This window comes from Carassius carassius, chromosome 23 (genome assembly GCF_963082965.1).
Source record: "Carassius carassius chromosome 23, fCarCar2.1, whole genome shotgun sequence".
Classification (NCBI taxonomy): domain Eukaryota; kingdom Metazoa; phylum Chordata; class Actinopteri; order Cypriniformes; family Cyprinidae; genus Carassius; species Carassius carassius.
In genome coordinates, this window is record NC_081777.1 from 14,455,798 (window position 1) to 14,527,886 (window position 72,089).

General features: G+C 40.1%; 3 protein-coding genes across 3 annotated transcripts; all 3 read left to right on the plus strand.

The window, feature by feature from the left end:
• The first annotated feature begins 24,541 nt into the window (after positions 1 to 24,541).
• Positions 24,542 to 28,736, plus strand: LOC132101906 (extracellular calcium-sensing receptor-like). The gene is made up of 6 exons (XM_059507130.1): positions 24,542 to 24,762; positions 25,304 to 25,595; positions 26,189 to 27,001; positions 27,139 to 27,366; positions 27,551 to 27,674; positions 27,823 to 28,736. Exons 1-6 carry the CDS (start codon positions 24,542 to 24,544, stop codon positions 28,734 to 28,736), a joined length of 2,592 nt encoding a protein of 863 aa, XP_059363113.1.
• A 1,495-nt stretch (positions 28,737 to 30,231) lies between these two features.
• On the plus strand, positions 30,232 to 34,008 carry LOC132101907 (extracellular calcium-sensing receptor-like). Its single transcript, XM_059507131.1, has 6 exons — positions 30,232 to 30,449; positions 30,848 to 31,139; positions 31,378 to 32,205; positions 32,300 to 32,527; positions 32,893 to 33,016; positions 33,095 to 34,008. Exons 1-6 carry the CDS (start codon positions 30,232 to 30,234, stop codon positions 34,006 to 34,008), a joined length of 2,604 nt encoding a protein of 867 aa, XP_059363114.1.
• Positions 34,009 to 42,471: 8,463 nt separating this feature from the next.
• Positions 42,472 to 45,829, plus strand: LOC132101908 (extracellular calcium-sensing receptor-like). Its single transcript, XM_059507133.1, has 6 exons — positions 42,472 to 42,692; positions 42,877 to 43,168; positions 43,361 to 44,170; positions 44,280 to 44,507; positions 44,664 to 44,787; positions 44,916 to 45,829. Exons 1-6 carry the CDS (start codon positions 42,472 to 42,474, stop codon positions 45,827 to 45,829), a joined length of 2,589 nt encoding a protein of 862 aa, XP_059363116.1.
• The last annotated feature ends 26,260 nt before the right edge of the window (positions 45,830 to 72,089 follow it).

The following is a 72,089-nucleotide window of genomic DNA, read 5'->3' on the forward strand; positions in this document are numbered from 1 at the left end:
GGTTTTTGCTGGTGTGGTCAAAGACAAATTTCAACCACGGTTGACAATGAAGGTGTATTGTATTGTATTGCATTGTATATTGTTGGCTCTGTGACAAATTCCTTGTTATATTTATTGATTCTTCTAGTGTTTGATGGCCTTCTGCATCCCAGAGTCTGAGCAAACCTCCTGTCGAACAACATCTCCAAGGCACACTGAACCATATGGCTAGCAAGTCGGTCGGCACGCTGCATTGAGCTGTCACATTCAGTTTTTAATTGTAGTGTCTGTTCTTTTACTGAACTAAATGATTTTTATTACTTTAAAAAATCTAAATGACGGCTTGGGTCGGTGCCGCGGTGGGCAAGTAACATAACTGGTATTGCGGCTTAACACTAGTATCACTATATCGCGGCAAGCCTAGTGCAAACCTGGTGACCAACAACAAAAAAACTTCTTACATCTGTGCTTGCCAACAAGGGTTTCTGCACCAAGTACCAAGTCATATTTTGCTTGGAGATCAAACACTTATTTCACTCTTTCTAACCTTTATATAATTTTGGGGTTGGTATTCTGTCTCTATACATTACCATAAAAATTACAGACCCTTCTTTGTTTTTGTTTTTTTGTTTTTTTTTAGTGGGCAAATCAGCAGGGGATCAAATAAATAACATCTTCACTGTATATCATATTTGGTAAGTACACGCACAGTGCACATTTCTAACAAGGCATGTTTAGGTAACTAGGTTTTAACTGCATCAATAGCGCGTTTCCACTGTCGGGCCAAAAGCTGGCCTGCTAGTGTGTGCCAGGGCCAGTCGCGTTTCCACTGTCACTTCCGGTGCTTGATCCTGCCTTGTCGTTGCTTCCTCTGGGCCAATGGCCCGGGTTTTTTGGCCTGATGAAAACCTTGGGCCAAAGTGTGCCAGCTTGGGCTAGAGGAGTGGTTATGATCAAAGGCGGAGTTTCTCCGTGTCTGGAGAGTATCAGCGACATGGATCATTTCAGAAAGCTAACAGCTATAACACCAGCATTAAAGACTTTTTAAAATAAGTTGAGCTAAAAACTCACTTTCAGTCAGTAGTGATTGTTTAAAATTATTTGATCCGATGTGGATTATAATCACCATACAAGGCAGAAATATTTATAAGCAATGCAAAAGACTATACACCCTAGGCATTAACTTTACCAAAGTAAACATGGTATATATGCCCGCTGGAGAAATCAGATCGTCACAACCGTGTATTTATTTAATAACATATTTTATCGGTCATAAGTCTTGTCTCTAGAGTTTAACTCTGCGTAGCATATGTCATCAAAATATAATAATGTTTTTTGTTCGGGAGCTTTTATAAAAATATATAAATGATCATTCTTTCTGAATGTGATGTATATAGGCTATTGTGACTTCAAATAAACAGAAAAAGATTCGACTGAACAACAAACTATGTTCATAACATTTGATTTCTGTGTGACTAATTTTCAATCCTGATAAATGAATTCATTATGATCAATGTATCACTTATTATAGTAACACATTGATGCTTTTGGATTTAAATAAAAAGCATGCAAACAAATGGCGGATTTTTCGTTGTTGTACGTTGTTGAATGTCATACGATTGTACGTTGACGTTGTTCCCAAGAGGCGTGTTAATGGCAGGTTTTAGTGACACGCAGCTGAGCTTGTCCCGACAGTGGAAAAGCAGCTAATGTATATACATTGCTAAGCTAGCTTCTGGTTGGTTGTTAGGGGTTCTTGTTGACCTTCCATAACATAATGATGCAGATAATAACAGACCATTTTAAACACTGTTTGCAAAACTGATTCAGTCTCAGTGCTTTTATATTTCAGCATTTATTTCTTATGTTAGCAAATTAAACTTGATGCATTAAAACTTGTGATTTATATGTCATACAAGTAGCCTATGTAATATTAAAACTAGCCCTTATGCGTTGTTGGGGACGTTGTCGTCCACTAGGGGGAAAAAAATTGAGTCTTATTTTGGCCACAACTTTCTCTGTGTCTGAGCTAATGGAATGATTTTTGGTGACTTATTTTGACCCATATTTTGGGAAAATGCTTTGAATTTTTTTCAAAATCTACACTGTGGGCAAATGCACTACCCTTTCGTTATGTTCGTGGATGAAAACATCCACTAAATTAAACTGCTGTAAAAATGTATCAGATAAATATATATATATATTTTTTTTTTTTTTTTTTTTGCATAAATCTATTAATCAACCTCAGTCCTGTTCAAAACTACCAAATGTTTAAAAAAAAATCCAAGATTTTAACTCTTTAATTACCAAGTTCATAAATGATGGGACCAATATGGGATATGATGGGCAATATGGTCACTGATATGGGAAAAAAACACACAAAAGTACATATTTTCAGTATAAAAAGTGATTGTGGACTGGATATTTTTTTGCCTTTTATCACAGTCCTGGACATGTCAAAGATTAGTAACAAGATTGGCTTTGATGCATTGTTAGTTTTTGTGCAGCATTAGATTTTAATTTTTTCTCCCTCATTTACTGTTTGTGGCTGTTTTTGCCCCATTGACTTCCATTATAACGACATTTTTTGATTGCAAAGCCATGACACCATATAATCATGCATTCTTGATTGTTTGTGGTTTTCCCTTTTGGGACAAGGTAAAATTTGTTATTTTTACAGTTGATCACTAGGTGGGACCATTAACCCTTTAGATAGGCCTGTGCAAAAAAAAGGCTTAGTTTCTGGCTTGTATATGGAGTTATATGGAGTATAACAGCAAATTATAGTGTTTGTGTGTGTTTGAGATTCTTGATTGTTGGTGGTTTTCCCTGTTGGGAAGAGGTAACATTTGTTATTTTTTACAGTTGATCACTAGGTGGGACCATTAACCCTTTAGATAGGCCTGTGCAAAAAAAAAGGCTTAGTTTCTGGCTTGTATATGGAGTTATATGGAGTATAATAGCAAATTATAGTGTGTGTGTGTAGTACCCTGACCGCCTGGTTAGGGGAGATATAGAGTTAATAAAAGACACAGGACACGGAGCTGCATTGTCTCTGTATTGTCTGACATTAATGCAAATAATTCTGCATTCTCATATGTCATATAAAATGTATAACAACATATCTCTTTTAGAGAAAAACACAATATATGGAAAAAATATATAGAATTACTCACATACAGCTTCTCAACAGGTACTGTTTCCACCAATTAAACAAATAATTTCAATAGAAACTTGAATTACAATGCACATTAATACTACTACGTACTGTATATTGCATACAATATTCACATGTGATACTCTACATTTTAAACATATGTGTCGTTTACCATATCTTCAACTCTTTTAAACTTCTTAAATTAGCTCAAGAATTATAGCATCTTTTAAAAAACCATTAGTATTGTCTGAGCAGCGCGCCCCCTCCCCCAGCAGGTAATAGTCGCAAGCCAAAAGTAATCAAATAATCGATCATCCATACTAGGCAAGGAATCCCAATCACCATCATCCAAAATCATACACTATGCATTAACGCAATTTAGTTGATTTTTCAATGACAACAACATATTCTAATGACACTAATTATTATTAATTATATATTTTTTATATATTTTTATACTTTATATATTTTTGTAACCACCACATGTGTGTGTGTGTGTGTGTGTGTGTGTGTGTGTCTGTGTGTGTGAGAGAGAGAAAGAGAGGGTGTGAAAGAGACCTTTGTGCACTTACCTTGATGTATCTGAAAAAATCCAAATATGCACCTCATGCTCTCTAAAGAGCATGAACTACATGGACTAAACAATAAAAAAAGATGCACCTGCTGCCTTTTGATGGTGAAAAGTATGGATGGCCTCTGTGTGAAATGCTCATCTTTTCTTGATGGTAAAGCCAGTTTAAAACCTTAAAATCCTGTAAAAAAATCTACTTTGCATCAAAGTTATGTACATAATGTATTATGAACCAAAATGCAATACCAACTTCAAATAAGCTGCAGCTTGCTGGAGGGGTCAAGCTGCATAATAATTTCTAAAACTTTGGTACAAGTCAAGCCCTTTCTCGTGTTGCTTGCTGCTCTTCTCACCATTAAATGACAAGCACGATGGCATGTAGGTGTTTAAATCCATGTACTTTGCTTTTATTTAGTCTATTTGCTTGTTAAGTCTGATGTCACATAGCAGCGCTTCCGTGTCCAAACACTCTATCAGTTACCACGAGAAAACAACAAAAGGTTCTAATATAAGCTCACAATTTAATAGAATACTAGTGAAAAAGTTATAATCTTAACCTTTAACTCCATACCGAAGTCCCAGATAGCCAGACAATAAAAATATTAAAAATATATATAAAAATAATTTGTGTTTGGGACGCTGTGAGCACGGAGACTGTAGTGTATACCGTAAGTTTGAAAGTGTTTAGCTTAAATTATGAATATGAATAAACAGTGCTCATAAACAGCTGCTGAGGTCGTATTCTCAAGTGAAGCGAGTTGAGGCCTGGACCCGGAAAGAGCGCTTCTTACATCATTACTAAACAACCGAATACTTTCACCTCCATTAAAAGGCAGCAGGTGCATAAATACACTTTTGTTTACTCCATGTAGTTCTCAGAGCTGAAGTGTACATTTTTTTTTCTCAAATACATCAAGGTAAGTGTGCAAAGTTCTCTCTCACACACTCTCTCTCTCTCTTTCTCACATACACTCACATACACACACAATATAATATGCTGTTATACTCCATATAACTCCATATACAAGTCAGAAACTAAGCCTTTTTTTGCACAGGCCTATCTAAAGGGTTAATGGTCCCACCTAGTGGTCAACTGTAAAAATAACAAATTTTACCTCTTCCCAAAAGGGAAAACCACAAACAATCAAGAATGCATGATTATATGGTGTCATGGCTTTGCAATCAAAAAATGTCGTTATAATGGAAGTCAATGGGGCAAAAACAGCCACGAACAGTAAATGAGGGAGAAAAAATTTAAATCTAATGCTGCACAAAAACTACAAATGCATCAAAGCCTTATAACAAAGACTGTTAAAAAGTAAAAAAAAAACAATCCAGCCACAATTACTTTTATATTGAAAATAAGTCATTTTGTGTGTTTTTCCCCCCAAATCAGTGACATCATTTATGAACGTGGCAATTAAAGGAGCATTTCACCCGTGGGAACATTGATCTTCATTGAAAGTGGGTCATATATGTAGTCGAAATCTATTAAAATTTTCGAATTTGGTGCCTTTTTGACCGAGTTATTACAGAAAGTAACTTTAGGGCTCATTTGTATGGAAAACCACAACTCCCACAATGCAACACATTTGCACAGCTCCACAAGCCACTCCCACTAATCCAGAACATTGAGACATTGAGGACACAGTTAGCGATGTATGGTACTTACGTGCCACAGTAGTAAACAATGCCACAGTAAGCTTTTTGTGCATTAAAAAAGGTACTGCACAAACAGTTTACAGTTGACGTTACGTAACTTATTAACCGGAAAACATTTCGTGATAATAATGCTTGAAGAAATTGTGTACATTTCACGAAATGAATAATAAATAAAATTGAAACACTCACTTTACAGTTAGACGTCCATTTGTCCCTGCAGGCTTCGGCTGGCGTTTCCAGTTTACCTTCGGAATTCTGAAATATGTCTCCAGGACGCCTCTGTCCATATGCGGGGCGAAACTAGGATGGTTCACAACGCAAACATCCGTGTCCTTGTCTGCCTCAGACATTTCTTCGAGGAAAAATTGGCATCTTTGAAGTTCTTGGCAGCAGACGGACTCTAGCTCTGTGTCCGTAGGCGCACAACGAGAGCACAGGCACCACCAGTCCGCACCAGCTCGAGCACGCCCGGGCTCCTCGGACGCGACAGGCAGGTCTCCTGCCTCGGCTGCATCCGCCGCCGCCTCCTCCTGTTCCTCCATCAGCCTCAGCTGCTCTGCGCTATATTGTGGCTCGTATAGATAGCCACGAACATCTGTTTCGAGCAACAGACTTTGAAAATCCTCTTCTTCCATATCATGAGTTGTTCCTCCAGCCATTCTCGTAAATCTGACTCCATAAGCGCTTGTTAGCTTAGCTACATAGCTTCCAAACAAGATGGCGGATTTTCATTTTCGTTTCTGTAAGTTTAGTCCCACCCACTGATCTGTAATAGGCCTGTAGGGTGAGTGGGTCCCACCCCCTGGAATAATAATAAGCTTGTGTTTGTAGTCTACACTTTTCAATGAATTTTGACTTCCTGCTTATTATGACGCAAAATGACGATTTTTACGTCATAATAAGCAGGAAGTAAAACACTTAAATCCTTATTTCTCCCATCTCAGGGAAAAATAAAGGGAAAATCCATGATCATTATAATATATGACTGGGTTTCTAACAATACAAAGCTAAATGCAAATGGGTGAAGTGTCCCTTTAAAGAGTTAAAATCTTGGATTTTAAAAAAAAACATTTGGTAGTTTTGATCAGGACTGAAGTTGTTTAACAGATTTATGCAAAAAAAATTGAAAAAAAATATGAATCGGATACATTTTTACAGCAGTTTAATTGAGTGGATGTTTTCATCCCGAACATAACGAAAGGGTAGTGAATTTGAACAATGCACAAGGGCTAGTAAACTAATTGTCTTCTCTATGTAGTAATGATATACCTATTCTCATAATCTCAGAGACATTCAGAATATGTTGATGTGTTTAATCTACAGCATCTTGACTTGGTGACTTGAGTGGTATGGCACAAAAGTAGAATTAAGAAAGCAAGGATAAAAGAAAAGGCATAGCTTGACCTAGTACAATCAGTGCATCCTGGCTTAGTCTGTAGCACAATTGCTAAACCAGGATGAGAGTGTTCAGCTATGTCAAGCCAAGTGTAGATAGTTTGGATAATTGCATGTTCACGACATTCTTAAACAGACCACGGGATTCATTACAGAATCAATGATGCAAAAATGATTAAAACCTGTGTAAAACCTTGAAATGTAATTATGATGGCTTCAGTGGAGCACTGGTTATTTGGACTACTTACACGTTCAGTTTGTCAGCTATTGTCTGCCAGGCTTACCCACTTATCCACTATGTGTATCCACAGTATTTGGTCTATGTTGTTCATTTTAACTGTCTATTTAATCAATCTCATATGTCTCTTTTATCTATTTGTATTTATTATAATAGTAATAATTCATTACATTTATATAGAGCTTTTCTAGGCACTCAAAGTGCTTACATTGTCAGGGGGTATCTCCTCATCCACCACCAGTGTGCAGCATCCACCTGGATTATGCGACGGCAGCCGTAGTGCGCCAGAACGCCCAAATTTTAATGGGCAAATTTAGCCAGGATGCCGAGGTCACACCTCTGCTCTTTTCGAAAGACTTCCTGGGATTTTTAATGACCACAGAGAGTCAGGACCTCGGTTTAACGTCTCATCCGAAGGACGGTGCTTGTTTGACAGTATAGTGTCCCCATCACTACACTGGGGTGCTAGGACCCACACAGACCACAGGGTGAGCACCCCCTGCTGGCCTCACTAGCACCTCTTCCAGCAGCAACCTAGTTTTCTCAGGAGGGCTCCCATCCAGGTACTGACCAGGCTCAGCCCTGCTTAGCTTCAGTGGGAAATCGGTCTTGGGCTCCAGGGTGATATGGCTGCCATGATGTGATGTGATTTATGTTCTTGGTTTTCTATCTAATTGATTTAATCTAATCTATAACCTGATGATATGATCTCTTTTTATCTAATTGTTTATTTATTTTATCTCTCTTATCTATATATCCTTCTTAAAGAACAACCATGCCTGGCCAAAAAAGAACTTGGCAGCAAGTCAAGATTAAGTAAAAATTTTGATGTGAAAAAGAAAACAAATTACAAATTAGGTGAATAGTATCTGCTGCCATATTTAATGTCTGTATTGATTTTAGCATTGAAAAAAAAGGCTCATACATCTGGCACGAGGGATGTCCCTCCAACCCAAGTCTTGACCACAGCAGAGGAGCTGGCCCTGGAATTGAATAAAGGGAAGCCAGTGATGGAACGGATACAGTGAGGGACAGCCACTGACTCTGGCTCAGTAAGAGAGACTGACCTCTTCATACAAGGTACATTATTGCCATACTACTGCATATGGCAGAGGGAAGGCACATCTGCAGTAGTGGAGTGCACTTCTGCCGATGATGAGACCATGTCACTCGACTCCTGAAGTTTGAGGTGTCATGTCAATTTTGTGTAAAGAAGACATTTTGAAGATTGCTGGTAATCAAACATTTGGTGGCTCCTATTGACTTCCATAGATTTTTTTTTTCCTACTGTGTAAGTCGATGGGAAGCACCAACTATTTGATTACCAGCCATCTTCAAAATGTCTTCTTTTATGTTCAACCTAAGAAAGCAATTCATACAGGTTTGGATAGACCTTCCAAAAAAAAGTATAAAATTATCCAGGATATATAAGGGTATTTTGTTGTTTACTAAAAATATTTATAAGGTTGTTTCCATCCTCAGAAGTAGAGCCATTTTCAAAATATATTTTATTATTCCTTTATTTTAGTTGAAAGAGAATAACAAATGGAACATTTATTTAGAATAAGCCTATATATACACTACATATCGACCTTGTCATGGACTTAAATGAAACCACATTTGCAACTTCATCAGCCATTTATTATAATCTCAACAACTGCAATAATATATACATTCATCAAACCTCTAACAGCAATATGAATATGTCTTCAAAATAACACTAAAATAGGGATACTTAGATGAATGACAGTATTGTATCTTGTATTTTAATGCATGATAATTAAAATGATGCAACATTTGCAGAAGACCATGGAGTGACTTAAAACATTAATTTCTAGTAGAATTGACAGCGGAACTAACAAATAAATCACTAAGATTAATTTTAGCCTGCAAAGAATAAATCTCCATATCAACATAATTTAGCTTAATTTAGCCTGCTTTCATGCAATATTCAACCAGGATATCTGGAAAATCTCAGCTTAATCCCTCAGGATACTGACAGTTTGTTGTTAATTTGTAATTATTTTAAGCATTGCAGGTGATTACTTTGTGGTGATGCTACTGTTTTGCATATTCATAGACACAAATCTGTTGTCACCAGAGGTGGACAGAGTACACAGCTTTATTACTTGAGTAAAAGTACAGATACCCCTTGCTAAATTTTACTCAAGTACAAGTAAAAGTACTACAGTCAGTTGTGTACTTAAGTAAAAGTACTGAAGTACTTGTTTTTAAAAGTACTTGAGTATCACAACTAGGGGTGTAATGGTTCACAAAATTCACGGTTCGGTTCGATACAATACACTGGTGTCACGGTTCGGTTCGGTACGGTTCGGTACGTTTTAGATACAGCAAAAAGAAAAAATTGGCAGATAAATTTCCTTGATTTTTAAAAAATGTTTTATTTATTAAAACTAACAAAGTATGTTTTTTTTTTACATTGAACAATGATGTAGCTATTCTTTACCCATCTTCTATGGTGTTTTCTTAGCAGCATACTGTATAAAACAAAAACGGCTCCTTATAAAAAAAAAATGAAAATGTTATATTAGTTATGAACAAATACAAAGATGTAACTTTTTATATGGAACTCTATAACTCTTTATATTGAGTGTGTTTTTACTCAATTGGTTCTCTATAAGGCTTATGTTTTTTGGAACAAAGCAGGAATTACGGTCTGTCTGAAATGGGCTCGTGAAGGAATATTGTAACGGGGCTCAATTACATTAAGCATGTTCTTAAAACCTACGTTTTCCACTACAGAGTAAAGCGCTCGCTCACTCAGTACGCGCTGAAGGCTCGTTGCAAAATGGCTAATGCGTTTAACAGACCAGAAATAGAAGATCCTCCAATAACCAACAGGTCTGGTGTTTGGGTGCACTTTGGATTCTCTGTAAGCTATAATGGTGATGATAGAATCAATGGTAAATAGTAAGGTCTCATATCCGCGGCTATAACGTAAATGTAGCCTACCAATCGCCGTGGTGATGTCTTTTGCCCTGTTTGAATCCGTTGGAAATGTCTGTCTAAATGCTGCGGGGATAGTTTTGTTGCGTGCATGTTTCTCCTTTTTTCTGTCTTTTCCCAGATACTGACACACTAAGGTGATTTCGGCGTAAATGAGTTGACATGTTTCAAGTAATCCCGCTGGTGTTTTTTTTTTTTTTTTGTATTCCCGCTGGTGTACCCTAGATGCGACATATCTTTGTTTTTTTTTATCCACCACTCTCTTGCCATCACCATCTTCTGTTTCTGGTCTGTTAAACGCATTGGCCATTTTGCAACGCGCCTTCAGCGTGTATTACTGAATGAGCGAGCGCCTGACTGAGTAGCCTAACATAAACATATAAGTTGGTGTTTTTTTCTTCTTCGGGGGTGTCAGGGGCGTTGCCTGTTACGTCGTTTGGGTTATTGGGCTACCTTGTTGAACTCATATCATTATATTTCACAATTTTTTTTAATTTTCCAAATGTAATTAATTAGTCCAACGAACCGTTCGGTCCATAATGCGTACCGCGTACCGAACCGAAAGCCTCGTACCGAACGGTTCAATAGGAATACGCGTATCGTTACACGCCTAATCCCAACCCATTCTCACTCAGAAGGCGTCAAAAACCGAAGCATGGTCAAGCGCCTCTACCATCACTTTTATGACGCCAAATGTGCCTCTTGGCGTCGAAATATAGATGCACTATGACCTTCATTGCTTTCAGTGAGGGCATGAGATGTTTATCGCTATGAAATCACGTTCAAGAAGTCTCATTCAGCACACATCGCGATACTTTCCATCAGTTCCACAGTTTGGGTGAGTAGTCGTAAATACGCTCTTTTAATGCCTTTTATAAAATGTATTCTGCTTCTTTATTAATCATATTAGCGCCATATGTTTAATCGCTGTATTATATCGGTCATCCGCCGGCTGTCTTTGAGTTTCATTGCGTTTAGCTAAATGAACACAGCTGCTAACTAGTGTGATTAAACTCTATCTGTCACGTGACGTGCCATAGACCTGGGATCCGTTTTATATTAATTTCAGGTTCAAAGATGTAAGTTGTATTTGTAGTAAAATCATGGTAATCACGACACTTACAATAGTAATAAATGAAATTTGAAGTTAAAACACAGTAAAAGGGGCATTTACCATGTTTTTACCATAGTAACTGTAGTTTTACTATGGTATATTAATGGTAAAATAATCGCCAAAACTATGTTTGTATCACTGTAATGTTAGTGTTTTATGTGCTTTTATATGACCGATATCACAGTAATCATATACGGTACCATGCTTTTAGTACCTTTTAATGTAAATCCCAAAAATGTTAACAAATTAAAAATAAATAAATAATAAAACAATAAACTTTTTCCATCTTGCAGTTCATTCATATCAGTTTTATCTTAATATTTTGCTCACAGATCATTATTAACATTCTGTATATAATTCTATTTTATTTTCTCTCCCCTTTTTTATTATTTTTATTTTTATTTTTAGCTGAAAAGACGTAAAGGAAGCAGTCAGCCCAGTCGTATTTGTGGAGAGGTATTCCTTCAGAAATGGAGAAGACAGAAAGCTGCGGATGCAGACATTTGCAGCAATAAGTCTGTGATAGTTTGTCCCCTTTATCAAATATGAAAAAAATTGTATGCACTGTCCAAATACCCACACCTGCTATCTTTGCACTTGACCACTTGATTACTTATGTGACGTCTTTCCTGTATTTTGCCTAGTGTTCGAGTGAGCATGATGACCACAAGTGTGTGTCAAATTTTTCATGACCTGATGACTGTGGTTCCCAATCCTGGTCCTGGAGAACCCCAACACTGCATGGTTTTGGTGTCTCTCTTATCTGACAAACACACTTTTGAGGTCTTGGAGTCTTCACTAATGAGCTGATGAGTTGAATCAGGTGAGTTTGAACAGGAAGACCTCTCAAATGTGCAGTGTTGGGGTTCTCCAGGACCAGGATTGGGAACCACTGCCTTATGGGACACACTTATGTGTTTACAGAGATTTTTAATATATAATTATTAATATCAATATTTCACATACTGTACAATGGACAGCTTTCCGTGACATCTTGTGAGATCTGGACTTGAGGACTCCTGGACCAGAGCCAGCTCTGGGTGGACTCTGTAGGCTCCCAGACTGGAGCAGGCTATGGAGAGGAATCTGTAGGCTCCCGGACTGGAGCAAGTTCTGGAGTGGACTCTGAATACACCTGGATTGGAGCTTGCTCCTGGGTCAACAAAGCAGAAATCTTAAGTGGGGCCAGCAAAGCAGGGAGCTTAGGTGGGGCCATGAGGGCAAGGAGCTTGGTTATAGCTGGCAAGGATCAGGGAGGGACAAAGAGAGCAGGCTGCTCAGTAGCTTCTTGGACTACCACTGGGCTTGAGACCACTAGAGTCAGGTCCTCAAAGACCACCGGAGCAGATCTTGCTGCTCTCCTCCTTCTCAACCATCACTTTGGCATTGAAATCAGTGGAGGGTCCTGAACTTGACTTGACAGTTGAGAAGGAGATGAAATAGTCCCAGCGGGTGAACTCTGGTGGTGGTGTCTCAAAGCACCAGCTGAGATCGCCGAATGGTTGCAGCGTCAGCATCTTCACAGACTGCCGCCCTCGAGTGCCGCTCTCAAGTCCCCCGCTTCCTGCTTCCGCCCGCTTCTCAGAGTCTCCTGCCGCCATCTGCCTTTTCTAAAACCCTCTATAAGAGCCTCTGCATGATGACGACAGCCATAGTGAGTACGTCGCTTACCGAGACTCGTCTCTCTGCACTCACGGATCGCCTTCTTCAATGAAAGAGGTCCCGCACCTCGAGCCGTCCCCCATCCTGTTTCCTGCCCAGAGCAGTGTCCCTCGGCTGAAGCTAGCAACCCCGTCTCTTTTGGCAAATCAGAGGACAAGCTGCTTGATGACTCCATGTCACATGCGGCTTCTGAAACGGAGGATTGGGCCGGTGATTCTGACCCCGCCCACCTACCGTCGCTTGAGCCCATCGACGTCAGAGCTGGGATGGATGCCGATCTGTTTCATGTCCTCTCTAAAGCCGTCGAGGAACTCAATCTTGAGTGGGCTCCACCTGAAGAGCCAATGCAAAGTAGACTGGATAAGTGGTACCTGCCAGGACGCCACCAGCCCCCCCGCCAGTGGTCTGTGCCATTCTTCCCTAAAGTTCACAATGAGCTGACCAAGTCATGGCGCGCCCCCTACTCGGCCCGCTTACGCAGTACCACTCCCGCAGCTCTCACTTCAGTCGACAGCTCTCAGGAGAAGGGCTATGAGTGAATGCCACCCTGGATGAGGCCTTGGCTGCTTTCCTCTGCCTCCCCGCGGCTGTGGGGTGGAGAAACAAGAGAGCCCGTCCTTCGAAGCCCTGCAGGACATGGCTGGCAGAGCTTATTCGTCCACAGGCCAAGCTGCTTCGGCACTGCACACCATGGCAATTCTCTAGGTGTTCCAAGCAAAACATCTCCATTCTGTGGACGAGTCTGTTTTTGACACACCTGTCTTTTGTGACCTTTGCAGCGCCACACATTTGGCCCTGAGCACCACGAAAGCCACAGCCCAGGACATTGGACGGTCTATTGCCAAAGTGGCCTTTCTCAATGCCCCAGTCTCTCCAACCGGTCTCTTCGGGCCAGCTGTAGAAGGGTTCACTGAGCATGTCACTGCAGCACAGAATTTGTCACAGGCCATGTGTCACATCTTGCCCAAACACTCCAGCTTAGCCTGTGCCTCGAGTCGCCCCAGGACAGCGCCTACTTATCATCAGAGAAATCTATCTCGCAGGCAGCGCACATTAAGTGCACTACCCTCCCGAGGACACCCGGCCAAGCAATTTTCCTCTTCCACACTCGTCAGTGTTCAGGCCCCTGAACAGCAGTCTGTCATTTGATGCTATCCAACTTCTTGTCATGCTGGCCGAGGCCTGGCAGGCCATCCCCAGAGTGTCAAAGTGGGGTTTGGGGATAATAAATCATGGCTACTCACTGCAGTTCGCCCCGTTTCCGTGAGGTGATTCCCACTTTGGTAGAACCGGACGCCGCTCATGTCCTCCGCACCGAAGTGAAGGCTCTGCTAGGGAAGGGAGTGTTATGAGCCAAAGTCATTTGTTGGTTGTTTCCATTCTGCCCTCTTGTGTTCTCTATGTGTATGTTTGTTTCAGATGGGCGGCTCCTGGAGATAATTTATTGGAGGCTGCGATTGGTTCTCCTCTTCACCTGATCCAGATATAAGGACTGCCCCAAACACTCAATCGGGGCCATGATTGTGCCATCACGTGTGACTCAATAGTTTGCTGTTTGCCTTGTTATTGTTGTTTGTTTAAATTTGAGTGTCTTACCAGAGAGATAGTGTGTTTGTGTATAAGATTGTGATCTGTGATAATTCTGTTGTATTTTTTTTGCCTCCATTTTGTGATATTCCCGGTTAATATGTATATATACATATATATATATATATATATTGTAAACATTTTGTTAATCTTAATTTTTTTAAGTTGAGGGACGTAGGGGGTTAGACGCCATTTTATTTTGATATCACTTTTCACATTGTTTTGGGTTTAGGGAGTCAGGTAAGTTGAAACTGTATTTTATTTCTTTTGGTTTCTTTAATTTTGATTTAGGAAGTGTAGAGGGTTAACAATGAGGATTTTTGTTTGTTATTTTGGCCTTGTCTGCCCCTGACGCTAAGCCCCAACTTTTAAATAAATTATTGTTTATTCAACATCTCTCTGGTTCTGAGACTCTTTTCCTTTTCCTGTTACAGCTGACCCCTAGACATTCGTAACAGGGAGCCATAGAAATAGTTCCCCCCTCAGAAAGTGAATTGAGGTTCTACAGCCGTTATTTCCTTGTCCCCAAGAAAGATGGCGGTCTCAGACCCAGCTGAGACTTCAAACTCCTGAACCTCTCCCTCATGAGATGGAAGTTCAGGATGTTAACGTTGAACAGATTCTCGCACAGATTTGCCCTGAGGACTGGTTCTTCTCGCTGGATCTGAAACATGCTTACTTTCATATCCAGATTCTTGAGATTTGTGTTCAAGGGCATGGCTTACCAATATACAGTTCTTCCCTTCGGGCTGTCTCTAACTCCTCACACTTTTTTGAAGTGCATGAACGCAGCGCTTTCCGCCAGATGGGAATCCGGGTTCTGAATTATCTTGATGACTGGCTCATTCTGGCCCAGTCAAGAAACGAGCTAGACCGTCACAGATCCGTGCTCCTCAGCCACTTGGAGTGCCTATAACTCCATATGCCAAGATCTCACTGCTCCCCAGCTAATGTATCACATTCCTGGGTGCAGTCTTCGACTCAGTCCGAATGAGCGCTGTAGTCTCCCCAGAGCCCACCCTGGCAATTCAGCAGCTCACGGCTTCTGCCAGGAACAAAGCCTGTTCCCCTCTGAAGTTTTTCCAGAGGATGCTAGTTCTGATGCCCAACCCATTTTTCGAAGGACACAAATGCGCTGGCCCACAATTGGCCCAGCCTCCTTCTTTAAACTTTTCTCCCAATCGCTCTGATCCCTCAGGTCATCAGATGAGTAAGGGAAGACAAGCACAGAGTCCTCCTGGTGGCCCCATCTGGAGGAGCCAAGTTTGGTCCTCGAAGCTATTCAGACTTTCCACAAAAGCCCCATGGCCAATCCCCCTGAGATGGGATCTCCTCTCTCACGCGAACAGGACAATCTGGAATCCACAGCCAGAAATCTGGGCTCTGCACCTATGGTCCCTCGATGGGAGCCTTTAAGCCTCCCCTGGAACATGCTACACACAATTGCTCAGACGAGAGCCCCGTCTACGAGACCCCTCTACGCCCAGAAGTGGATGGTCTTTGTTGACTGGTGCTCAGCACGAAACTAAGACCCTGTTGAGTGTGATGTATCTCTAGTGGTGGAAATTATGATTCTTTCTAGAGATTCGTTCATTTTCAGTTCGTTCACCAAAATGATTCGTTCAGAATCGTTCACTGATTCGTTCAGTGATCATTTTTTCGTATTACACAAAATATGCCAGCAGGTGGCAAAAAAGGTGTATTGTGTGTTTTGTCTTAAGTCAACGAATGTATTCACTTGTTACAAAAACTGACCTGGCTTTATAAAAATGTGTGCATAATCGCATTCAATGTATAAAGTCTAAGGTTCATGTGTTATATTGTTATATTGTGTTATATATTATAGGTTGTATATTATATATTCACATTCATAAATCGGGGATTAAACGTTGAGTTCTGTATGCTAAATATCAAAACAAGCGTATGTGCACAGTACCTGTAACTGCTCTTTGCATTTTGCGAGATTGACATGCTAAATGGCAGACTAACCCTGTTTACTCTCATTCATTTCGTTCACGAACGAGATAAGCTATACCAGTTCATTTCATTCACGAACGACGTTTCCATTCAGTCATTTCATTCACAAACGAGATATACTAAATCATTCAATCAACTCGTTCACGAACGACATGTGTGCCAGTTCAGTCATTTCATTCACGAACGATAAGATGAAATGGTTCAGTTACCCAGTTCACGGAGCTGCGCATGCGCTGCTAATAGCGCCACGCTGCTGTGGAGAGAGGAACTTCAGTGAACGAGAAATATGAGTCAGTGGATTGCGTGAACGAGAACGATTCGTTCACCTAAAAGATTCGTTCAAAAAGAACGATTCATTCACGAACAACACATCACTATGTATCTCCGATACTGTCATTTCTCCAGGAGCGTCTGGACAAGGGCCTCACCCCTTCCACACTCAAGGTGTATGTAGCAGCCATTGAAGCGTTCCATGCTCATATCGCTGGCCAATCAGTGGGTTTCAGCCTCATTGTGCGTTTCTAGGTGGTTGAACCCCCCCACCTCCTCTCACTGTTCCCACTTGGGACCTTTCCACAGTCCTCAAAGCACTCAAAGGGCCTCCCCCCGTGCTACTTTCATTAGCATCAGTCAAGCATGTTGGCAATCTATGCAGTACGAATGAAGTAACGAAAGGGAATGTACTCAGTTACGAACGTAACCTCGGTTCCCTGAGATACGGAACAAGTACTGTGTTCTATGCCATGCCACGAGTCGAATGACCTGAAATAATATGGTGAAATGCCCGCTTATATAGCCATACGCCCCTCCCATTTTGTCGGGCTTTGGCTCGCTGCATCAGCATAGACTCGTGCAGCTACGCCGCATCATCATTGGTTCAAAAAGTTTTCCAGTTTGAATCAATGGCCATGCAGTTACACTGTGCTATTGAAAAAGGCTTCAGCATCGAGGAAAAGGAGCTTTCCCCATACACAGTACTCGGTCTGAATCTCAGGAACCGAGGTTACGTTCGTAACCGAGTACATTATAATTTGTCAATTTGCTTCACTGATTCATCTTCAACGTCATTTCAGAACAAAATGTAAAAATAACCACTAGGTGTCACCGTAGAGATGGGTGTCGAATTGTTTCGTAACCTCTGCACATTTGCTTTGTCTGTTTTAGTGTTTCACAAAGCCTTGCTCTGCCCACCACTAGAGAAATCCATATAGCTATCCATTGTCCAATTGTTACAGCTGGATATTAAAATTTCTGCTGTATTCTGTCACTGAGAACTCCACAACAAGAAGATCCAAGAGCAGCATTTATTAAAGAGTCCAAAAATAAACAATGTAATCCAAATCAGGTCAAAACAGAGTAACAGGAACACAAAACAAACCAAAAAACCAAAGACAAAAGCCCTATTCACACGGGATCAGTATTACCTAGTGACCTCCAGTCATTTGTAATGATTGCAGAGGTTGTTTGTGATCTTAATCCCATGCGAATTGGCCATGTCTATAATTTGTAAAGTAAAAATTCCCCCGCAAAAGACCTACCATATTTCACTGATCACTGAGGTTCTGTGATAATATTAGGCCCGTGCGAATCAGCATCTCTGTGATTTGGCAGGTCATATATAATTTTTTTAGGTTTTTGTTTGCTGTGCAGCTTTTTCCATCTTTCGTGAAGAATGGAGCTGCGTTGGGGTGTTTTATAGTATTTTGGGTGCTCTGATCATATTGCTACACCATACAATTTGCAGAAAGATAAGGCTGAAAAGGTTTTAAGGTTAATGTTTAACAAATAAATCAAGCAAAAAGTTTGAGATATTTTTTTAATCTAGTGAAATGTAAATGACTCAGCACAAGAAACTTTATTAATTATTTTTTTAAAAATCCATCTGAACCATAGAACAGTACTCTCAAAGCCGTGACATCCGGGAGATACGTCAGTAATTTCAAGTAAAATCACAGGCTTTGCTTATCCCGTGCGAATGCACCACACGAAATTCAGATGTGGGGGGATGGGGTAATTTCCAAATCACACAAGGTCCCTAGATAATACTAATTCCATGTGAATAGGGCTAAAGAAAACCAGGTTTATATGTGGAATAGTTTACAAGGTAATGGGACACAGCTGAATGTAATGAGGCTAGATAGTCAAATCAAAGTATTATGGGAACTGAAGTCCAGAGAAACAAAATCTAAGTGTGCCCTCTAGTGGCTATACATGAGCACATCAACTAGACACTGTGAACCCGATGGGACCCGATGGGACTGAGGATGCTGAGTAGGTGTAATGGAGGCTTGCCTCTGGCGATTACGTTTTGGTTTCACCAGCAACTAAAGCAAAGTCTGAGGTGTGGAAAAGTTAACTGTGTGTGTATAATGAGAATAACGAGTGAATAATGACCCACCATCAGTGAGCGCAGGAACGCGCTGAAGCCATCTACAGAGGATACAATAATTTTTATCCACAAAAACATGTAGGTTTTTTTTTAAATGATTACTAAATATGCATTGAGTCTTAAATGCATAATGTGGACAGAGTATATACACTAATGTTGGCATTATTCTTTTATTAAATGATAGCTGCTAGTGGCGAAGCAAATCCGGCGGAGCTTTTATCTTTATTTCGTTATTGCCAAATACACATCTTAACCCTTTAAAGCCTGACACATTAAAAAAATGGCAGAAAATTATATATTTTTGGAAATTAGATGTTTATTAAGCCTTGAATCAAAATAAAAAAAAACGTTTTTTGCCAACTCATTTTGTTTATGATATAATTTTTGTATCACATTTGATACATCAGGCTTTTTGGGAACGTTTTGCTTACAACAGTGTAGATGTTAGATACAAAAAATCTATTATGCCTTTAACAGTTTGAAAACATAGAACATTTTAGGCTGTTTTTCTCTCTTTTTTTTTTTACATAGATCATTTTTCCAGTCCTTTTATTTCACTTTGTGGTAGTCACGAAAGCGGTTTCTGTCTTTGTTCAGGCAAAGATGCACCTTACACTTCTCACAGTACACATGTGAGAAGTGATTGCTGGTGCAATTCTTGCATCTTTGTCGGGTTTCCCATGTTGGAAAATGATCCATGGCATCCCTTCTGACATCCAGGGGCACACTGCAGCTTGACCTTTTACGGGTTGCTGATGGAGCTGCTTCTGGACAGGATAGTGGTCGGCCAACCTTTTTAGCCATTCCAGCAATTGTGAGTGAAGTACCAACCAAAGCTTGAAACCTTCGCAGAGCCATGGTTTTCATCTTGGGGTCTAGCATCTTCTGGTCTCTTCTGTAGAGGTTCCACACATTGATGACTACCACTGTAACAGTGTGCCACCAGATGTACAGTCGTGGCCAAAAGTTTTGAGAATTACATAAATATTAGTTTTCAAAAAGTTTGCTGCTAAACTGGTTTTAGATCTTTGTTTCAGTTGTTTCTGTGATGTACTGAAATATAATTACAAGCACTTCATACGTTTCAAAGACTTTTATCGACAATTACATGACATTTATGCAAAGAGTCAGTATTTGCAGTGTTGGCCCTTCTTTTTCAGGACCTCTGCAATTTGACTGGGCATGCTCTCAATCAACTTCTGGGCTAAATCCTGACCGATAGCAACCCATTTTTTCATAATCACTTCTTGGAGTTTCAGAATTAGTGGGTTTTTGTTTGTCCACCCGCCTCTTGAGGATTGACCACAAATTCTCAATGGGATTAAAATCTGGGGAGTTTCCAGGCCATGGAAAATTTCAACACTCTGGTCCCTGAGCCACTTAGTTATCACTTTTGCCTTATGGCTCCATCGTGCTGGAAAATGCATTGTTCTTCACCAAACTGTTGTTGGATTGGTGTTTTGGTACCATTCTTTATTCATAGCTGTGTTTTCGGGCAGAATTGTGAGTGAGCCCACTCCCTTGGATGAGAAGCAACCCCACACATGAATGGTGTCAGGTTGCTTTACTGTTGGCATGACACAGGACTGATGGTAGCGCTCACCTTTTCTTCTCCGGACAAGCCTTTTTCCAGATGCCCCAAACAATTGGAAAGGGGCTTCATCGGAGAATATGACTTTGCCCCAGTCCTCAGCAGTCCATTCACTATACTTTCTGCAGAAGATCAATCTGTCCCTGATGTTATTTTTGGAGAGAAGTGGCTTCTTTGCTGCCCTTCTTGACACCAGGCCATCTTCCAAAAGTCTTCGCCTCACTGTGCGTGCAGATGCGCTCACACCTGCCTACTGACATTCCTGAGCAAGCTCTGCACTGGTGACACTCCGATCCCGCAGCTGAATCCTCTTTAGGAGATGATCCTGGCGCTTGCTGGACTTTCTTGGACGCCCTGAAGCCTTCTTTATAAGAATTTAACCTCTTTCCTTGAAGATCCTGTAAATTGTTAATTTAGGTCCTTGCCTGTGAAGCCATTTTTATGCAACACAATGATGGCTGCATGTGTTTCTTTGCAGGTCACCATGGTTAGCAATGGAAGAACAATGATTTCAAGCATCACCTTCCTTTTAACATGTCAAGTCTGCCATTCTAACACAATCAGCCTGACATAATGATCTCCAGCCTTGTGCTCGTCAACATTCTCACCTGAGTTAACAAGACGATTACTGAAATGATCTCAGCAGGTCCTTTAATGACAGCAATGAAATGCAGTGGAAAGGTTTTTTTTGGGATTAAGTACATTTTCATGGCAAAGAAGGACTATGCAATTCATCTGATTACTCTTCATAACATTCTGGAGTATATGCAAATTGCTATTATAAAAACTTAAGCAGCAACTTTTCCAATTTCCAATATTTATGTAATTCTCAAAACTTTTGGCCACGGCTGTACATTTACCATCTTCGGGATCTGAAGCTGAATTTGTAAAGTGCAGACAGCATATCAAGGAGATCGACACCTCCCATGAACTTGTTATATGTTTCAACGATGGCTGGTCTGGGAACCATTATGTGAGTTTTGGATTTGCGATCCCAGCGTTTCACATTTCCCACAGGTTCAATACCCACAAATGAAGAAATCAGGTTCACTGCTTTGTTGTCAAACCATCTTACAATGATGTTGTTGTCCTGGTTCACTCTGAAGTCCATTGACCCTCTTCCATGTTTCTTCATTTACCTTTCATCCATCATGGTGCAGTTGGCCATCCTGTTCATCCGGATTGTGCCAATGTAGTGGATTTCTCTCTCCTTTAGGTGCTGCACCAGGGGAACTGATGTAAAGTAATTGTCTGCAAAGACCTTGTGATTTTTTCCTGCTGGAAGTGTTGATGTCATTTTTAGCACAACTTCTCCTGTAACACCCACTTCTGATTTTTCTCTGTCTTGATGTTCTGCACCTTGACAAACATCAAAGTCATAAAGAAAGCCACTTTGTCCTGCACGTCCCCACATCTTAAAACCCCATTTGTGTGGTTTTGCAGGCATGTAGACACGTAGATGAGATTTTCCCTTGAATGGCACCATAATTTCATCTACTGCATGACATTCTTCAAGAGGTATGCAAAGAAACTTTTCTCGCAGGTTTTGTAACCATGGCCTAAGCTTCCACAGTTTATCTTTCTTTGCATTATCAGAAACACTGAAATTGTCCTGAAAGTGAATCAGTGTGAGCAATTTCAGAAACCGATCTTAAGACATTACATCACAAACTGCAGGAAGCTTTGTCTCCATCTCCCAATATGCTCTCACACAGGACATCTGTACTAACCCCATATGCATGTACATGCCTAGAACTTTCTCTATCTCTTTGGCAGTTGTGTTTACTGACTTGCTCTCTTTTTGTACGCAGTACAGATTTGTTTGTTCTGCCGTTTCCTGTAGCATTTCATCAGTGACAAACTGTTTGAAATACATGTATGGAGTCCAGTTACACCTGTCTTCTGTCCCTTCCTCATCAGATGCAATGAAATCGACAGATGGAGGTTGAAATAGTTTTTTTCTCCATCTGTATTCTTTCTTTTTTGCATTATCCTTCACCGACTGCTTTTTGAATGTGTCCTGTATTGTTGGGACCTCAACTTCTATGCTGCTCTGGACTACACTTTCGACTTGATAATCTTCCTCATCACTGCTGTCTGAACTTCCATCATCATGCATGGCCTGAGGAATCCATTCCTCATCATCATCCTCCTCCTCCTCCTCTTCCTCTAACTGCTCTAGGTAACTTGAATTGCCATCCATTATTATGTCGATTACATTTTGAAGATGTTTTTTTTTTCTCTATTCTTCCTCTAATCTTTTTGACATCTAAAAATACACATAAAAATTGCACTGACTTGTTACTGTAAAAATAACCTAAATGTATTGTAAGATGACATTGTGGTAGGCATATTGTAGATTACATTTAAAAAAATGTGACACGACTATTCAGGGATAAAGAACCTTATACCTGCAGTTTCAAATTTAATATGTGCATTTTTAACACAATATACATTTTAATATGGCATTTCAGTCATTAATTGCCATTAATTGAATCATCCCAATATTGTGTGTGTTTGCATTGTGGTAGTATAAAGTAGATAACATTACTACAATGTAACATTACTGTTTAGACATAAAGCACCATTAATACCTGCAGTATCAAATTTGATACCCAATTTCCAACACGATTTACTTGTAATTTAACGATTAAATTATTAAGTAATTATGCATTATTTCAATTCAGAAAGTGTTAATTTAATTATATCAGGCGCAATCCAATATTATTTTTTACCTTAACAACTTGAAATTAGCCTTTATTTTCCTGCCGAAAGCGTCTGGCTTGATCCAATCGCAGCCACCATTTTGAAAAGCTAAAAAAAAGTCACCCCTTTACTGCCTGCAGTACAGTGAAATTCCATAAGATTGCAGAATACACTTATCAAAATAGATACAACAGGTTTTCAAAGAAAGTATTGCTCTCACTGATTCAATATATGTCTTAGAAACTCGTGTATCAAATATGATACGTGCGGTTTTAAAGGGTTAATTTAAAATTGATCTTAATTGAATTTGTTAAAAAAGACTCAATTTTCATATGTGCGTTGGTTTGTTTATAGGCTAAATGAGCCTATGCCTATTTAGAGTGCTGAGATGTTAAGATGTCACACAGGACTTATTTTATTTCTTTATTCCAACTTCCAAGTGGTGTAGTTTACGTTAGTTATTAATTAATTATGTTAAAACATGTATAAATAACTAATTCTTGACAAAAGTCAAAAGAGCTGTGTGCGTGCGCACATTTGAATAATGTCGGGCTGTAAACGGGTTCGGGCTTTTAAAAATCTGTCAGTCAAAATAAAATAAAAAAAACAAGCTAGTGGTTCGTATGTCACCCCTTTGCCACTCTACAAATTAGTTTATAGATCCACCCGATTATTAAAAAGACTGTGTGGGCTCTGGGACCATATTTGAATTTTTTATTTATATTTCTTGTGTTTCTCACAATTTCTACTTTAAATAAGGTTTATTATGATGAAGAATGATGTTTGAATTCCCCCTGAATAGCTGTTATCTTTAAATATCTCAAACTGAATTAACATAAAATAAAAAGCATTAGAGATGGAGATTACACTGAGTTCCCTGAGGACTCAAGAAGTTCACGCAGGGTGCATAAGTCAGCTACTTTAGTAATACTGTTTGGCTCATGGACTGTGCCACATCACACAAGAAAAGAATGGGGAATAGGGAATGCTCACAGCTTCTGTAATAACCACAGGAGGATTATGCAGATATTTCAAGTACACAAGTGCCATCTAGATGTCAGGTTAAAGATTGTCAATAATTTGTAATGAGTCAGATATGTCTATTTTTTTATACAGACGCACGGATATAATCTTGATTCATACAATTTCTAAACACTAAACATAAAAAAAAACACTATATTGTTTTTCTTAGATCTCCATTCCAAACAGCCAAATAACTATTCACACACAAATCTAAGATGACAATTTTCAAATGCAGATTCAACAATGCACAATGTAACACAGCAACGTAAGTGAAAAAATAAAAATAAAAAACATCCAGATATGTTTTTTATGAGAATAAAATTTGTCAATATTATGTTTTATAATAATTAAATAATAATGTCATACTTGGTGGAGTTGGAGGTCCCCAGAATGACAAAGATGACGTTCTCATTTCCAGAGAGGACACTGGCACCACCTTCTCTATAAAAATGTGCCACATACAATCTTTATAATGAATGAGTGAGCTGAGGAAAGAGTGACATAAACAGAAAAAGAGAGAGGGATGTGGTTAATTCTGCATAGTTGTTTGCTTCTGTCTTGTAATTATATCTCTGTTGCTTTGACGGCCATTTCAGGTACATGTAAGCTACAAGGACACTTCAAGCTGAATGGAATGTACCAGAATGGAGACTTTATCATTGGTGGTCTCTTTGAAGTTCAGTACCTCAAAGCATTTGCAGGCTTGAGCTTTAAAACAGAACCAAAACTACCACACTGTGAGCTGTGAGTCAGGACCATACAACACTGAAGAAAACCTAATATAACTGGCAATAACTGGAAAATAGAATAGCCTTTCTTATGTTGACATAGGCACTAAAATGTCAATGATAATCTAATATCATCAGCAGATATCTTAGACCATGATGGCTTACAGGACTGAAATCATTCACTGCATATGTAACATATGTAATATCTGTGTATGTATAATGTATGCATATGTGTTCCATGAAGATATTTGTAAATTTCCTACCACAAATATAGCAAAACTTAATTTTTGATTAGTAATATGCATTGCTAACAACTTTTTCTCAATATTTAGAATTTTTTTTGTATGATTTGTTAATTAATTTTTTTAATTAACAAATCATACATTAATGGAAAACATATTAATTCAGCTTTGAGTATGTATACATTCCTATTCTGATGTATAATAGGAATTTAATTTTAATTTAATAAACTCTCTCTCTCTCTCTCTCTCTATATATATATATATATATATATATATATAACTGTAATTAATGATAATTTGTATTGTCTTCTCCAGCTTCTATATGACAAGCTTCCAGCAGGCACAAACAATGGTTTTTGCTATCAATGAGATTAATAACAATCCCAGTCTGCTGCCTAACATCACGCTTGGTTACCAAATCTATGACAACTGTTTAAGGCTTGGAGTAGCATTCCGTGGCGCTACAGCTCTGGTTAGTGGGACAGAGGAGACCATCTCTGACTTCAACTGCAAAGGCCCACCACCGGTGATTGGAATAATAGGTGATCCAGGTTCTACTCATTCTATTGCAATTTCCAGTGTCCTGGGGCTGTTTCGAATGCCTATGGTAAGAGACACTGATAAATCGCATATGTGTTCTGCAGCTTTTATTATTATTGGTTTTCATAGCATTATATTTGTTATATACCATGTTGTTATCACATGTTCATTAATAATAGCTGAACTTTGTGTTGAATTATCACAGATGTATTTCTTCCAACAAGCCAATAAATAAATAAATAAAGTTAACACTGGCTTTAGCACTGATGACATTAAGTTAATTGTTGACACTTTACAGTAATGTTCCATTAGTTAATGTTAATGTATGAACTAACATGAAAAAACAATGAACAATTCATTACAATATTTTTTTTATCTTTTTTTAATGCTAGTTAATGAAAATACAGCTATTCATTGTTAGTTCATCTTAATTCACAGTAAATTTACTAATGTTAACAAGCACAACTTTTGCTTTTAATAATGCATGAGTAAATTCTGAAATCAACATGAACTAAGATTAATAAATGCTGTAGAAGTATTGTTAATTCTTGGTTCATGATATCTAAAGTAGTTGACTAATGTTAATTAATGATCCTTATTGTATAAGTGTTACCAGTTAATCTTTCTCACATCTCTCTGTCTCTCCATTCTCCTAATTAGATTAGCTACTATGCCACCTGCTCATGTTTGAGTGACAGGAAAAAGTATCCCTCTTTCTTCAGAACAATCCCCAGTGATGCCTTCCAGGTGCGGGCTATGATTCAGATTTTGAGGCATTTTGGATGGACGTGGGTTGGTCTGCTCTACAGTGATGATGATTATGGAATCAATGCTGCTCAATCCTTTCACCAGAATGTGCAGCAATTTGGAGGGTGTGTGGCCTTCTCTGAGATACTGCCCAATGATAACAACCACAAGGAAATAGAACGCATAGTTGAAGTCATTCAGGCCGCCACTGCAAATGTGGTGGTTGTATTTTCCACCTCAAGCTATTTGATGCCTGTAATTGATGAGATACTGTTGAAAAATGTCACAGGCAGACAATGGATTGCCAGTGAGGCTTGGGCCACCTCACCTGTGCTTCTTGCACAACGATTTAAGTCTGTCTTAGGGGGTACACTGGGTATTGCCATCCGGCGAGGAGAAATTCAGGGGCTTGGAAACTTTCTGCTAAGCATTCGTCCTGACAACAACTCACAAAACAATATGGTGAGAATCTTCTGGGAGAACGTGTTTGGGTGCCATTTTGACACTGAAGGCAGAGAGGGGACGAAAATATGTTCAGGGCAAGAGGACCTGAGCAACACAGATACACCATACACTGATATATCAGAGCTGCGGGCCTCTTACAATGTCTACAAGGCAGTTTATGCCCTGGCACATGCACTTCATGGTTTGATGAAGTGTGAGGAGGGTAGTGGACCATTTGGTGGGAACAGCTGTGCTGATAAAACCAACCTGAAACCCTGGCAGGTACGACACACAGTTAGAGTGAAGATTCTCTCCAGGCATGTAGAAGAGCTGAATGTGGAAATGCAAAATATGCTGTGCTAATGTTAATTAAAATTTCAGATAAACGTTAACAACTGTCCTGTCTACAAATTGTACAGCTGGTTCACTACCTACAGAAAGTGAACTTCACCACAGGCTTTGGAGATCATGTGTTATTTGATGAGAATGGAGATGCTCTGGCAATCTATGATGTGCTGAACTGGCAGCCGAGCTCTGATGGATCAGTAGTTGTCCGCACAGTTGGTGTGGTAAATGAAGGGGCAGCAACAGGAAAGGTGCTGACACTCAATGAGGAAGCAATATACTGGAACTTTGAAACAAACAAAGTACTTATCAATTTATCGTAAAAGTCATATTTTGTGCAAATTACTATTTATATATTTAAAATATAACAATAATGAAGTGTAAATAAATGATAGTGCAGTGTATTCCCAAGACCATCAGATCATGCAAACACAATAGAGACATATCAGTGTTTGCCTGAATAACAACAGTTGTTGTCTCTCTCAGCCCCAACGGTCTGTGTGCAGTGAGAGCTGCCCCCCAGGCACCAGGCGAGCCACAAGGAAGGGCCTTCCTGTCTGCTGTTTTGACTGCCTGCCATGTGCAGATGGAGAGATTTCTAATACAACAGGTGAGAAATAATGAAATGTATCCTTTTTATGCTTTGAAAATTATGCTCTGAAAATAAAGATATACAATTCAACTACAACCTTTAACTCACTTTGTTGTGCTTTTTTATCTTTTTTTCCGGATATCTTTTTATTTTGTTTTATTCACAGATGCGACTGAGTGCATAGCATGTCCAACTGATTTTTGGTCTAACCCAGTAAAAGATCATTGCATCCCCAAAGAAGTGGAGTTTCTGTCTTATGGGGACCCTCTGGGCATCTCTCTGACCACAGTGGCCCTGCTTGGCACCTGCTTCTGTGCTCTTGTGATAGTCATCTTTGCTCATTACCGCAAAAGTCCTGTAGTACGTTCAAACAATTCAGAACTCAGCTTCCTGCTGTTGTTGTCACTCAAACTGTGTTTTCTGTGTGTACTGCTGTTCATTGGCCAGCCGCAATTGTGGAAATGCCAGTTAAGACATGCTGTGTTTGGGATAAGCTTTGTCCTGTGCATCTCCAGCCTTCTGGTCAAGACTATGGTGGTAATAGCAGTATTCAAGTCATCTCGACCAGAAGGTAAAGGTGCAATGAAATGGTTTGGAGCAGCTCAACAAAGATGCACAGTTCTGGTCCTAACAGCCCTCCAAGTTGTGATATGTGCAATCTGGTTATCAACTGCCTCTCCAACACCTCATAAAAACAGCCAATATATCAGGTCTATTATAGTCTATGAATGTGCTATTGGTTCAGTGGCTGGTTTTTCAATGTTGCTGGGATACATTGGACTATTGGCTACAGTAAGCTTCCTGTTAGCCTTCCTGGCAAGAAACCTTCCAGATAATTTTAATGAGGCAAAGTTCATTACTTTTAGCATGTTGATCTTCTGTGCTGTGTGGATTTCATTTGTTCCAGCATATGTAAGCTCACCAGGGAAATATGCTGTGGCTGTGGAGATATTTGCTATCCTAGCATCAAGTTTTGGATTACTGGTGGCCATATTTGCACCAAAGTGCTACATCATTATATTACACCCAGAAAGAAACACTAAAAAAGCCATAATGGGAAGAGCTACACAAAATAAATAGATTTACATGTTGTGAAAACTTGATATGCATATGTGATAGTGTCTTTGTTTCACTTGAATAAACAATACACATTACAAACAACCACAAGCAAATTTATTACATTCATTTTTAAAATATACAAATGAATAATTTTGAGATTGATTGTAGATTGTTTCATGAATTAACTGATTTCCTTTGGCATAAATACGTAAATAGATGAATGAATGAATGAATGAATGAATGAATGAATGAATGAATGAATGAATAGATATATAAATAGTATGAATCAGATGAAATAGCCAGGGCCAGCTAAAACCTTATTATTTATGAGATAGGAAACCTCAAGTAACTAATATAATAAAATGAGACTAAAACATATACAGTCATGCATATATTTTCATTAATATGTCAAGACTTCTAAGCTTTTATCTTTTCTTGGTGGAGACCAAAAAAGCAAATGCACCATAAATATATTATATGTAATATCCAGTGCCCCTTTAAATTTAACTAAATGCAGAATACGTGGCAGTTTCCTTTTGGTTGCCAAGAGTGACATTTACAAAAGCTCAGAACATTGCTGATATAAGCCTAAGAGATGTCATTAATACTGAATGCTGGATTCAGCTAAAACTACTACAGTAGGCCAAAGAAACCCTGGCACCATACACTAATAGTGACAACTCTGTATTCAAATAGAGAAGACAATGAATGGAAACTTTACTCTTATCGAGCCAATGTGTACATGATAACAGGCTTTCCAGGAAACCACAACAGAATCAAATGTCAATTAAAAGAAATACTGAGATCATTACATCATGCAATGATGGTAATCCCCTCCGAGCCCAACAATGTAACACCCATAATTTGAATAATCTAAAACCTACTGACTCATGTGATCATCTAATGAAACTGTAAGCTTAGAAATAAAGAGAGATTGCTATGTGATGTTTCTGTTAAACTATACACTTACTATGAAATGGCTTTGGGTCCCAAATTCGTTTTACATCTACAAAGCTACTAATACTATTCATTGAAATCTAATTGTTAGCAATTCATTAATATTTCTTAACATTTTAGTGTCTAATAACTTCTGAGGAGAATACATACATACTGTATATACCTTCTGTAAATAATTAACACTTTTGGGCAAACACAAATCCAATTCAATATCTAGGAATATACTGCCATCTAGAGGGAAATCTAGAAAGTTAGGAATACACCTGTCTAATTGTGTCTGATCTATCTACGATAAATGTAACATGGGAAAACGGAGGCTATTTTTACCATTAGTCAACAGTTGCATGAGTTCATTAGTAATGCAATGACAGCAAAGACTAAAACACATGGCATATTTAAGTTGCTACTCATCAAACTATAAATATAAAAGGTACCTCCTGATTTCCTGGGAGGTCCACTTGGCATCAATTCTTTTTTTTTTTTTTTTAAGCAACACCCACACAGTCTTTATTATAAATATCTAACTGGCCCTCATGTAGGTAGAAGGATATAAATAGAGATGTGGATCACTCTTAAAATCTGCTTATATTTTTTCTTTAACTGTATCTCAGCTTCAGTCCTTAGTTCAGGCATCTGTCAGCTCCAGGGACACTTCAATTTGAACGGGATGTTCCAGGATGGAGATCTTATAATTGGAGGACTGTTTGAAGTTCATTTCCTCACAGTGTTCCCAGAGCTGAGCTTCAGAAAAGAGCCAGAACCTCCATACTGTGAGCAGTGAGTCTGGGACAAACTGGAGAATGACATCTATAAAAGATAAAATTAAGAAAACTAAAGGAAAAAGCTTTTTGACTGTTTTGTAATTAATAATTTCCTTCCTTTTTTTTTTTTTTAGTTATTATTCACTTAGTTGCTTCATTTAGAGCAGCTTTTTGGCAGACAGCTGCATCAAAATCAGTTTCTTTAAATAAAGCTTGAAGCTTTTGTAAATATAAACCAATAAAGAGTATATAATCTACCTAAGGAGGAATTCTTTATTTTCTTTTTCTTTTTTTATTAATATATATATATATATATATATATATATATATATATATATATATATATATATATATATATATATATATATATTTTTTTTTTTTTTTAATTTTTAATTTTTTTCTATATTTTTATAGGTTTGATATGGCAAGTTTCCAGCAGGCTCAGACTATGGTCTTTGCTATAGATGAGATCAATAAGAATCCAAGCCTGCTTCCTAACATCACTCTCGGTTACTACCTTTATGACAACTGTGTAAAGTTGGGTGTGGCATTCAGAGCTGCCACAGCTCTTGTTAGTGGGACAGAGGAGTCATTCTCTAATGTAAAATGTGCTGGCCCACCACCAGTGATTGCTGTTGTAGGGGATCCTGGATCTACTCACTCAATTGCAATCTCGAGTGTACTGGGGCTGTTTAAAGTGCCTATGGTAAGTGTGAATATAACATTTTCAAGATTAAAAAAAAAAAAATAATTAAAAAATAAAAACTGTAAAATGTTTACTGTTACACTCTTGTTATTGTTCGATTTTAAGTTTAATTTTAATATGTTAAACTTTAAAGACTGCATATAATATTTATTTCTCAATTGCATGTGTAAGAAAAAAAATTATATATATATATATATATATATATATAGATGCTGCTCATATATGTCTCTTCCATAAGGTTAGCTACTTTGCAACCTGCTCCTGTTTGAGTGACAGGGAAAAGTACCCCTCTTTCTTCAGAACGATCCCTAGTGATGCCTTCCAGGTGCGAGCTATGGTTCAGATCTTAAAGCATTTTGGATGGACCTGGGTTGGTCTGCTCTACAGTGATGACGACTACGGCATCCATGCCTCTCAGTCATTCCACCAAGATGTGCAGCTATTTGGAGGGTGTGTTGACTTTTCTGAAATGCTACCACGTGATAATAACCTTAGAGATATTCACAATATATTGGCAGTGATTCAGGCCTCTACAGCTAGAGTCGTGGTGGTGTTCTCCACAGAAGCCTACTTGTTACCATTGATGGATGAGGTGGCATTGCAAAATGTAACAGGCAGGCAGTGGATTGCAAGTGAAGCCTGGGCCACCTCACCTGTGTTTCACACTCAGCGCCTCTTGCCCTTTCTGGGGGGCACACTGGGTATCGCTATCAGGCGTGGGGAGATCCAGGGACTTCGTGAATTCCTGTATTGCCTTCGTCCTGACAGCAATCCAAGAAACAATATGGTAAGAATATTCTGGGAGAACATGTTTGGGTGCAATTTTGAGACTGGAGGAAGGAAAATAGAGGTAGAGGGGGAAAGAAAGGTGTGTACAGGGGAAGAAGATCTGATCAGCACAGACACACCTTACACTGATGTATCAGAGCTGAGGGCCTCTTATAACGCATATAAAGCAGTTTATGCCCTGGCACATGCGCTTCATGACCTGATGCAGTGTGAGGAGGGGAAAGGACCATTTAGTGGGAACAGCTGTGCTGATATAATCAACCCTCAGCCCTGGCAGGTACAGAAGAAGAAAAAAAAAATAGATAAAATCTACATTATTATTCACAATATAGAAATACATATTACACCTGTCCTGTCTGTAACATGTACAGGTAGTCCATTACCTACAAAAAGTTAATTTCACCACAAGTTTTGGGGACCATGTGTCATTTGATGATAATGGAGATGCTCTGGCCATCTATGATGTGATGAACTGGCAGCCAAATTCAGATGGTGCAATAAGGGTCAGCACAGTAGGTGTGGTGAATGAAGGGGCTACAGAAGGGAGGGTGCTCACACTGGATGAGGATGCAATATTCTGGAACTTTGAAAACAAAAAAGTAAATAATATTTTAATATTTTAAAAATTACAGGTATATTGTAGCATATATTCATACTTGATTTGGTTATTATTAAGTCTTGTATGCACTGAATCAACACACACACACACACACTGGTTTCCATGGGGACATTATATAGACATAATTCTTTTTATACTATACAGCTGCACTTGTTATCCTCTAAATGTAACCCTATCCTTAAACATACTCCTTCCTCACAAAATTTTTTGGCTGTTTTCCACATGGGAACCAGAAAAATAAAATAAAACATATGTGACCACAAGGTCAAAAATTACTGGTATTACAATCCTTGTGGGGACACACACGCTTCTAATAAGAATGATAACAGATGTTGTACCCCTTAGCCCCCACATTCTGTGTGCAGTGAGAGCTGCCCCCCAGGCACCAGAAGAGTCAGGAAAAAAAGCCTTCCTATCTGCTGTTTTGACTGCATGCCATGTGGAGATGGAGAGATTTCTAATACAACAGGTAGAAATATACTCCCAAATTGAAATATAACTTGAAAGAGAATTTTGTCTTAAACTTTTTTTCCTTTTTTCTCCACAGATGCTATTGAGTGCACACTGTGTCCAGATGAGTTCTGGTCCAATCCAAGTAAAGATCAGTGTGTTCCAAAAGAAGTAGAGTTTCTATCCTATGAGGAACCTTTGGGCATCTCTCTGACCACTGCTTCCCTACTCGGCTCATGCTTCTGTGCTCTTGTGATGGTCATCTTCTCTCATCATCGAAACACTCCTGTAGTACGTGCCAACAATTCAGAGCTCAGCTTTCTGGTGCTGTTGTCACTCAAACTGTGTTTTTTGTGTGTGCTGCTGTTCATTGGCCAACCGCAGTTATGGACGTGTCAGTTAAGACATGCTGTATTTGGCATAAGCTTTGTCCTGTGCGTCTCCAGTATCCTGGTCAAGACTATGGTGGTAATAGCTGTGTTTAAGTCATCCCGACCTGAAGGTAAAAATGCAATGAAATGGTTTGGAACAGCTCAACAAAGAGGCACAGTCATGGCACTAACTGCCCTCCAGGTTGTGATTTGCACAGTCTGGTTAACTACTGCATCCCCAACACCCTATAAAAACAGTCAGTATATTAACTCCAAAATAGTATATGAATGTGCTATAGGCTCAGTGGCTGGTTTTTCTATGCTGCTGGGATACATTGGACTGTTGGCAGCAGTAAGCTTCCTGTTAGCCTTCCTGGCAAGAAACCTTCCAGATAATTTTAATGAAGCTAAATTCATTACATTTAGTATGTTGATCTTCTGTGCAGTGTGGATTGCATTTGTTCCAGCATATGTGAGCTCACCGGGGAAATATGCAGTGGCTGTGGAGATATATGCCATTTTAGCTTCTAGTTTTGGATTACTGGTGGCCATTTTTGCCCCAAAGTGCTACATCATCCTTTTACATCCAGAGAGAAACACTAAAAAAGCCATCATGGGAAGAGCCACTCAAAAGAAATAGCTCGACAACATAACATTTTCAAAAAGAAAAATAAATAAACGTGATCTCTGATAATTATATTTTAGTCTTCAATCTGTTTCTTCTGCTTGTCTATTTAGCTTATTTATTACCCTTTTTGTATATATGATTATTTAGGAATATATGACTGATTATTTAGCAATATGTATTTGTAAGAAATAAATAAGAAGGTTCCTTCAGGCAAATACCTTGAGTTGTAATCACTGCTGGGTTTGGTGCCTAGCTCAAGGGTCTCACCTCAGTCATGGTATTGAGGGTGCAGAGAGCACTGGTAATTCACTCCTCCCACCAAAAATCCCTACCACACCTGAGACTCGAACCTGTGAACTAACTTTTAACTAACTTTCTAACCATTAGGCCAAAGTGCCCCACCTCTTCCAGCTACACAACTTCCCCCACCTCTTTCAGCATGACTACAAGCTCCACCTCTCTGGCTCTAATGGGGTGGAGGGATAAGAGTTGTGGGTAGGGCTAGGGTGGGGCTGGATATTCTATTAAGGCCATGATATATTTCAAATAAAATCGAAGAAAGAACTGATATGACGACATTTCAAACAGAACTTTCTGTGGGAGTTTGTTTTGGCACCTAAACACCTTTTAGCTACCATTGGTCTGTGTTCAGTTTAACAAAATAAATGAACACTAATAAAAACAAAGTAACAACAGTTTTTTTTTTCATCATGCTAAAGTTTGTAGATTATGAGCCATTCACACTTCCCATAAAGGACTGATTATGGAAATGTTATGGTTCTTTTTTATTGCAAACATGATACGTGACTCTGAACTGCTCCTAATCATTATTCTTTTGTTTAAAATACTCTTACTTCTGGGGCCTGTCTCACACCTAGATGCCTATCCTTCTTCATTTCATTGTTGTTGTTCTTTAGAGGATACGCGTGAATGTCACGACATGTTTACATTAATCTACACCCCTCATCCAGTAGTGTGGGGGTGTTGGAAAGTTTGGAAACAGTATACCATCACTCTGCCTTTTCAAACTTCTTTTTGCCCCCAAACGAAGAACAGCAACTTACTTCATTTGAAATATGTGTGACCACATTTGTATGTTTGGTAATATCGGGTGCCGTTTGTAAAGCTGCTCATGCTGAAAATAACAGCAACATTTTGTCACATTTAGCTTCAAACAATGTTTAAAAAACTGGTATGAATTTTTGACGGTCACTTTCTAGCACATTTACAACAATATTTGTCAACTTAGAGATATATTAAATAGTTAAACATAAATATTAAATGTTACACCTAAATGTTTAATGTTAAATCTAAATGCTAAATCTAAATATAAATGTTATATCTAAATCTAAATGTTAAATCTAAATGTAAATATAAAATCTAAATGTTAAATCTAAATCTAAATGTTAAATCTAAATTTAAATCTAAATGTTAAATCTAAATGTTAAATATAAATATAAATATAAATGTTAAATCTAAATCTAAATGTTAAATCTAAATGTTAAATATAAATATAAATGTTAAATCTAAATCTAAACTGTGTGTTTATAGCAGTGGTTCCCAACCTTTTTCAACTCGCGGCCCACACAAATGTTTGCGCGGCCCACTTCAAAATAAAATTTACTGACCCCGCTATTGTTGGGTTAATAACTTCGTACACAAAAGCTAGATTGTTAACTGTAGGCTATTTATTGAATGAACTAGGGCTGTGCGATATGGACAAAAAAAAAAAAACCTAACGCGATTTCTTTGATCAATTTTGCGATTGTGACACACAATGATATGCTTTTACAGTCATAAATTCATTCAGGATTAATTTGAAACATATTTCCAAAAGAAAACCAATTAGAGCTTTATCAAAAAGTTGTAACGTCTCTAGAACAGACATAAGTCAAAATTATCACTATAGTAAAGATGTAACAAAATGTATAGACTTATGGCAAAAAAAAAAAAAAAAATCCAGTGTACAGGGACCTTTTTTCTTTTTTGCCATGCATTGTTCATAGAGCTCAGTAATTGTAGCGGTGCCTCGGGTGTTTGCAGTGTGTATACAATATGTGTACGCGGTCAGCAGTGAGAGCGCATAAATATAACAAAGCACATTAAAATAATGCACGAGAGCGAATCTCTCTGTTCGCACCCAGATTTCCTTTGCGCTGTCACAAAACCAGACGTACTTGCTCAGATACACGCTGCTCTGCGCGGAGAGAGTGTGCGCACTTAAAACGCGTCTCCTCTCACTTCTCTCTATGTTCATGTGTTCGATATTATTTTCGCACGTTTTTATTTCTAGCCTTTTACCGTGTGCAGTGTGAACGCTCTGATCGATTAACATGGGCTCGGAAAAAAGGCACATCACAGACAGTGTTTGAACATGGAGTTAGGCATATGCCCAGTCTGTTCTGTTCTCGTGCTAGGCGCAATGCATTCTGATTGGATCGGATAGCATACTGCGGGAGGTCAGGGCCGCGGAAAATCGTGCTATAAAGAGATTTAAAAATCGTGCGCGCTCAAATCGTGATTTTATAACGATTTATTTTAATCGCACAGCCCTAGAATGGACTGGCAATGAACAGAAAATAATTGGCGGCCCAGGAAAACATATTATCTGATCCACACTCCGGAACAGAAGAGGGCGGTATTGCACCAATAAGCTGGATGCCAACTGCCGTTAAACTGGGAAGAAGATGAATATGACGGCTTTCTGTGAGTTACAATGGTGAGAATATATTTTTTCACGAAATAAATATTTAAATTTAAGAGTACAAGTTATTTTCATACAGTGGTATTGATTTTGGAGTTAATAATCAATTAAATCTAAGGTGTAAATTCAGCAACATATAAGCAAAAGGTGTAAAGACGCTATCCTCCGTTTCACAGGCAAGACTAATTGAGCCATGGCCTGATCCAGGCTTAATCTAAACCCTGTTTGTTACTTACATAATATAGCATATTTGTGATTGTGCTGTAAAAACACGTTTTATAATGAATAACTAACAGGGGAGCTCCATTAAGTACACGACTCAAAAGTGGATTTATATAAACCATATATACATCTTGAAGACTATTACTAAATGTCTGTCATCTGACAGGATAGTCTTTGATAAGTATTGCAGGTGAGCACATTTAAAACACATGAAACAGGCATCTGAGTTCACTCATTGTTGTCAACACTGCTTTAGATGAGTGTAAGTCATGTAATCAAACAAATCTACATACAGTAACTAAACACAGGTTATCTATTTTATTTGTCCATTTGCAATATTGATAATTTTAGGAACATTTGTGTTGGATAAAATGCGAGTTACATAATTTACTAACTCAACATGCAGATGCAGTATATCACAGATACATCACAGAGGAGATTGACTCTTTTCTGGATGTTACAGGAACAGATTATGTTTATCTGCGGTAGAGTGACTGATGAAGGAATGCTGCCATCAAAGGATTTGTGTAAGTACACTACAAAAATAAATGAAACATTTTAATTAGTGTAATTTCATATTAGTTAGAGTTATAACAGCACTTTTCTTATTGTTGATTTCTGTGCATTTGCTGCAGATCTTTTGTGGTGGAGCAGGACCTGCAAGGAAAGGGGAAAAAAGAAAATACCTGAAACAAAAGAATAAAGTAATGACTTTTTGTATTGTGTGTGTGTTTGTGTTTGTGTTTGTGTGTGTGTGTATTTGTGTAGGTTATGAAAATGTCTGCAGACTGGTGTGTGCACTGAGGATGGAGAAGTCCAGTGCAGCATCCGGAAATGGTCCAGAGATATGGATGAGATGCTCCATCACTCCAGCTCTCACCAGCTCTCACCAGGACCAGTTGCTGCTGTGGTCTCTTCCTCATCGGTGGCCCCAGAGCAGCGAGAGCATCTAGAGAAAGACCAAAAGACACTGAGGATTTGATTTTGGTAAAGTTTGTTCTGCTGGTTTCTGTTTATACAATGAAGGCTGACTTTCAGAAGCTTCAAAAGCATCATCAAAAAATGTGATGGAGCTTTTATCTGAAGTCATTGACAGTGCTCTTATTACAGGGGCCTACAATCCTCTGATCCACCTGGAGAAAAGAGCCGTGCTCACAGACATACTGGTGGTTTTGAACCAGTTCAGTGGTTTAGCCCACTACAAAAATAATAAATTAATGCATGTACTTGTAAACTATGTGTAAATGTTTTAAAGGTAGTGGTGCTCATGGAGAGCAGGCACACGATTGTTTGGAGCAGACACAGCAGTCAGATTGTCCTGCACGTGTTCTTCTGCTCTCGCTTCAAGGTTGTGTGGTTGAGAGAGCCGACATCATGGTCTTCCTCATCCTGTTGCTCAACGACATCCCCATTGAGAAGAGTGAGATTGTGAAACACAGCGCAGCAGCAGACTTGGCACAGCTGTGTTGAGATGATAGTAAGATGTGGGGTTCACCATCTGTAAATGCATGATTGTTAGAACAGTAAGTTTGAATGAAGCTTTGTTTCATGTGTTGTTGACTTGTACATGTATGCATTTATTGTGATGCTAACATTTATACATTCTTTTAATCATTTAAACATGTTTCTTGTTGTCAGTAAATAAAATATAAATATTTTATCTATTCGTGTATTAATTGCTTGACTGAAAACTGATACATTCACATCAACTGCATTAGTGTATATTCATGTATAGCTATGTCACGACAGAAAATACATTTTGCTTCTTTTACTAAAATGTAATTTTAAGGAAAAAAAATGTATATAATTCTTGGTTGGCATTTATCATTATTATTGCATGTAAGTGTTGGGGTGGGCAAAGGATGCAGTTCATTATGGGGTAATCTTCATTTTTGAGTAGTAATACTTAAATTTTTAGAGTATAAAATCATCAGTCTTCTCCAAAGGTGAGATCTTCGAGCAGCTGTTCGACGTGTGCAGACATTGTAGAGTCGCTGAGAGAAACTGTACTGGACTGTGGAGTTAGTGATGCTGTGAAGTGGTAGTGCACCTGTACCTCTTTTTATTATTACTGCCAAACTTATAACATAAAAGATCAGGGTAAGACGGTTGTATTTAACAATAACAATCATAACGCCATAAAACAGTAAATAAAAATTTTACGTGTTCATCATATGAGATCCTATACAAGAAAAAAAAAATCACATAAAATAATTGAAAAAATATTATAGAGATAACGATTTTGGGTTGTGGCTGTAGACGGTCATGTTTTCTCTTGGTTCATGTCAAATTAATTTTGTTAAATAAGTCGCAGGACCAGCCAACCTATGAAAAAAGTGCGACTTATAGTCCGGAAAATACGGTAGTCATTATCACGATAATCCTTGTCCAAGAGTCAGTTTCCTTGGATGAGATGATTTTTATTCGTTCCTTATTTAACACGATGCTACACACTGACCTCATCGAGCTTTTATTTTGGCACTTCCGGCATTTTGAATTTGCATATTAGCTAAATATTTAGTTTCACCCGAAACATTTAGATTCAACATTTATATTTATATTTAGATTTAACATTTAGATTTAGATTTAATATTTAGATTTAACATTTATATTTATATTTAGATTTAACATTTAGATTTAGATTTAACATTTAGATTTAACATTTAGATTTAACATTTATATTTAACATTTAGATTTATATTTAACATTTAGATTTTATATTTATATTTAGATTTAACATTTAGATTTAGCATTTAGATTTAACATTTAACATTTAGGTTTAACATTTAATATTTATATTTAACTATTTAAAATATCTCTAAGTTGACAAATATTGTTAGAAATGTGCTAAAAAGTGACCGTCAAAAAATTTATACCGTTTTTTTTTACATTGTTTGAAGCTAAATGTGACAAAATGTTGCTGCCATTTTCAGCATGAGCAGCTTTACAAACGGCGCCCGATATGTAAATGCTTAGACAGCAACAAATATTCTATCCACCTTTCACTGTCAAAACAGGTTTTTAGCAGTGAAATGGTTTCATAAATGAATTTTTTTTGTCTTCTTTTTTTTCACTATCCATAACTACTAGAACTCAATAGCATGGGGAAGAAATGTTTTAGTCAAGCATTTCCCAATCCTAGTCCTCACACAACAGATTTCCCCTGCTCAGAAAGTAGCAGTGTTGGGAACGTTACTTTAAAAAAGTAATTAGTTATAGTTACTCACTACTTGTTCCAAAAAGTAACTGAGTTAGTAACTGAATTACTCTATAATAAAAGTAACTCGTTACCAGGGAAAGTAACTATTTGCATAACTGTGTAAAAAAAAAAAAAAGTTGCTATATGTCAAATAATTGTTTTTTTTTTTAGCAGTTTTCACAAGACAGTTGAAATAAGTAGAACAGACAGGTGTTCGTACATAACTCTTTATAAGAAAAGTGTTTTTGGCCACTAGCTTTGTAGATGCGTGTGTCACACATTACATGCACGTTCTTGCCTTTGACTACAATGAATTTGAAGTAGTGCTTATATCTCCACCTTGAAAATGCCAACTTTTCATCGGATTGCTCCTGACTCACCACTTCTGCTGCTGCTGCGAATCTCTAGCTGTTGTGTGTGTGTGACTGTGTGTGTTTGGCGCTGCTGGCGCGTGTGTGTAAAAACACTGGCTCTGATTGTCTACCATGAAACACATGACTCTGCCTTAGCCAATCATAATCGCTTATCTCGTTATTAACCCACCTGCTCACTTGCTGTGTGAGCCAGGGGTGCGTTCGGATTGCATATTAAATCAATGCATAGTAACGCACCGTATTTAACGTTCAGTAACGTTAACGGCGTTGTAACGACGAGAAAAGTAATTAGTTTGATTACCCCGTTACTGAAAAAATAAGGTCGTTACCTAGCGCCGTTCTTTTAAACGCCGTTATTCCAAACACTGGAGAGTAGGGAGCAATGGATGCTGTGTAGGGATCATATCAATCAGAACACAGTTCATGCACATAGCTCTCCTCTAACAAGCTGGTTATCTGAATCAGGTGTGTTAGCTAATGCCATGTCCATAAATACATGGGTATTTTTATAAAATGAGTTTTTCCTTCTGCCATTTTTATTATAACATTTATGTCCACATGAAAATGCAAAAGCATGTTATGAAGCACTGCCAAGAGCATGCCTAGCCAACAGGTGGCAATATAGGGCTGGAGGTGGAGTGAGGACTGGAAGCTCTTTTAGACCAAGAAAAAAAAAGTTTGTGAGTTTGTGGCATTGTTTGTGAGTTATTGAAGCAGACTCAAGTGACCTGTCCACAGAGACAGATCTATCAGAATCAGAAACACAGGCTGTTTTGAGAGTCAAACATGTTAAAAAGCGTCTGTCAATGCTTATACGCAAAAAGGGACAATTACGGCCATGACTGCCTCATGAGCAAGTAGCACACCAAAATATAGCACTTGGGTGTCCCAAGTCCTGGATCATTGTCCTATCCCAATCAAGCCCCCAACCTCTCTCTATCTCTCTCTCTCTCTGACACTCTGCTTCCTTTCAAGAATCTACACTGTCTTATCAAAAATAATCTAGTTTTTACTTTAGTTTTATTTTAATTTATAATGTAAATATAATGCATAAAATTAAAGGTTTTGTTCATTCTTTTGAGGGAATTTTGTTTACTGCTGTCCAATAAATACTTTTCTAACTGTTAAATCTGGGACCTTAAGCAATACAGTGTCACAACATCTTACTGGTAGAATGTGGAAATATAAGAGTGGAAATATACAGTAAAACAAAGTGTTAAAGTGTAGGGAATAATGTGTATGGGTAAAGGTGTATGGGTGTCATCTGGTGGACATTTTGAGAAAGACATTGAAAATATGTGGTCTCAACAAGTCAATCCTTTAGAGAATCTCTGTGAGAAAGTACAACAGCATCTTTATAAGCTATTTTATTTCTGTTGAGGAAGAATTATTTTTACCCTCTGTTCATGAGTTCATTTTATGTCACCCTATAGCAAATATTATGCTATTATTATAAAACATTATATAACATCAGTGTGTAGTGCTGCTAAGCAAGCAGACACCAACCAAGTGAACATACTGTAAAGTACATGGACCAAACATAGAAAAGTGTGTCAAACACACTCACCTTACATATCTTCAACCACAACTAGCTGAGATTTAGCAGATTGGTTGTTTTGAATTTGAATTTTGAATTGAATTTGAACTTTCAAGCATAACTGTGCAATTTCTTAGCTACTACGGTCACCAAATGGATTCACAGAAATAAGTGTTTACACATATCTGTGAAACCAACCTAAGATAATTTACATGTATGTGACTATACATATTAAGATACTAAGTCAAATATATTTGACCAACAATTTAAAATAAATTATGCTAATTGAAGAAAAGGATAATTGAGGAAATAAAATATAGACACCCTCATTTCCAGGCATGGCCACTTGGCACCGCCTGCTCTCTAAAAGTAACACACCCACGAACCTTCATCATAAATTGGTCAGAAGAACAAGTAAGTGGGTCAAAAAATAAGAAAGATGTGGACCACTTTAATTATCTTCCTGTATCTTTCCTTTAAATTTAGTTCTGCAGCTTCAGTCCTCAGATCAGGTACCTGTCAGCTTCAGGGACGCTTCAGGTTGAATGGAATGTACCAGACTGGAGATGTCATACTCGGAGGCCTGTTTGAGGTTCACTTCCTTACAGTTTTTCCAGAGCTGAGCTTCAGAACAGAGCCGAAGCCACCGTACTGTGAGCAGTGAGTCTGGAGTGGATAAGTATAGCTATACAAGGATATACAAGCTATACAGTGATTATTGCTAATGTGAATTTGCTCAAATGCTGTTTCACTTATTTTTTATTTATTTGTTTGTTATTTTATTTATTTTTTTGTATTACCTTTAGAACTGTTAAATATCAACATCTATCCTACTTTTTCTTAGATTTGATATGGCAAGTTTCCAGCAGGCACAAACCATGGTTTTTGCTATAGATGAGATCAATAAGAATCCAAACCTGCTGCCTAACATCACTCTTGGTTACCATCTTTATGACAACTGTGTGATGCTAGGAATGGCATTCCGGGCTGCCTTTTCCCTGGTTAGTGGAACAGAGGAGTCCTTCTCTAACCTCAACTGCACTGGCCCTCCTCCAGTCATTGGGATTGTTGGGGATTCAAATTCCACTCCTTCTATTGCAATTTCCAGTGTTCTGGGGCTATTTCGAGTACCTATAGTAAGATTAAATTAAATGACTAATATATTGTATTTAAATTTTCTGTACTTTTCAGTATGTTTTTGTATACCAGTTTTCATTAGGATCAGAATCTTTCTATTGCTTAATAATGTTTGTATGTAAATAATAGTCCTGCAGCTCTGTCTTTCTTTATCTTGCTATTTGTCTCTCCTCTTGCTTTTGCTTTATTAGGTTAGCTACTTTGCCACCTGTTCCTGTTTGAGTAACAGAGAAAAATACCCATCTTTCTTCAGAACAATCCCCAGTGATGCTTTCCAAGTGAGGGCAATGATCAAGATTTTAAAACATTTTGGATGGACTTGGGTTGGTCTTGTCTACAGTGATGATGACTATGGCAACCACGCTGCTCAATCCTTTCTCCAGGATGTGCAGGTGTTTGGAGGGTGTGTTGCTTTTTCTGAAATCTTGCCTCTAGATAACAACCGCAAAGAAATTCAGCATACAGTGGGAGTGATACAAGCCTCTACAGCGAGAGTGGTGGTGGTGTTTTCCACTTCAACATATCTGTTGCCTTTGATGGATGAAGTGGTATTGCAGAATGTAACAGACAGACAATGGATTGCAAGTGAAGCCTGGGCTACTTCACCTGTATTTCACACTCATCATCTTTTGCCCTTCCTAGGGGGCACACTGGGCATTGTCATTAGGCGTGGAGAGATTCAAGGACTTCATGAATTTCTACTACATCTCCGTCCTAATAATGATCAAAGAAATAATATGGTGAGAATCTTTTGGGAGAACATGTTTAAGTGCAGATTTAACATTGGAGGAAGAGGAGAAAAAAATTGTTCAGGGCAAGAGGATCTGAGCAACACAGATACAGCATACACTGATGTTTCAGAGCTGAGGGCCTCATATAATGTGTATAAAACAGTGTATGCCTTGGCACATGCACTTCATGACCTGATGCAGTGTGAGGAGGGGAGAGGACCATTCAGTGGGAACAAATGTGCAGATATAACCAACTTGCAGCCCTGGCAAGTAAGGCACAAATATATAGTGCATATTTAAATCACATAAAATAACTATAACACAAAATTAAAATAAGTAGCACCACATATAACAACTATCCTGTCTACAAACTATACAGCTGGTTCACTACCTACAGAAAGTGAACTTCACCACAGGCTTTGGGGATATTGTGTCATTTGATAAGAATGGAGATGCTCTGGCAATCTATGATGTGATGAACTGGCAGCCAAGCTCTGATGGGTCAATCGTTGTCCGCACGGTTGGTGTGGTAAATGAAGGGGCAACAACAGGAAAGGTGCTCACACTGGACGAGGAAGCATTATACTGGAATTTTGAGAGAAAAAAAGTAATTAACACTACGTTAATCATCTTTTTTGCAGATACATAGTGTGAATACTGGTCAAAGTTATGATAAAACAAATGAGAATAAATTATTGGGAAGACCAAGCTCGTTATCATGTAAAACAGATGACAGATACATGACAGATGATGTTTCTTTCAGCCCCCACGGTCTGTGTGCAGTGAGAGCTGCCCCCCAGGAACCAGACGTGCCAGGAGGAAGGGTCTTCCTGTCTGCTGTTTTGACTGCTTGCCATGTGCAGATGGAGAAATTTCTCATACAACCGGTGATAAAATTATTGACAGTAAAATATTAATAATAATAATAATAAATAATAATTTCCTTTTATAACATTCAAATATCTTTTATCAAATATAAGTATGCCCCCACCACCTTCAATTTATGTCTCCCCAGATGCTGATGAGTGTACTATATGTCCTGATGATTTCTGGTCCAATCCAGATAAAGACAGGTGTGTTCCTAAAGAAGAAGAATTTTTATCATATGAGGATCCTCTGGGAATCTCTCTGACCACTGCTTCCCTGCTTGGCACCTGCTTCTGTGCTCTTGTGATGGCCATCTTTGCTCATCATCGTAACACTCCCATAGTACGCGCCAACAATTCAGAGCTCAGCTTCCTGTTGCTGTTATCGCTCAAACTGTGTTTTTTGTGTGTGTTGTTGTTCATTGGCCGACCACAATTGTGGACGTGTCAGTTAAGACATGCTGTGTTTGGCATAAGCTTTGTCCTGTGTATCTCCAGTATCCTGGTCAAAACTATGGTGGTAATAGCCGTATTCAAGTCATCTCGGCCAGAGGGTAAAGGTGCGATAAAATGGTTTGGGACAGCACAGCAAAGAAGCACAGTTATGGTCCTAACAGCCCTCCAGGTGGCAATATGCATTGTCTGGCTATCAAATGCTTCTCCTACACCCCATAAAAATAGCCAGTATGTCAGCTCCAAAATAGTATATGAATGTACCATTGGCTCAGTGGCTGGGTTTGCAGTGCTTCTGGGATACATTGGCTTTCTAGCAGCAGTTAGTTTCCTGTTAGCTTTCCTGGCAAGGAACCTTCCAGATAATTTTAACGAAGCAAAGTTCATCACCTTTAGCATGCTGATCTTCTGTGCTGTGTGGATTGCATTTGTCCCAGCATATGTGAGCTCACCAGGAAAAAATGCAGTAGCCGTGGAGATATTTGCCATCCTAGCTTCTAGTTTTGGATTACTGGTTGCCATATTTGCCCCAAAGTGCTACATCATCCTTTTACATCCAGAGAAAAACACAAAAAAAAACATAATGGGAAGAGAAACACAAAATAAGTAGCTCTACATTACTGTAACTTGAGAATTCTATTTCTAATAGAATTCTAATTCTAATTTGACTGCCTCTTATCCTTTTGAGTTTCATCTTCATAAAAAATAAGAAAAACATTTTGCAATGTCTACTGTTTTGTAGTAGATCTATAATTGTTAAGATATAACGTATCAATTTGTCCAAAAAAAGGTTCTTTGTCAGTAGTGTAGCTGTAATGCTGATAAACTCAGAGATATGGGATAGTAGGATCCATGTGTTGTGAGATTGTTTTTTATTTTTTAACAAAAATACAACAACAGACTAGGAAAATAAAAGAAAACCAACAAACGTGACTGAGGCATAGGTGTTACTTGAGGGTGCTAGTCAACTAGTCGCATGTTATATTACATTGATATATTTAATAATATATCAACATGAAGCCTAATATAGGCATTCCGCGCTTAAGCTAGCGCATAAAGCAATGGACTCAAAGCACCGTCAAAGTGATTCTGAACATGTCAGGGGAAAAGAAGACATTTAAATTATTTATTATTAAGTGCTTTCAGTGTCGGGTGCAAAGATGAGGCCGCCAAATGCCGACGCTGACTTGCCATCTCCACATGGACGTGTCTTTTTTTTTTTTTTACTTTTTTTTTTTTTTTGAATGTTCTTCAGATCTCCTTTTACAACAATTACTTGCACACAGAAACAATATCCTTTACAAGAAGACATTTCAACTATTTATTATTAAGTGCTTTCAGTGTCGGGTGCAAAGATGAGGCTGCCAAATGCCAACGCTGACTCGCCATCTCCACATGGACTTATTTTTTTTTTTTTAATGTTCTTCAGATCTCCTTTTACAACAATTACTTGCACACAGAAACAATATCCTTTACAGGGGATCATAACATTCACGCATCCTTATGCATCCTCATGTATGATCAATTCCACAGAAAAAAATATGTCCAAAGATACAAGGAAAGAAGAAATAAGACAATAATTAACAACATTTAAAGTAAACAATTTAAACAAAACAAACATCAACTTAAAACAAAACATGGGTTGTATTCAAGTTCCCCTGGCAAATATAACCAGTTAGTTCTAATGGTCCTCCAACACCATCATTAATGGTGACCATTTTTCAATAACAAGTTCCCTCTGTAATCTCAACGAATATGTTTTCTTTTTCCATAGTGTAAATATTTCTCAAAATTGTTAGCCATTCAGCTTGGTTTGGTGACTCATTTTTAAGCCACTTTATTGTAATTGCTTTATTTGCTGCTATCAGTAATAAATCTTTTTCATACTGTGTATCACAACTGGTTTAATCCCTACGATTGCTATCAGAGGGTCTCTTGTCAGATCAACATTCAATACTTTATTAATATATGTTAAAATGGATTTTCAAAAGTTATCCAACAAAGGGCATTGGCTGTCAGGGCGGTGGAGGTTGATGAACCCAAAAGTAGACAGAATGCTCTCACAAGGATTTATTGTAGACAAAAACAGAAAACAAAACCCACGAGGGGGCAAAACAAGACAAAAGGCAAAAGCCTCGACTAGGACTTGACTAGACCTGACGATGACTAAACAGTTACTAACAACAAAACAATTTACATTATACGTAGAACAGAACTCTAGACAAAATACTCACAGCGAGATATCATTAAAGATAGACAGTGACAAAGCTTGACACATCTGACAACACTTGACACTATTTGACAATGAACTGATGCAGGACAGAGAAACACAAGGGGTTATGAAGGGAGGCTAATAATGAACACAACAGGTGAAACTGATACGCTAATAATTACAAAACGAGGATTACAAGGGGGCGGGGTTACATGACGAAATATGACCATTTGTTTGGCCATGTGCTGCACATGAAAACATGGGCCTGTCATGATTCTGCCGCAAGACAAGAGAAAAATCAAGAACAAGATGGCAGAATCATGACAGAACCTACCAGACGCTCCCTAAGGGAAACTAAACACGAGGCATAACAGACTGTGACAAGGACACAAACCAACAAAACATGACGAATAACACCAATGGCAAACATGAAAAAACAATCACAGGGTTAGGGTGCAAAATCAAAAACAATAAACAAGGCAGAGGAGGTGGGGCAAACACAAAGTCCTTGGGGAGCAGTCCAGGGTGGGTGGGAGGACTGGGGGCCTTGGGTCTCCGGGACGAGGACGGAGGACTGGGAATCCGGGGGAACTTGGCTGGAGACACATGAGGGGATGACTTGGGGGAAACAGTAGGCAACTTGACAGGGGAGACAGGAGGCGACACAACAGGAGACAAGACAGGGGATACTGCGGGTGACTGTGGAGCAGAAGCAAGAATAGAGCTCCCCAAAGATGGCTCAGAATCAACGCTCCCCATCTCTGAATCGGGGGGGATCATTGTCTGCAGCTGACTGGGGTACGGGGCTCACGGCAGCTGACTGGGGTACGGCGCTCACGGTGCTCTTAGAATCAGTGGACTCAGGACAAGACATGACTGACTTGCCAGGGGCTTCAAGAATCTGGACAAGACGTTTTAGGTATTCAGCGAATGTGTCAGCAGCGACGAGGACAGGCATCTCTTGATGAGCTGAAACAGCCCGCAAGACAGCTTCAGCAGCTGAATTGGCCGCGACTCTCTCTGCGGTACTCACGGCAGCAGGCTCTGGAACCCTGCCTTCAACAGCTGGTTCAGGGACAGCGCTTGCAGTAGCGGGCTCTCGGACAGCACCTGGGACAGCGAGTGCAGTAGCGGGCTCTGGGACAGCGCTTGCCGTTGCGGGCTCTGGGACAGGCAGAGATGAAGGGCGAGAGGCTCCCTTTCTCCTCCTCTTTCTCTTAGGTCGCGGTGTGGAAGACATAGCCGGACATGTGGCCGGTTGGTGAAGCTCAGCGGGATCTGTGACTTGCGTTGGAAGGGCAGTCTCAGACAGTGCTGATTCAGTCGAGGATGACTCCGACGGAGAATCCCACGAAGTCCGTCTCCCTCGTTTACCACGAAGATCAACAGGAGTGGATGGGACCTCGGAAGAAGGGGAGTGAGCCTGGTCCCCTAGAGAAACAACAGCCAGGACCCGACCCTCCGGGATCAAGGGCAGCTTGGCTGGTGGCGACAACACGGTGGGACTGTGCGGCTCCTCCCGAGAGAAACGATCCCAGAGTTGGGCATATTTCCTCAGGATCCCCTCACCCTGGGACGAGAATGGAAGGTTGACCCTCTCTCTGTCGGTGGGGGCCGACAACCAGCACCGTTCACGGATCTCCGATTGTCGCTGGGTTCCTTCTTGGCCGCTTCATTCTGTCAGGGTTACTGAGGGAGAGGACCCAGATGCAGAATGAACAAGGGATGTTTATTGACAAAATAGACAGAGCACAAAAGGAGGGAGTGGCTTGAACAGTCCAGACAGTAGGGTAGGGCATACAACAGTGAGAGTCCAACCGGAGGGGATACTGGGGCAATGACTGGATAGCTGAGGGTGACCACTGGAACCAGCATAGGGAGGCAGCAGCTAGGACCGCTGCTGGGAGTTGGCAAGACCAGACAGAATGTAGATGACCAGGCGAGACACAAAGGAGCAGAGAATTGCAGCTTGAAGATCACTTGCCTGAACCAATACAGCTGCAAGGGTGAGGGAACCAGTTGTCAGGGAACCACAGACGACCAGGCAGGGCTGGAGGGGAGAACACAACAGATAGACAACACAAGACCGGACAAAACAACCAGCACACTAGACAACACAAACAATACAGGGAACAAGAAATTCCTTCCCAAAAAACAGGGAAAAAGTAAATAAGTAAATAAGAAAAGTAGTAAATAAGAAAAGTAGTAAAGAAGAAAAGTAAATAAATAAATAAAATACCAAGAAACTAGGGGAAAACACAAATAAATAAAAGGTTAGGCCCTTACAGGTAAATGCTGAGGAAAACAAACTAAACTAGACTAGAGACTTGAATCTAGCAAAATACTAGAAGGATACTCATGGATAATAGGTGAAAATAAGCTTACACTAAAAAGGAACTAAAAGAGAAGACCTAGGGAAAAAATAGCTCTTGGAGAACTCAACTTGGAGGCTCAACAGGAAAGTCCAAAAAGCAAAAACTAGATTTTGACAAGAAAAACTTGCAACTGCAAAACACGCGTTAGGCAAACATGCAGCCAAAAACGAACCGGCAACTACAAGAGGAAAGAGAGCACAATAAGAAGCATACAGCGACATGAGGAACAGGTGACAACACTCTGACTAATGAGGACTAAACAAGGGGGCGTGAACCGTGAAAACAAGGAGGAGGGACAAGAGGAGCACGTGGCAGACACAAGAGACACAACCATGTGCTCAGGCACAAAATAAACAAAGACACATTGAACAAAGACAGTACAAACAAGGTTGTCAGGGCAGGATCCTGACATTGGCAAAAAATGTGTGAGTGAGTAGCCATTGTCTCTCCACACCCCCTCCAACAATGACTTGATTGATTCGGATTCATTTTAGCCACAACTTGTGGTGTCCTGAAAAATCTGTTATTTATTTTCCATTGAAATTTCTTCCACAAATTGGCATTTGTGACTTTATAAGCCTGTGTACATACCTCCAACCAAACTTCTTCACTTATTTCGAGCTGTAGCTTCCTAGTCCACTTGTCTTTCACATAGAATGAATTATCTCTTGTCATTGAATCAATGATTTTATAAACATTGGTTATTGGTTTCCTCATATGTTGTCCACCCTGAATTTTTAATAAATATCACTCTAAAAGGGAGGGCTCTATTAATCTGTTCCAGTTTGGGTGTTTTAGTATAAAACTCCTTAATTGTAGGTACCTGAAAAAGTCTGTTGGTAGTTTAAACTCTATTCTCAGCTGTTCAAATGATTTGAAGTTGTTATTACTAAATAATTGGTGTACATAATGAAGTTTCAAAAGTTTCAAGTTTTTCAATCCTGTATCAAGTCTCAATGGAAGAAAATCTCGAATATAAGTAATTGAACAGAAAAAAGAGAAATTGCCTGTTAGCTTAAACATTTGTTGTATTTCCTCCCAAGCTACGCATGTTGTGTTCGACCATTCTCCCAAAAGTTCTCTGGTGGATTTAAGCCTATTAAAGGGGATCACTGACAAAGGCATATCAGGACTGTAACTTTTTTCTATATTGAGCCATCTTGTACTTGTGTCATCTGATAGCCACACTATCATTGCACGTAATTGTGACGCTTACCAGTAATGCTTCAAGTTGGGCATTCATCGTTTTTGCCAGTTGTAAGACTTTATATCAAACTCTGGGTCTCCTACCCTGCCATATAAATCTTGAGATGAGACGATCTGAAAGACTAAAAGTAGATTTAGGCGGAGGGATCGGTAGAGTTTGAAAAAGAAAGAGGAGCCTTGGGAGAACATTCATCCTAACAGCTTCCACCCTGCCTATTACAGTAAGTGGACGTGTATCCCAGTGGTTCAAATCGTGCTTAATTTTATCTATTAATTTAATATAGTTACTTTGATATAAATTAAGGTCAGGGGGTATATTTATTCCCAAATATCTAATTCCCTCCCTGGGCCATTTCTCCCAAATGAGAAAGCAGATTTCATCTGTGGGGAAATTAAATTGTTCATGGGGAGTGCTTCTGTCTTAGTCACATTTATTTTGTAACCTGCGTAAAATCCAAAGGTCTCAGTACATTTCATAAAATTTAGAACAGATTTTGTGGGATCTGAGATATACACAATTACATCGTTTGCGTATAGCGACAACCTGTGTTCCTCTCCACTCACTTAAATACAAGTAATATCTGTGCTATCTCGTATTAGCTGTGCAAGGGGCTCTATACTAAGACAGGGTTGCCAACACTCACGCTTTCAGCATCAATCTCATGCTGAAGTCCAAGTGTGACGGTCACGCCAGATGCGTGAGAGTTGGCAACCCTGAAGCCTGTCCTCCAACAAAAAACGACCATATAGGTCGCACCTTATTATGCAAGCACCTTATTACGACCTATATTTACGTTTTAAAGTTAAGTGGCCTCTAGTGGGCTCTTGTGTCGGTCGTCATGAAATGATGCATAACGTCATTACCAATCAAAACGCACGTTTATTTAAGTGCAATGTGTGGACTTTTTACACTGATCTAACAGTAATTCATACATATTTTACTAAGTGGCTTATTCTTTCGAGAATACAAAACATTAATATGAAAACAACCTTTTGCTGATGGGGCGCAATTGTAGTATATGCTCTGATGGGTCATATTTCATATGAACGTATTGGTTTGAGGACAGGTTGCAACCCTGCTAAGGGCAAAAAAAAGAGGCGAAAGAGGGTCCCCCTGTCTGCAACCCCTCTCCAACAGAAATTTTTGTGAGAAACCCATTTACCCTTACTGATGCTTTTGGAGATGAGCACAACAGTTGGACCCATTTAACAAAGCCAGGGCCCAGACCGTATTTCCTCAAAACACTAAAAGGGAGAGGACAGGAGACACAGTCGAATGCTTTTTCTGCGTCCAAAGCTAATGCCATACATGGCACTATGTTTAGACTTGGCATAAGACATAACATTCAGTAGCCAACGAATATTATCAGACATTAAAGACACGTCCATGAAACAGTTAGTAAAACTCTAGTGCACCCAGACCAGACAGGCTTTATTACTGGTCACCAGCAGTAATAAAGCCTGTCTGGTCTGGGTGATTAGAGTCGTAATAACTGTTTCATGGACGTGTCTTTAATAGAAATGGACCTTTTCATATGGACTAAAAAATTAAAGAACATGAATTATCGAGTGGCCAATTTTCCTTATATTTATTTTATTAATCATGTAAAACCTGTTTAACCTGTTTTGATTAGCTATATTTACTATTAATTGCAGGTCTCCAGACTGCGACCGTCAAAATTTTGTGAGCGATCCACCACGTTGTTTAACGCATAAAAGCTGCCATTTCTGTTCCACATGAGAAACATCAAAGGACAACTCGTTTGAATTGTGCAGCGCTTCGAGTTTAGCACCTGGTCTATATATATATATATATATATATATATATATATATATATATATATATATATATATGTATATATATATATATATATATATATATATATATATATATATATATATATATTGTCCACAGTAATTTTACACTTGTCTAGTTTAAATATGTCGCTTTATTTCATAATTACAGTGTATATGTTTTTCTTTATTTACCCTCAAAAAATGAATAAATGAAAAAGTGAAATGTGTCAGCATGCCCCGTAGGTTGGGTACATTGTAACATATGTTCATGTTCCAGCATGCCCCTCATGCTGGAACATGACCATATGACAGCTTAAATCAGGGTGAAGCCAAATTTGGACTGTATCATGTGGACGGCTATTATGAGGCTGAAATCGGCGATATAATAGCTTTGGAGTGCTTCTGGCATGGACATTGTTGCCGTTTTAATCCTAACGAATTGAATCCAGTATCAAAAACACCTTTTGGCATACTCAGAAGACAATCTGACAATAAACTGAAGGTTTTGCGTAATACCCATAATCTCAAAGCGCAAGAGATTTGGGAATGTCAGTGGGAGGACTCTAAACAAAACGATCCTGATGTCATTGCTTTAATGAGTAATTATAATGCGCCAGCGAGACTAAACCCCAGAGAATCGCTTTACAGAGGTCGAACGAATGCCCTCCACTTGTACCACATGACCACCGAGGGCGAACGTGTGTCATATCTGGATTTCACATCTCTCTATCCTTACGTACAGTTGTGTAAAACCAGCCCTATCTGACATCCCGAGATCATTTTAAAAGATTTTGAACCGGTCTAATCTTATTTCAGCCTTATTAAATGCAGCATACTCCCCCCACGTACACTACTACATCCGGTGTTGCCCGTCAAATCTTCTCAGGGGAAATTATTATTTGCGCTGTGTCGCACCTGTGCTGAGGCACAGTATCAGGGTCAGTGTCAGCACAGTGATGAAGAAAGAGTCATTTCAGGAGTTTGGACCTCTGTTGAGCTCTCCAGAGCTATTGATAAAGGTTATTCGGTAGTCAGAATTGAGGAAGTCTGGCATTTTCCACAGACACCAGACACTTTATTCAGCAGTTATGTTAAGACGTTTCTCAAATTCAAACAGGAGGATTTAGGTTTTTCGTCACACTTAGTGACAGACGCTGACAAGGAGTCTTACATCAGAGGTTATTTTGAGAAGGAGGGAGTTCAGCTTGATGTTGACAAAATCAAACTCAACCCCGCATGCAGATCTATAAATAAATATTTATTGAATTCGCATTGGGGTAGGTTTGGACTTAGGTGTAATCAAGCTACAGTGGAGCTTTTAACAGATCCTGAAGATTTTGCCCGCTATATCTTTGAAAATGGACATGTCATTAAACACTTCTCATTCGTGTCAGACACCACGGCATTAGTTCAGTGTTGCTATGTGGATGAAGACCCCGCCACAGTGAGGGATGTTAACGTGTTCATCGCCGCATTTACCACGGCTTACGGGGTTTGAGTTATACAATCTTATGGATCAGTTAGGACCCCGTGTTTTTTTAAGTAGATACAGACAGCGTTATCTTTGTATCGAAAGATGGAGAATGGACACATAAAACAGGTGCATATCTTGGTGAGGAGACGGAGGAACTTGACGAAGCAGATTTCATAACAACTTTTGCGTCGACTGGACCAAAATCATACTGCTTTAAAATGGCGAAAAATAAAGTCCCTCTTAAAGCTAAAGGGGTCACGCTGCATTCTGCTAATGCAGAAATTGTCACTCTAGAAAGCATGACATGTCTGATACAGGGGTATTTAACATCACGTGACACTAGCCACCTGCTCAGTCGTACTGAGACCAATGTGCAGAATAAAAATAAATTCACGCATAATAGAGCAGTTTTGAAAAGATTCAAAGTGGTATACGACAAGCGAGTGCTACTACCTGACTACACCACACTTCCTTATGGCTACTAATGTTATTTCTATCTCACAAAATGTGTATGTTGAAGAGGATTTTGACTTTCGTTAGCAATTTCCATGTTCAACCGTAATCTCTGGTCCTTCTGGAAGCGGGAAGACGGTCTTTGTAAAAAACGTATTGTGTAATGCACACTAGTTGATAAATGTAAAAATTGACAGTATTGTATTTTTATACAGTTGTTGGCAGTCTTTGTATGAAAAACTGTTATAAAATGAATTAAAGGTATTCCAAACTCTTTAACAGATGAAACTTGATTGCCTCCTAATGTCAATGTATTATTTATCTGTGAAGATCTGATGGATTTGGCATTTTCAAACGATGAACTCTCACGAGCTTTCACACAATATGTTCATCATAAATAATTTTACATCATATTGATAACCCATAATCTGTTTTTTTTTTCAAGGTAAAACCAGCAGGACTATCACAATCAATACTCACTACCTTGTTTTGTACAAGAGTCCAAGAGACTTGATGCAAATAATGACTTTAGGATGTCAGATTTACCCAGGAAATACTACATTCTTTATGGAATGCTATAAGGATGCTACCAATCAAACTTTCGACTTCCTTTTGATTGACTTTAAGGCTAAAACACCAGAGTGTTTTCGTCTCAGATCAGGTTTTTTTTTTTCCCAGATCAACAGGTGGTATACGTGCAGAAAAGACAACGATAAAAACTGTTTTTTACAATGCCCTGTTATTTTACAGTCAGCGTCAGATCAGCTGATTCTATGTCTGTGTGTGATAGCTCTTAATGTACTCCACGGTACCTCTAAACACCAACCAGCTCCGGAGGTTAAAAAAGAAAAAAACAGGAGATCAAATACGCTGCTAGTAAAAAGATTAACATCAAAAGAAAAAAGCGGTTGATTAATCAACGAGGCGGTTTTCTTGTTCCTCTGTTAAGTGTAGCAATACCATTTATAAATAGTTTAATAACCTCCAGATAGCTTTAGGAATGGAATATGCTGAAAGGCTTTACCTAATTCCTCAGAACCAGATGAATAAATTAAGAACATCTGTGACGTTCGTGAGCCAATTCAGCAAGCTGTGGAGAACAATTTAGATACAGCTATAAGGATTGTATTGCAGAGGACTGATTTAGATTCACATAGGAAGGCTAAACTTTATTCCAGCGTGTTACAGAGATTTTTAACTATAGTAAAACAAGGTGATTTGAAGAGTAGTACTTTAACTCTTACACTACCGAAACCGGACACTATTCATGCTGAGGACCTGCTAATACACCTGTTAGTGCACCTGGTACTGCACCTGCCAATGCACCTGTTAGTGCACCTGCTACTGCACCATTGTCTGATGAAGGCCAGGATCAGATTGTAAAAGAAATCTTAAACAATGTGCCGCAAAGGAGTTTAAAAAACATCAAGCTCATTCTGAATAAAATGTCTAATGCTAAACAAGTGACTTCATAGACAACTTCTGGCGAGTTTGTATTTAAAAGGAACATAATCGCAAGGTCACACATGTCGGATTTGGTTAAAAGTATAACGGCTCCTCACACACTCTGTGATGAATACAGACCGCGTGGTTGGAGTGAATTTCTGGATGCTTTTGCAGCTTTAAATATACCATTTTCCACTATCACGAATCCGCAGGTTAAACGCATAGTTGAGACCCTTAAAAGGAAATCGCCTACCCCCTTGAAAAAATGGGGTCGTAAAAAGTACACATCAAAGACTACGCCAAAATCTACTGCCACTGACGGACAGGTGTTTAATTCACCATCTCTCGATACTACTGCCTGGTTATCTTTTTTTTTTTTTTGCAAATATGTTTTAAAATGTGTTATGTGTTATGTTACTTATTTTTGATGTTAATAAAAATAGACGGAGAAAAGAGGTCTGGCTATACACGTTGTCTTTATTTATACAGTACAACCATATTGTTAATACATTCAAGATTACATAGTGTTCTTTTACGAGAGTTCTCTCGTACTGCGTCTTAGCTAAGACGCTACGGGAAAAGTCTCTTTTCACGAAATACTGAAGCAAAAAATGATCCTTAATTTTGAATTTTTGTAAAGCGCATTTGCAGCAGCACACAGCCATAGGCGAGACGGCTCGCTCGCTCATTGGCTGCTCTGCGGCAACTGCACAGCCTATCGAAGCCTGTGTCTCCTGCCTGGGTGAGGATCATGCAGCGCTCGCGCTCGCTGACGGCAGCTGCCCTCACTGCGAGCTACTGCCGATGGTGACTCTAAGGACTCGCCTGGCATTGTTCTCCAAGCCTGCATCCTCCGCTGCACCGCAGCGCCGTAAAAAGCGCCGCTCCCAGCGTTTACCGGAACCGCCTCTAGCTCTACCGAGCTCGCCGGTTCTCCCCGCTTCACCGGCCTCCCCTGCATCGCTTCCCGATGGTCAGCGCCCGCTGTCTGCTCCGCGGATCTCGCGCCTTCTGCTCAGAGGCCCAGCAGACGGGCTGATATCGACAAAGAGCTGATGCGAGTGCTCATGCTGGCCGCGGCGAGCCTCGGCCTCGAGTGGTCTGCACCAGCGCCCCCCTCTCGTTCCCGGCTGGATGGTAGCTTTCTCCCGGATGAGCGTCTTTCTCCCAGCTCGAAGCACGCCCTGTTTCTTCCTGAGCTTCACGAAGAAAGCTTGGAACGCTCTGTTCTCGGCGAGAATTCGTTTGTCGGTTTCACCAGCATTCTCCACACTGGACGATGCTAAAACGCTTTCGGACATCGCAGAGTCTGAGCGCGCTGCGTTCCTCTACGCGCCGCTGACTCCTGCTGGCCTCTTCGGATCGTCTGTCAACGAGTTTGTCGAGAGATTCGTCGAGGATCAGAAAGCGTCACAAGCGTTTAAGCACTTCCTGCCAAAGCGCTCCGATTCTGCAGCGAGCCGCGCTAGACCGGCCCCACAAAGCTCTCAGTCACGCCCACCGCCTCCAGCTGCTTCATCGCGACAGCGTCAGCAACGCAGCTCGGGACCCCGTTCTCGCTCTTCCAGCCGTCGCCCCGCGCCGCGGGAGCCGCGCCAGAGGATTACGGTGAAGCCGGAAGCCCCGAAGTCATCCTAGCACTGCTAGGAAAGCGCAGGTTTACGAGTTCTGCTGCGGCCGAGCTCTCACCCAAGCGCGCCGCTGTTGCAGTTCCAAGAATTGTGACTGTCTCAGCGTCTTTTGCAACGCGCAAGCCTGCACGAGTGCCCGCTTGCCTGCACACAAAAGCCGTTATCACGGCTACCAGATATTTCCCGAAAAGAGTGTTATTTCTGGTGTTCCGGCCACGGCCGATGGTGCTATAAATGTAGTGACGATGCCCACTCCTCAGTGCCCATCTCCACATGTAAGCACAGCCCTGCACAAAGGGCTCGGGCCCATAAGATCGACTCAGGTCGGTCGGTCGCGCCACATAGTAAACGTGCCCACTCCTCAGTGCCCACAAACACGTGCACGTACGCTCTGCCCAGGCAGACAGCGAGTCGAAAGCGGTAAATGTGCACACTTGCAGCCCACAGTTACTCGCCGACATCACGAGTCCCACGGGACCCGCTCAGCCCTCCCTCAATCGGTTAAGCGCCGGGACGGGGTCGAGGAGGAGCGATCTGCCCGCTGTGATCAGCGCGCTCCCCGCCTCAAATGCCACAGGCGTAACGCCCATTGTGCAGCACACCCAAGCGCCGCCGTTGCCCAGTCAACAGAGCGCGCTTCGCATCCAGCCCTTAGCCATTCATGCAGATGCATGGTCAGCGCTTCCAGGGGTTTCGGATTGGGTGCTAGGCATTATAAAGAGAGGCTACTCGCTACAGTTTTTTTGACGCCCTCCTCGCTTTTTAGCGCGCGTCGAAACTACGGTCAAAACAGAAGTAGCACACATACTTCGGGCCGAAATATCAAAACTGTTGAGCAAAGGGGCTGTAGAGCCTGTGTCTCAAGCTCAAAGCGAGGGGGGGCTGTACAGCAGATACTTTTTAGTGCCCAAAAAAGACAGGGGTCTCAGGCCCATACTGGATCTAAGACAGCTGAACAAGGCATTGGTGAAACGCAGTTTCAGAATGCTTACGACCAGGAAGCTCATCGCGCATATTCGCAGAGGAGACTGGTTCATGTCAATAGATCTGAAGGACGCGTATTTTCAAATACAGATAGCGTCAAGTCACAGGCGATATTTGAGATTCGCCTTCGAGGGCCAGGCATACCAGTTTACAGTCCTGCCGTTCGGCTTGTCCGTAGCTCCTCGTACGTTTACGAGGTGCATGGACGCAGCGCTCGCTCCTCTCAGACTCAGAGGCATGCGAGTGCTGAACTATTTGGACACCTGGCTGATTCTAGCTCAATCACGAGCGGATCCCCTCGAGAAACTCGGTCTCAGTGTCAACTGGACGAAGAGTTCGCTGAACCCCAGTCAGATGATACTGTTTTTGGGTATAGCTCTGGACTCACGTTCCATGACGGCGCGGCTGTCACCACAGCGCGCGTTGGGCATTCAGCGCGCAGTAAGTTCTCTCCGCTGTGGCGCGACCGTTTCGCTCAGAGAATGTAAGAAGATGCTGGGTCTCATGGCCTCAGCATCTCCAGTTCTTCGGTTGGGCCTGCTCCGCATGCGCCCCCTGCAGTTCTGGTTGAAAGCGCGGGTACCTGGTCGACTGCGTCTCAAGGTCGATCAGGGCTGCGTTACAGCCCCGAAACCATGGACAGCAAACGACTGGTACCAATCAGGTGTAAGCCTGGGGACTTCCTCGAAATTGAAGATGGTGTCGACGGACGCCTCCACTTTGGGATGGGGAGCGCTGCTCGAGGGCAGACCGTCCTTTGGCCTGTGGTCAGAACGGGAAAAGCTCCAACATATCAACTGTCTGGAAATGCTGGCAGTGGAGAACGCGCTGACGCGTTTTTGTCCCCAAATCAAGGGCCGCCACGTCTAAGTCCGTTCGGACAACATGTCTGTGGTGTCCTACATAAATCGCCAGGGCGGTCTCGGGTCCCGAAACCTGTACAGGCTGACGGAACGCCTCCTGGTTTGGGCTCAGCGCAACTTGTGCTCGCTGAGGGCAGTTCATGTGCCTGGGCTACAGAATCTGGGTCCAGACAGGCTGTCCAGAAACAACATTCCCATGGGCGAATGGTCTCTACACCCGCAAACAGTCCGGCTGTTGTGGGAGAGATTTGGCAGGGCGGAGGTGGACCTCTTTGCGTCCCACGAAAACGCTCACTGCCCCGCGTTCTTTTCCAAGAACGAAAGCGCGCTGTCACGGAGATGGCCGTGCTGCCCGCTTTATGCTTTCCCTCCCGTCTCCCTCCTTCCGCAGGTGATAGAACGGGTGAGAGAAACGAGGTGTTCAATATTGCTTGTAGCACCTTTTTGGAAGAACCAGCCATGGTTCCCAGATTTGATGCAGTTAGCAGACATCGCCCCGTGGCCAGTGCCGTTGAGGAGGGACCTCCTCTCGCAGGCCAGGGGCTCGATTTGGCACCCTCAACCGGAGTTGTGGTCCCTCCATGTGTGGGCGCTCAACGGTTACCCGCTGATCTCTCAGTGGGAGTGCTAAATACCATCACTCAGGCTAGAGCTCCATCGACGCGACGGCTGTATGCCTCGAAGTGGTCGGTGTTCTCCAGCTGGTGCACAGCTCGGGGATGTTCACCCCTTAGTTGTGAGGTGACGAGGTTCTCTCCTTCCTACAGGAGCTGCTGGATAAGGGCAGAGTCCCATCCACGCTCAAAGTTTATGTGGCGGCCATCGCAGCGTTTTCTGAGACAGCGCTTGGTCAGTCAATAGGAAGGAACGATTTGGTCATCTGCTTCCTTAGAGGAGCTAGGTGGCTGAATCCTCCCAGACCTCCGTCAGTCCCTATATGGGACCTCGCGGCGGTTTTGGAGGCCATGAAGGGTCCCCCTTTTGAGCCTATCCAATCGATTAGCCTCCAGCATCTGTTGTTCAAGACAGTATTCTTGTTGGCTCTCGCTTCAGTGAAGCGTGTGGGTGACCTGCACGCGCTCTCGGTGAGCCAGTCGTGCTTGGAGTTTGGGCCTAATGACTCAAGGTTCATACTCAAACCTAGGCACGGTTATGTGCCGAAGTCCCTCAACACGCCATTTCGGGCTCAGGTTATTGCCCTGTCTGCCCTGTCGGTGTCAGGAGAGGATGGAGACTCGAGTCTTCTTTGCCCTGTTAGGGCTTTAAGAGCTTATGTGTCTCGCTCCGCTGTCTTTAGACAGACTGAGCAGCTGTTTGTCTCGTTCAGTGGACGTTCCAAGGGAATGGCTGTTTCGAGACAGACTCTATCCAGATGGATAGTTGACGCCATGGCGTTAGCTTACGCTTCCAGGGGCCTTCAGTGCCCACTGGGCGTCAGAGCACACTCCACAAGGGGCATCGCCTCATCGTGGGCATGGTCTACGGGGATCTCCTTGCAGGATATATGTATGGCGGCAGGTTGGGCCTCGCCGTCTACATTTATCAGGTTCTATAACCTGGAGGTTCCCGCCTTGCAAGCAAGGCTGCTGTCGGTATAGTCGAATCAGGGCCCTGATGGGAACTCTGAGTTCATGAGCGTTATGCGCTGCCGACTGTTATATGGGCAGTATTGCATAAGACCCGCATTGCCACATTGGTCAGGCCTTGCCTCGACTGTGTGATGTCATATTGCCGCATCTACGGGTGCTGCTAGATATGGGACGGATATCTCCCCTCCCCCCCTCCTCCCCCCCCTCCTGTCCTGGACTCTCTGTGAGTCCCTCGGGTGACTGTGCACTGTAAATCCTGGGCATTGCTTCCAGGTTTATTGGTGTGTGATCCCTGTGCGCATGGCGCTTTACATGGGTTTCCCGTAGCGTCTTAGCTAAGACGCAGTACGAGAGAACTCTCGTAAGAGAATGTACTCGGTTACTAACGTAACCTCGGTTCTCTCTAGAAGAGGGAACGAGTACTGCGTTCTCTGCCGTGCGTACGATTCACTCTGGTTCGCTTCGGCGATGAAATAAATCAGATGAGTCAGCATTTTCGAGCTCCTTTTATAGGGTTGGGCCACACCCGTTTCGGCGGGAAGTGGCATGAAGGGCGCGAAGCATCAGCCTGCGCTCGATAGGCTGTGCAGTTGCCTCAGAGCAGCCAATGAGCGAGCGAGCCGTCTCGCCTATGGCTGTGTGCTGCTGCAAATGCGCTTTACAAAAATTCTAAATTAAGGATAATTTTTTGCTTCAGTATTTCGTGAAAAGAGACTTTTCCCGTAGCGTCTTAGCTAAGACGCAGTACTCGTTCCCTCTTCTAGAGAGAACCGAGGTTACGTTAGTAACCGAGTACGTTTTTATTTATTTAACATGAAATAATAGCACAGTTTTAGGTGTACTACAGACACCTTTTTACAATTATGTACACATTTAATACAATTTAATGTATCACAGTGAGAAGCTTTCAATCTCTTTACAAATTGTGCAACCATATTAGCATTTTTAATCAGGTCATCATGGTACAGTTTAACAACATTTTCATAATCATAACCCTTTGACGTGATATAGAAAAAACACACAATATTGTCCGCAAGTATCTGATGTGAAGTCTTGAACCCGTTTGTTAGAGCATTGTACACAGATAGAATTGGTTTTTAAAAAAGGTCTGTATGGTCTTTGGAAACATAACAGACGTTAGTTAAACCGTATTCATTTTCCCCCGCCTCAATAATAATCCACTAACACTTGTCTTCGATTGGATATCTCAACAATTGAATCAAAAATCAAATATACGATAATGGTTATGGATTGTCTGAGAGGTTGTCTGAATCTGGCTTCTAGTCTAATATTTCCTGATCTAATTAGTGAAACATGATTCGAACAATCTTCATCAGGGGCTAAATTAAAGGCGTAGAGCAGTGGTTCCCAACCTTATTCAACTCGCAGCCCACACAACCAAACACATATGTTTGCGCGGCCCAACACAAAAAAAAAAAAAAAGATTTGACCCTGCTATCGTTGGGTTAATAACTTATCACTCAGAAGCTAGACTGTTAACTGTATTTATTGAATGAACTAGGGCTGTGCGATATGAAAAAAAAATAATAATCTATCACGAATTCTTTGATCAAATTTGCGCTTTCGATTTAAGTCAAAATAAGCACTAGTAAAGGTGTAACAGTATTTCTAGACTTATGGCAAAAAATATAAATAAGTAAATCCAGTTTTCTTTTTGCCATTTTTGCCATTTTTCTTTTTTGCCATGCAGTGTTCCTCGGGTGTTGAAATAGATTTGTTATACATTATACAGGTTCACATGTACTCCTTGCAGTGAGTATACAGTATACGTAAGCGGTGCAGAAGCAGCAGCGAGAGCGCATTATTGTAACGCGAAAGCAGATTAAAATAATGCATGAGTGCGAATCTCTCTATTCGCACGCAGATTTCCTTTGCTCTGTCACCAAACCAGACGTGCTTGCTCAGATACATGCAGCTCTCGCGTGTCTCCTCCCACTTAAACTGCATCCTGTGCACTCACAACTCTCTCTATGCTCATGTGCTAGATATTCATTATTTGCGCACATTTTTATTTCTAGCCTTTTACCGAGTGCAGTGTGAACGCTCTGCTCTGTTAACATGGGCTCGGAAAAAAGGCGCATCACAGACAGTGTGTGAACTGAGTTAGGCTTATGCCCAGTCTGTTCTGTTCTCGCGCTAGGCATGTTTCATTCTGATTGGATCAGATAGCATACTGTGCTATAAATTTAGAAATCGCACAGCCCTAGAATGAACTGGCAAATAACCGAAAAAACTCGGGCTGGCACCGCTCAGCAAATCAGGAATACCAGATCCAGGCAGAGCTCGGCATCGGGTAGACAGTCAGCGGAGCAAGCATCAGGAGGGAACATGTTGATAGCCATTTATGCATGTTTGAATTTGTTGTTCTGTAGCATATCCAGCAAAAATACTAATTGGTGGTTTATTCTTAAACCAATCAGCGAGCTTGAATTGTGGAAGCATAGTTACAGTTTAATATTAATTTTTATGTTATTTAATTATGGTAACACTTTAGTATAGGGTCCAATTCACACTGATAACTAGTTGCTTATTAGCATGCCTATTATTAACATATTGGCTGTTTATTAGTGCTTATAAAGTACGTATAATGCATGACATCCATAATCCTACCCAATTCCCTTAACTTAACAACTACCTTATAAACTATAAGTAAGCATCAAATAAGGAGTTAATTGAGGTAAAAGTTATAGTCAATGGTTAGTTAATAGTGTGAATTGGACCCTAAAATAAAGTGTGACCTTAATTATATATATATGAAATTATTTATGTCATGACTTAGATATTTTTACATATATTAACAAAATTATTATTTCCTTTAAACAGTAATTGGCGGCCCACCTGCAATACCAACGCAACCTACTAGGGGGCCGCGGGACCACAGGTTGAAAACCACTGGCGTAGAGCATGTATCCATTTAGAAAATCCTGACTATCTATTACAATAGGATGATTTTTAAGATATCTTCCGGTAGCTTACACGAGTTGATAAAAGTCTCTAATGGCTGATCCGCTCTCATATTCCGGCTGAAACGGTTTGGAATGAATTTAGACACCGTCTTGATATAAAGCCAAAAACTCAAGGTTAAAATTTTTAAAAGCAAAGGGGTTTTTATCGTACACAAGACAAAGTACTTTGCGGCCTCTCTTTTTTTTATCTAAAATCTTTTCTATTATAAACGATTTGTCTTGGTTCACAAGGCTTTTTTGTAATTCTTTTTCATAAAAACAACTGTCGATAACATCCCTGTCATAATCTTGTAGTCTGTACACTGGAGGGATTCATGGAATACAGGTGGCTATAGTGAAAAAATGCCAGAACCGGGACCGGTGGATTAATGGATGAATGAAAAACGGGCTTTAATTTAGATACATGAAACACCGGATGAATTCTCCTGTACGCCGGAGGGAGTTTGAGGCAGACTGCCACCGGACTAATAATCTTGTCGACAGTAAATGGGCCAATAAATTTGTGCGCAAGCTTATTACTGGTGGATTGGAGAGGAATATTTTTTGATGAAAGCCACAGTCAATCTGGCCCTGGTCCAGGTGCGTCGGTACCTCTGGATAAATGCGCGGACAATGGAACCGTGACTTCGGATTCCATACTCGGAAAAAGTGGTGGCTGGTACCCTAAACTACACTGAAAAGGCGATAGGCCCGTTGCTGAAACTGGTAATGAGTTATGTGCGTACTCAACCCATGAGAGCTGTTGGCTCCAAGAGGAGGGGTTCTGAGAAAGCCTTCTTGTGCGAACCTTCGACTCGATCTCCCACATGACTGCAGAAATAAACGCTTTCTGCGGTACAATGGGTTCGGAAAAAGATGAGTGATCCGAAACATAAAAAATACGGGATAATGCGTCCAGCTTGATATTCTTAGAACCTGGACGATAAGAAATAGAAAAATCAAAACGACCGAAAAAAAAGAGCCCACCGAGTCTGCCTAGAGTTTAATCTTTTAGCGGACTTGATGTTTTCAAGATTTTTGTGATCAGTCCAAATAACAAAAGGAACCCCCGAACCTTCCAACCAATCAGGCCACTATTCCAAAGCGAGATTGACTGCCAACAGCTCTGTTACCAATGTCATAATTACGCTCAGCGGGGCACAAACGGTGAGAAAAGTACGCACAAGGATGCACCCTACCATCCGTGAGGGAACACTGGCATAGAACCGTGACAACCCCCACCTCTGAGGCGTCAACCTCCATCACGAACTGCCGGGAAGGATCAGGGGCAATAAGGATGGGAGCTGAAATAAAACAGTCTTTGAGTTTAGAAAATGCAGCTTCCGCTGCACTAGACCCATTCCCATTCTCTAACAGCCTCTGAAGCACCCGCCTGATGTGTTGAACATGTTCCTGAAGAGAATGAGAAAATATCAGTATGTCATCCAGGTAGACATAAATAAACTGATCTACCATATCTCTCAACACATCATTCACGAGTGCTTGGAATACCGTGGGGGCGTTACAAAGGCCAAAAAGAAGAACAAGATATTCAAAGTTTAACCAAAGGTTTTTATTTGCAATCGTTGCAATAACACACCACTCCTTCGACATCGCCCTCACAGCAACCATTTGCTTTTTTAATTTCATTAAACGTTTATTGTCCACATAACATTCACTCTCATCATCTATAATCTTATACAATAAACAAGTTATTTCACTCTTAATTCGTTGTTTAAATATGAGTTTTCCCAGACAGTTTGTGTTGCAGAGGTTACCCATGTCCCTGGTTAATCAGAATCAGCAGGTGTACTCTTCTTCCAGCTGTCAACAGCGTTGTAAATGGCCTGCTCGCAGGTTTCATCCACAGGTTTCATCCACAAGATTCATCCGGAGTTCTGCCAGACCTTCCACTATGTACGTCTCATCTCTGAGATCACACACACACGCCATCGACAACACCCTAATTTCTTTGCTGATGCGGTGTTAAACCAAACAGTTTCAAGGTTTGGGCCAGAATGAGTTTCAGATCAGGTTAACACAATTTATGCGACAGTTGTTCAAAACACCCCAGAAAATAATACGCGGGTGCCTCATAGAGACATGAATGTTGTGCTTGCGAAGGATGATCGACCTGACATCCCTAGCAATCTTTCTTCAGCTGCTTGTCAACCAGATGTTCCAGAATTATGCACTAAAACACCTTTCCCAACATCATAATAATGATCTTAATGCTGGGACAAATGTAATGTCTTTTGATGTATCTCATCTGTATTTTTATACACTTCCAATTTATCTGAAACCGATCTGTGAAAGATAACTATTTTCACACCCAGAAAGGCTTCAAATTTAGAAACATCATGCAATGCAATTTTATCTTGTGGATCGTAACCCAGATCAGTATGTATATTTCTGGCTATTGTCAAAATTCAGCGTCGAAACTTTGAGTGTTTAAAAAGTGAGCTATGCACATGCTAAAACACATATTGTCTGCAAAATTGTTCGGGCTAAACAAATGCATTTTATTTTTCTGTATGACCTGATTATGAGCTAGGTCGGCCAACTTCCTACGCGCACCACCACCTTGTTTGTTTCGTGCTACAGAGATACATATTTCTAAAGCAGTATCAAAACCCACATCCATATAGCTTTGAACAGCTCGCTCGATTTGGTCAACAAATATGTTAACGTCGTGATTGCTATCAGGCGTTAGAACGGCATTAATATCTGTGGGGAAACTTGCACCTTGCAGAGATATGTTCATAAAACCACCTTCACCCGTTAATAATCTGGAAAATGCTACAATCTCATTTAAAATATCCTGCAAGTAAATATTATAGGCTTTAAAATCATCTGTTGCTATTTCACGAAAATGTAAAGTTCTGCGAATTTCTAAATCATTAAATCTGGGACTTGGGACAATCGTGAAATCACCCACACGTCCTCCTTCTCTCACTAGTCTATCTATGCAAGTCTGACTGAGACCCATATCTGGAGCTGAGGGATCATAACCTGAGGGGTCGTTATTAGAAGGCCCTGAACCAACCTTTTCATCGCTGTTTATAACTGCACCCAACCATTCGTGTTGTTCATCTATAAACTCATGTAATCTATCCACCATGTTAAGCTGATCAGGCGGTAACATTTGTAAATGATTGTTAATAATTTCACATAACTGTTCAGTATTGTTTTGAAAATCATATCTGGGTCTTAATAACCTCTGATTATCTTCTGAACTGTGGGGATGTAAATCTTCATGACATCTTTTAGCACTCATTTTGAATTATTATTGACGTTTATATTTTAAAATTTGAAATACACATTTTTCAAGTTTAACCCTTTGACGCGTACGATCACACCAGTGTGATCAGTCTTGCCTGATCCCTGAAGCATACGATCACACCGGTGTGATTTAAACTTTCAGTGAGTCACGTCATCAAGTGCTGAATTTAAATCCACTTTCGCGCTTTGGCTGGCACAGAGACAGATCGGACACGCTGAGCGCTGGTCATTTTATCACACATATTCAGTATTTTAAACCATTAAATGCTTATTTAGAGTTTCAGACATTTAAATACACATGAGCACTAGCAAAAACATACATTTACAGTTTGTAAAATATATGCTGATGTCTGTGGAAATGGCAATAATGATTCTTACAAATATAATCTGACGACATGTTTTTATTGATGTCATATACAGATTGTGTAGGTAACTAAAGTTTACTCTGCTCTTTTCCCAGTTTACCGCGTATTTATTATGTGTTTTCGGGTGGAGAGGATGAATGTGCGTGTTGTAAATCCCACAGCTCGGATTCAGCATGAACTAACATGGCGGCGCCCTTCACTAACACATCGGTATAGATCAACTAACACGGTCAATATAAAAGTGTTTAAACTACCAAATATATTTAATTGCACATATTTCAGAATCAGAATATCACATATTTTATAATATAGTGAGCTTGTTTTGGGAACATTTTGAATAAAACAGTAAAAATGAAATAAAAGCGATCCATGTGTCATAGAGATCTGTTGTAGCTGTGTTGTGTCACATGACAAGCATGACGCGTCGCCATGGAAACAATAAGGCGGTACATTCTAAAATAACGGTCACCTAAAAAAAATTCACGCTGGGGGCTCAACTATAATATTTAAAACTTTCATGTGAAAGGGTTAAAGACAAGCGTGCACACCAACACCGATTCACGATGTGACATAACCAGATAACAAAAACAGAAACATACAGTAGGTATAAATTCAAAACCACATTTTCTTCACAAATAAAACAACACCTAATGGCTGGGGGACAATAACATGCAATAATGTAAGGTATATATCAATGACAATAACAAACAATATTAATAAATGTATGAAATAACTAATTCGCTGCCGAGAACAAAAAAATGATAATTCGCTGCCGAGAACAAAACAGAAAAAAAAATGTAAGAAATAACTAGTGATAATAATGATTCGTTATCAATAACAAACAATAATTAATGTAAGAAATATCCGGTGATAATAATGAATCGATGTCAATAACAACAACAACAACAACAAAAAAAGCAACAATTCAATACATATCACGGTCGACCTCTCATCACACGATTGAACAAATCTGCTAACATTTTTTGAATAAGATTTAAACATTCTGTGATCAGCCTAAGGGCATTAACAGATAGATTTTGTTCGACTTGTACCTGGTGGATTTCTGCCGGTACCCCGCTCATGCTCTGTTGAAACTGCCGAAATTCACCATACAGCTGTTCGTGGCAACTTCTCCAGAATTCAGCTGCGTGACGTAAGGATTCATTGTGCTGTTGCTGGCATGCTATGATGTTTCTCAAAATCGATACCACGTCACTTTGCGCGTTAGTAACGATGTCTTCTGCTTCCCGATAGGACAACGTTTAGCCGCTCAAATCGAAAAGTGTGTCAAACTGCCGATTAACACAGCGAAGCATATCATAATCAGGCCTTCTATTTAAGTCACGTTCACGGAACAGTTCCTGAGGATTTTCGTGAGGTAACTCCTCCGTCTCCTGCTCGCTTTCCGAACCGCTGAAGGACGCTTGATATCATGCATGTATCATCGAATCACTCCATGCTGTTAGGCCCCCTTCGTCGTATCCTTGCTCTGTAAATGTTGATAACATTTTATTAATTTATTGAATAAATGCAAAACATAAAACATAATAACAAGATTTTCTGCTTTAATACACACCATTATTCTCCGAAGTCCTTAAACGGCTGTTGGTCGGTATATCATCCGTTTCCTGCTCCGGTAGCCTCAAACGTTTTACCCCTTGGCCCTCCGAGTGACGCAGCCTACACGTAACGTTACCTTCAGTGCGAACGCTTGAGATGTCTGGGAGGTTGTGAAAAGACCCCCCTAAACCTGAACATCGACGGGGCGGGGTTCGTGATGTGGTTCAGATCGTGTTGTGTTTCCGAACTAACCACGACCTCTTGTGGAGCATTCTCTGCAGGCATTATCACTGCTTGACTGTAAGCAACAGCATGCTCGTCTGTCAAAAACAAAAAAACATTATTATCATTATTATTATTTTTTTGGTAATCATTTTATGTGAACCTGTCAATTTTAAACAGCTCCGGGTTCATCACAAACATATAGCACAGCTGGATAGAGACCGTCTTGCCTTTATCACATTTTCCTGGTGCGTAGAGACAGGCTTTCATCTCGACAGGGTAGATATAGCATTAACTTTGACTATTTGAAATGTATGGATTTTTTAACAACTCCAAAATCAAAGCGATGATTTCTGTTTAGCGTTTCTACCCCGACGTATTGTGAATCATTTGTGTTTAAAAGTTCTTACATTGGAAATCAAAGATCTTAATTAATTTGTTTGTATTAGGTATATCTCATAAGTGCATGTGTGTGTGTGTGTGTGCGCATGCATACGTGTGTTTGTATTGAGGCTTGAAAAATCACGTTGTGAGTAACTAAAATAAAACTAAAAAATGTCCTATGTACCACACTCTGTCTTGTTAAAACGAATATTGGGTTTTTGAGTGGGGTTTTTCGTGGTTAAAGGAGACAGATCCCTTGAAATTAATTAGTTTCACAATCGAGTTGCAAGCCCCCCCAAAACCATTAGATGTTTTACACCCACTTGATGCCTTACTGATATGCTCAGTACATACACAGACACCAGATGCCAGACACGTTCACGTTTTGATGCACAACTTGAGACTTAATATTTTCTTTCCTGCCATATTGTTAAACCGGGGGCTTTTAATTACATATGTCTGATTTATTTGCATGCTTGCATTGATGCTTAAAATCATTGTATGAATAAAAATAATAAATGTAACTAAAATAAAACAAAAAATGTCCTATGTACCACTCTCTGTCTTGTTAAAATGAACATTGGGTCCTTGAGTGGATGGGGTTTTTGGCGGTTAAAGGAGACAGATCTCTTGAAATTACTTAGATTCACAATCGAATTGCATTTCCCCAAAGCCATTAGATGTTGTACACCCACTTGATGTCTTGCTGATATGCTCGCGCCAGTAAAAACACAGACACCAAATACCAGACATGTTCGTGTTTCGATGCACAACTTGAGACAAAATATTCGCTTTCCTGCCATATCGTTAAACTGGGGGTTTTAATTACATATGTCTAGTTTATTTGCTAGATAACATGACACAAGCATTACAGAAGGAAAGTGTGTCTGTGTGTGTGTATATTAATTGATATAGCCTGAGAAATTAACATTGACAAAAAATAAAAGATCTATCGATGGAAATAGTCCAGACTTAGACTAGTCTTAGATTAGAGCAATTAACTAAATAAATAAATTTCTAAATTTATTTTGTTTAACTCTCTTTCAGTAATTGTAGTTGTGTTGCTTAACGAACATATCTGATAGTTTTTGGCTTTTTTAGTTTTAGATAAATAACCAGTAACCTAGATTTCTTTTTATTTAATTTGTAACAACTTTAACACTTTTTTACTATTTTCCATGTACAAAAAAACGATAATTACATTGTTTCTATTTCATCTATATTTATAACCTTTTTCTTGAAATGCACTGTGTATGTAAAACCTTAAGAAAAACTTCCCTTATACCATTTTCACATTTTCACATTTTAAAGTTTAGAAGCACGTAGTTTCCATGCACAAAAAAACTTTTCCCTCCCGCCGAATTCCTTTTATGATCATAAGAAAAAGATGGGGTCGGACGGGGAGGGGGGGGTTCTGTACAGGGAAGGGTGGGGGTGTCCAAACAGGTGTCCAAACAGATGTCTTTTATGACCCTCATCAATCAAATTTTTGGAGATAAGCCACCCTTTACTCTCTCTAGCCCCTTTCACACTGCCATTCCGGCAAATACTCGGGTAATGCGACCTGGCATTTGTTCCCTAGATTTGGTCCATTCACACTGCCAGCGAAATGCCAGAATATGTGCGTGCTTTCACACACAACCCGTAACGGTCCCGGGTCGAGTTGACACATGACATCCGGATGTGACGTATAATGTACGAGGCAAAAAAGATTGGCGCCAAAGAATAAGGAAAGGCAAAACGGAAGTGTTCTCATTGCTTTGTAAACATGGCTGTTGACCAGCAACTAGCGGCATTGTTGTTTATGCTAAATGCTCAAATTACTACATGTTTTTCGATATTGAAGAGATTCCGGAGAGTTAATGAGATAACGCATACGCTGGAAGCAAAGCTTGCTGAGAGTAGGAAACAATGTGAAGCAGCGAGACTTAGTGCACAGAGGCGCCATCGGATGCTAAAAGCTTCCACTCTGTGTACACGGCTCATGCAACTGGGTGTTTCTGATGTTACGAAGACCTCAAGGTGCTGTATTTTGGACTAATGTCCTCGGACACTTCACCG

What these genes read in the sequence shown, in the direction of transcription:
- LOC132101907 (XM_059507131.1), top strand. Translation starts at nt 30,232, where the DNA reads ATGTGGATCACTCTTAAAATCTGCTTATATTTTTTCTTTAACTGTATC. An exon ending in TCAACCCTCAGCCCTGGCAG is followed by an intron (nt 32,206 to 32,299) that starts GTACAGAAGAAG and finishes TAACATGTACAG; the next exon opens with GTAGTCCATTACCTACAAAA. An exon ending in GGAACTTTGAAAACAAAAAA is followed by an intron (nt 32,528 to 32,892) that starts GTAAATAATATT and finishes TGTACCCCTTAG; the next exon opens with CCCCCACATTCTGTGTGCAG.
- LOC132101908 (XM_059507133.1), top strand. Translation starts at nt 42,472, where the DNA reads ATGTGGACCACTTTAATTATCTTCCTGTATCTTTCCTTTAAATTTAGT. An exon ending in GGCTATTTCGAGTACCTATA is followed by an intron (nt 43,169 to 43,360) that starts GTAAGATTAAAT and finishes TTGCTTTATTAG; the next exon opens with GTTAGCTACTTTGCCACCTG. An exon ending in CCAACTTGCAGCCCTGGCAA is followed by an intron (nt 44,171 to 44,279) that starts GTAAGGCACAAA and finishes CAAACTATACAG; the next exon opens with CTGGTTCACTACCTACAGAA.
- LOC132101906 (XM_059507130.1), top strand. Translation starts at nt 24,542, where the DNA reads ATGTGGTTAATTCTGCATAGTTGTTTGCTTCTGTCTTGTAATTATATC. An exon ending in GGCTGTTTCGAATGCCTATG is followed by an intron (nt 25,596 to 26,188) that starts GTAAGAGACACT and finishes TCTCCTAATTAG; the next exon opens with ATTAGCTACTATGCCACCTG. An exon ending in GGAACTTTGAAACAAACAAA is followed by an intron (nt 27,367 to 27,550) that starts GTACTTATCAAT and finishes TGTCTCTCTCAG; the next exon opens with CCCCAACGGTCTGTGTGCAG.